Source organism: Tenrec ecaudatus, chromosome 15 (genome assembly GCF_050624435.1).
Source record: "Tenrec ecaudatus isolate mTenEca1 chromosome 15, mTenEca1.hap1, whole genome shotgun sequence".
Lineage (NCBI taxonomy): Eukaryota > Metazoa > Chordata > Mammalia > Afrosoricida > Tenrecidae > Tenrec > Tenrec ecaudatus.
The window spans coordinates 71,461,844-71,533,932 of record NC_134544.1 but is presented as its reverse complement, the minus strand read 5'-3'; the positions used below and the strand labels follow the sequence as shown (position 1 = coordinate 71,533,932).

Sequence of the window (72,089 nt, the reverse complement as noted above, 5' to 3'; positions counted from 1 at the left end):
GGCCGAGCTATGTCGGAAACGGGTGACGAGCAGCCAATGGAGACGACCAGCGCCACGGAAAACGGGCACGAGGCCGCCCCAGAGGGCGAGTCGCCGGCCGGGTCCGGCACCGCGACCGCGACCACGACGGCGACCGCGACTGTAGCCACCACGGCGACCGCCGCCACCCCGGCCGGCAATCAGAATGGCGCCGAGGGAGACCAGATCAACGCCAGCAAGAACGAGGAGGACGCGGGAAAAATGTTTGTTGGTGGCTTGAGCTGGGATACCAGCAAAAAGGATCTGAAAGACTATTTTACCAAATTTGGAGAGGTCGTTGACTGTTCAATAAAAATGGATCCTAACACTGGACGGTCAAGAGGGTTTGGGTTCATCCTCTTCAAAGATGCAACCAGCGTGGAGAAGGTACTAGACCAGAAGGAGCACCGGCTGGATGGTCGGGTTATTGACCCTAAAAAGGCCATGGCCATGAAAAAGGATCCGGTGAAGAAAATCTTCGTTGGGGGTCTGAATCCTGAGGCCACTGAGGAGAAGATTAGGGAGTACTTTGGCGAATTTGGAGAGATTGAGGCCATTGAGCTTCCCATGGATCCAAAGTCTAACAAAAGACGAGGCTTTGTTTTTATCACCTATAAAGAAGAGGAACCTGTGAAGAAGGTTCTGGAGAAAAAGTTTCACACTGTCAGTGGAAGCAAGTGTGAAATCCAGGTGGCCCAGCCCAAAGAGGTCTACCAGCAGCAGCAGTACGGCCCTGGGGGCCGTGGAAACCGCAACCGAGGGAACCGAGGCAGTGGTGGTGGTGGTGGAAGTGGAGGTCAGAGTCAGAGTTGGAATCAGGGCTACGGCAACTACTGGAACCAGGGCTACGGCTACCAGCAGGGCTACGGGCCCGGCTATGGCGGCTACGACTACTCGCCCTATGGCTATTACGGCTACGGCTACGACTACAGTCAGGGTAGTACAAATTACGGGAAGAGCCAGCGACGTGGTGGCCACCAGAATAACTACAAGCCATACTGAGGCCGTGGCAGGCACGACAGCTGACCGCGCCACTCTGTTTGGATATCAGTGAACACAATTATGTACCAAATTTAACTTGGCAAACTTTCTATGGCCTGTCCCATGTGCATCTTATTTAAAATTTTCCCCCTGGAAATCACTCTCCTGTTTACTATTTCCAGAGCTAGTTGTGTTCGCAGCGTGTGGTGTATCAGAGGCCGAGCAGCATCGTGGGCCTAATTTAACACCAGGTTCCCCCAAACCCGAGGGGTGGGTGTGCGCCCTGCTGCTGCTCTGTATCCGGGGCCTGCAGGCCCTGGTGGGTAAAGAGTAAACTTGTATCTTAGGAAACCAGTGTCACCTTTTTTCACCTTTTAATTTTATATTATTTGTGTCATACATTTCCTGTTAACGGAAGTGTTAATTTTACTGTACTTTTTGGTACCTTTTTGGGAATCTAATGTATTGTAAGGTATTTTACACGTGTCCTGATTTTGCCACGACCTGGATATTGAAGCTATCCAAGCTTTTGAAATAAAAATTTAAACCCCCCCCTAAAAAAAGAATTAGATTTCCACGTGCAGAAGAATGAATCCGTGTATCAGATCATGTCCCCCACCCGCCACACACAGGCATACAACTAAAAATATCCAAAGATCTAAGCATGAACAATAAAGTCATTTTTAAGTAAGTATAGGAGTGTGATTTAAAATTTTTATTTAATGAGAAATAACCATATGACAGCAGAAGCAAGAAGCATAAACGACAAAGTAGGTTAAAGTCTGTCTTATCACAAAACTGGCTTGTGACCCAAGACCAGAGGCACAAGTGTGGGTAAAAATACTAATAATTATGGCTAACGGGGGCTGTATAATCTATCTGTGGGGTCAGTTAAATTAAAGACATAAAAGTTAACTCAGAAGCTTATGATGAGTAAATTTTGTTATCAAATTGTTAATCTTCAAAGACTTTTTTTAAACTAAGGAAATAGAACATGGAACACATTATGAACTCTGAACACAATGGAAACCTGCAATGATGGGCACATGTGTGGATAGAAGAACTGAGGAACTGTTCCCCATTGGGACATTGTGCTCACCTATTCTTTTAGGTATGAAGAGTTGTCCTCTGATAGTTTCATAGGAAAATCTTACAAATTTCACACTATAGCATTGAAGTAGCCTACCTCAAATTCTTTGTTTTTTCCCCCTAAGAGCTCAAAGAACATGGTCAAAGAGCATGAGGTGAGTCTCTGGGGGATACACAGCTGAAATTTTAAGAATTCCATTTGTAGTTTTACACCTATAAAGTTAAGATGGTAATGGTGCCTCTACCCACATTTGTGTATTTATTCAAAAATGCAATAAAGTGCTGTGTTCTCTCCATTTAGTATAGTAAAATTATACATACCTTACTTTACCCAGAATGCAGTGTCCTTCCAAAAGCACATCCAAAAAGCATCAGTGCCATTGAGTCATTTCCTCTCAAAGACACAAGGGGCCAGAGTAGCACTTCCCCTGTAGGAGTGTTAAGTTGCAAATCTCAGTGGGAGTGGAAAGCCTCATCTTCCTCCCAATGAACCACTGGTGGTTCAAACTGCTGACTTTGTAATTAGCAGCCCCACTCATCATAAACAACATGCCTGAGACTCCCTATGATACTTAGCACATTCTTATCTGCTCTTGTGATGACCTTCTCAGCAGTCATGCACTTCACTTACTGGTGTCAACCCTTCCTTCTGCTGATAAAACAACCCAGCCCTGGGAGAAGTGCCTCAACTCTGGAATTCCCAGGTGTCCAAATTCAATTATCAGGACTGAACACAAGTCACCTTTGAGTGCTGATCCGGGTTTTCCTTGTTACTATGTTAAAAAGTGATTTTACAGAGAAAAAGCAAGCGTGAATGTGCATGGTGGAGAGACACAGTGGATGTGTGTGAGGGTTTTGCTGACTGGAATGTCCCTATGTTTGCAGGTGTCCAGTGTGAGATGCACCTGGTGAAGGCTGCGAGAAGCTGGAGGCAAACTCTTGGGGGGAAAAACTGTCTACTTCTTGGACTAGTGGGGCAGGATCATCACTTCCTTCAGCTGAGGCAGGGCCCCATGGAAGGGTGCTGACAGCTCAAGGAGCGGATGCAACAAGTGTCGTGTCCTTCACCTAAGGGACAGTTGACAGTTCCCCCCTTGTTCCCTATAACATCGCTGAAGCAGGATGACCTGCAAATCAGCTATGCTCCTTCTTCCCAGCTTCCGACTCCCCTCGACTAGCCATGAAATTCCTTATGCCTTGCCCGTATAAATTAATGCGCTGCAGTTGCTGGGAAGCCTCCTTCCTCATCAGGGAACAGGCTCCACCTGCCTCAGCTTCTTGTATCAGGTCTCCTGTCTTTCTTCCATCCCCCACCATCCTCCTTCCTGTGCTCCTGGTCGCTGCAACCCTTGTGGATTTCCAAATGTAAACTTTGAGCAACAGGTTGGCCCCAATTTGACCCAACATGTTGTTGGCAGTAGCCTGGTTTCTATCTAATAAAGTCACTATTACTTACAGATCCTAAGCCAAACATCACAAAGAGGTGAATTCATTTCAAATAGAGATACCATCCCAAATGGACACTTTCTTATGTCTTTTTGAAAAATTGGTTGTTGGGACAGGGGCTCAAACTCACACTCAGATGTGTGACAATTTCCCCCTGAAAGCATTTTATTGGAGCTCTTACAGAAATCATACCAATTCACGCCGGTCTTTTCTTTCTTTCCAACTATTTGTATTTTTATCTCTGTAATATTATATTATCCTTGCAATTGAACTTTTTCTCTTTATACTGCTTCTGTTTGTTTTCCAGGTTGCTAAGCACAGAAGGAATAGGAGCACAAACATAAGAACTACTGCAAGGGTTTATAGGTGATGGAGAGGTTAGGGCGGGAGTTAGGGAGAGTAGGTTTGAGGGAGCAAATGATGCACGTGGGATGGGGAGGGAGCACTCTTTAGAACTGATGATGATTACACAACTCATTTTAAAAGTGCTTTAACCATGGAGGCAGGAGTGAACGTTCAAAAATAATTTGATTGGGCAATGAGTGTACAACTCTTATTATGATTGAACTACTGAACTGTGTGATATGTGGATTACATGCCTATAACACTATTAAATTGTTTCGAATGAATAAAACCATAAAAATAAATCCACAGATGATCATGTACTGTAGTTAGGAGGCTAGAACATAATATGTCAATAGTATTTTTTTTCTTTTTCTTTATTGTCTTTTATAATAACCCCTTACTGTATTGCTTGCCTCTCAATACATGATATTCTAGATATTATCCCAGTCATCAGATTTCCTGTAATTAGTGTTCAATGCATCGAGTCTGGTCTTCAGATGTTTTTGAGGTTCAAGTGGGATAGACTCAAAGGTTGTACTTTGGCTCTCCTGGACTTGTTTTCATTTGATTCCGTTTCAACCTGAATTTACTTATAAGGCCTGTCCCACAGTCAACATGGGCCTGGTTTTAGCTGCTGATAGTGAGCATGTCCATTGTCTCTTCTCACAGATGGAGTCAGTCTGTGCATTCCATCTGGAGAAGGTCATGTTATAGTCGCCTTTTGTGTTGTTGGCAAAAGGTATTTGCAATAAAGAAGTTGTTGATCTTGCAAAGTTCTGTCGTGTGATTTCCAGCTACATTTCTATCACCAAGATCATATTTTCCAATTACTCTTCCTTCCTTTTTCTTTCCAATTGTCAACAATTATCAAAGTATCTTGATTGCATGTGTGATTTCAGACTGCACACATTGGCAGAATACTTCAATTTCTGCATCAGTAAATTTAGTAATTGATGCATAAATTTTAATGGAAGTTGTATTGATTGGAGTTTCTTATATCTGGATAGACATTATCCTATCACAGACAGCATTGTTCTTCAAGATAAAATTTGAAATACCATTTTTAATAATTAATGCAATGCCATTCCTCTTGACTTTGTAATTCCTGGCATAATTAAACTGTATGATTTTCTGATTCAAAATGGCAAATACAGACTATTGTAGTTCATTAATGCCTAGGTATCTGCCTTTATGTACACCATTTCGTTTTTGATGACTTCTAATTGTCTTAGGTCCATACTCTGTACACTCCAAGTTTCAATGACTAAATGATATTTTCAGTGGTTTCTTCTTATTTTGAATCCTGCCCCATCAGCAAATGAGGATTCTGAAGGCTTTCCTCCCTCAGGCTTTATCGATCGACAGCATTATGGTCCACAGTGCTTTGAGAAGGCACTTCTTCCTCAGTCGTGTTTTGAGTGTCTTCCAGCCTGAGGGGCTCGTCTCTCGGCACTATCTTTGACAATGCTCTTGTTCTATGCATGCAGATTTCAGTATCGCACACGGTTTCATAGCTATCCATATGTTTCCCTTGGCTAATTTATATGAAAGGGAAAACTTACTCCTTGTTTGCAGTCTGGAAGCTCTGTTGAAACCTGTTCCCTTGGTTACTTTGCTGGTACTTGAAATACCAGTGGCATAGCTTCCAGCATCACAACAACACACAAGGCGCCACAGGATGACAAACCGACAGGAAAGTGATGCCCCAGTGAGGGTCGCAGCAGTACATCAGTGCAATACCATGTGGAGTGTTTCCACAAGCTGCTGAAGCACGCATCTATGCCAAGAAGTTTGGAAGACAGTGACTCATCCAACTGACTGGAAAAGAGCCATGTTTGCACTCATTCCAAAGAAAGGTTATCCAACAGAAGGTGAAAATTATTTTTAAAATCACTGACATCAAATGCAAATACATTAACAGGAAACTCTCAGAGATTCAGGCTTGATTTAGAAGAAGTTGTGGAGCAAGGGACACCATTGCAGATCTCAGGTGGGTCTTGGCTGGCAGGGGAGAGATCATGATCACGAAGGTGATTTTCCCAGGGCGAGGCTTATCCATTGCACTCCGGATGTGCTGACCCCTGCGATTTCCCCAAATGTGGGAAACGCGACTGCATAATTTGTGGTAGTAGGGGACTGCGGTCACGCTCTTCCTTTGGTCATGCTTCAGAGCAGACCTGTCCTTGGAGAGGGATCTTACGCTTGGTTAAGGAGAGGGCCATAAACAAAGACCCTGGAAAAGATGGATTGACGCAGTGAATGCCGTCAATAGTATGTTTTATTGAATAAAATAGAGGGAAGGTTTGCGGGGGTGGGGAGAGGATAGGTGATTTGTTCTTCAGGAGAAAGGACTAAAATATTTCACAGGTTTAATATGGGGAGATTCCAGTAGATGAAATGTCACACTTCTCATTTACAGAGCTAAGGCACAGATTCAAGAGATAAGTGGATAACAATTTGGGGCCAAGTTGAGACCCAACAAAATAAAACCAGGGTCTTTAAGGTCAAGACTTCTGAGTACGCACTGTTGTATCTGAAAAGTTTGACCCTAATTATCCACTATTGATAAGTGCCAATTGGACAAGGCCACATAGACTTTCCCTGGTACCTAGAGAGTAAAGCTACTTCAAACATGTTAGGAAACTGAGAGCTACAGGCCTAAGTACTATGAGACCCACTGGATCAGATACAAATGTCCTCAGGAATTGTGGTTTCAAGGAGTCATAGCCATATCCTTTACATGGAAAACCTTATGTGTCCTTGTTTCAGACCAGGCTGCTAGTGGTGCCATTGACGAGTCACAATACATTGATCATAGTTCTAGTTAAGATTTCTAGAAATAATTTCATCACCTCAATATGTATGCGGTTCCTTGTGCAGTTAACAGCTACCAAATGCTCTGTCTCACGTCTCACTATCACTTACCAAAAACGTATTTAGTGTTCCTCCTGAAAGGAGTCTCTGCTCTTCCTTCAGAATGTACATTGAAATATTACTCATGGGGTCACAAAATGCCTCAAGCCCACAAAATGCCACAGGCCCTTAAAAACAAGTTGACACATTCTTTTTTTTCAAATCGTCTTATTAGGGACTCATACAACTCTTATCACAATCAATACACACATCAATTGTGTAAAGCACATATGTAAATTCATTGTCCTCATCATTCTCATAACATTTGCTCTCCACTTAAGGCCCTGGCATCAGGTCCTCATTCTTTCCCCTCCCTCCACACTCGCTCATGAACCCTTGATAATTTATAAATTATTATTTTGTCATGAATTTCCCTATCCGATGTCTCCCTTCACCACTTTTCTGTTGTCCGTCACCCAGGGAGGAGGTCACATGTAGATCCTTGTAATCAGTTCTAACTTTCCAACCCACTCTCTCCCTCTACACTCCCAGTATCACCACTCACACCACTGGTCCTGAATGGATCATCCACCCTGGATCCCCTGTGTTTCTGGTTCCTATCTGTACCACAGTACATCCTCTGGTCTAGCCAGACTTGCAAGGTAGAATTGGGATCATGATAGTGGGGTGAGGAGGAAGCATTTAGGAACTAGAGGAAAGTTGTATTTTTCATCATTGCTACATCACACCCTGAGTCTCCTCCCCGAAACCCTTCTGTAAGGGGATCTCCAGTAGCCTACAAATGGGCTTTGGGCCTCCACTCCACACTCCCCCCCCCCCGCCCTTAGTCACTATGGTAAGATTTTTTGTTCTGATGATGCCTGATACCTGATCCCTTCGACACCTCGTGATCGAACATGCTGGTGTACTTCTTCCATGTGGGCTTTGTTGATTCTGAGCTAGAAGGCCGCTTGTTTACCTTTAAGCCTTTAAGAACCCAGACGCTATTTCTTTTGATAGCCGGGCACCATCAGCTTTCTTCGCCACATTTGCTTATTCACCCGCTTTTTCTTCAGCGGTTGTGTTGGTAAGGTGAGCATCATAGAATGCCAATGTAATAGAAGAAAGTATTCCTGCATTGAGGGAGTACTTGAGTTGGGGCCCAAGGTCCTTCCTCCACCTTAAACTAAACCTATAAATATATGCACATAGATCTATTTCTGCATCCTCATATATAAATATATATGCATATGTACATGTTTTTATCTAGGCCTCTATAAATGCCCTTTGCCTCCCAGCTCATTCCTCTATTTCCTTTGACTTTCCTCCTGTCCCACCATCATGCTCAGTCCCCACCAGGGCTTCAGCAATTCCTCTTGGTTACATTACCCTTGATCATGCCCTACCAGGCCTCCCACACTCTCCTCACCACTGATTTGGATCACTTGTTGTTCCCTTGTCCCTGGCTTTGTTAACACTACTGCCTTTCCCCCAACCTTCTCCTCTCCCATGTCCCCCGGAATTGTCAGTCCCATTGTTTTCTCCTCGAGATTGTTTGTCCAGCCTATCTTATTTAGACAGACCTGAGAAGATAATAACATGCACAAAAACAAGACAGAGCAAAACCAAGCAACAATATACAACAAAACAACAACAACAAAATAATGACAAAAAACAACAACAAAGTATAACAAGAAAGAAAAGCTTGTAGTTAGTCCAAGAATCGTTTGTTAGCCTTTAGGACTGTTTTCCAGTCCAGTCTGCTGGTACGCCATGCCCTGGCCCCAAAGTCCACCTTCAGCATTCCCTGGGGACCTCGTTGTTCCATTCCCTTGCTGCTCTGTTGCACCCCCTTAGTATTTTGCCTAGGTGTGGTGGGATCAGGTCAGGTGCAATTCCCACACTGTGTCTCCGGTGTTGTCCCCTGTAGGGCTATGGGTCAGTGAGGGGCGTCATGTCTCATAGTGGGACTGGCCAAGTGGTCCTTTCTGTGGACTGGCTGTTCTAGTTGGGAACATCGTCCTCATGCCAGATGTGAGGCCAGATGTGCTCCACTTTCTCCTCCTCCCACTTCATCTGCTCCCCTGTGCTCTGATTAGATATGTCCGACTCCGAAAGCTGCAGATTCAATGCCAACCTTTGAAATAAATTGTTCTGGTGAGTGGGTCAGGTGTCCACTTAGTAGTTGAGATTGGAGCTGGATCCCCAGACTTCTCCACTGGTTCCCTGCTCCAACGCCGACATGTTGCATTCAAATCTTGGAGCACTGGGTTGAAGTCTGGTTCCTCTTTCCCTGTGGAGATTTAAACAATACCCTCTCTTTGGGTGGGTTAGTGCCCTGTGCCCCCACTAACCATTTCTTTTTTATTACTCTTTTTTCCTTTTGCCCAGCTATTTTTTAGGTGTCTGTCATGTGTATCCCTGTATTTGGTCTGGTCCCTGCCATATTACCTGGTCCTCACCCCCCAGGAATGTTTGTATACAGTAGCTTTTTCCCTATGCCTTAAAAAAATTTTTTAAAGCTTACCTCAGCAGACTCATGTGGTACTTGTCCTTTTGTGCTTGACTTACTTGGCTTAGCATTATTTCCTCCAGTACTTCCCATGCAGCATTGTGCTTCATACGTTCATCACTGCTTCTTAGCGATGCATAGTATTCCTTTGTATGTATATACCACAGTTTTTTAATCCAATCATCAGTTGATGGAAATTTGGGTTGTTTCCAACTCTTTGCAATTGTGAACGGTGCCACAATGAATATTGGAGCACAGATGTCTGGCCTTGGTTTGTTTCTTGCCTCTTCTGGGTATATGCCCAGTAGGGGGATTGCTGGGTCATATGGTAGCTTGATTTCCATCTATTTAGATATGGCCAAATCGATTTCCATAGGGGCTGTACATCTTTACAGGTCCACCAGAAGTGGATGAGAGTTTCTGTCGCCCCACAGTCCCTCCAACACTTGTTGCTTTCTGATTTTTTTAATTGGGCTACCTTTGAGGGTGTTAGATGGTACCTCATTGTTGTTTTAATTTGCATTTCCCTTATGGCTAAAGATCGGGAACATTTTCTCACATGTTTGTTGGCCATTCAGATTTCTGCCCCCTGTGAAACTTCTGTTCAAGTCCTTTGCCCAGCTCTCAAGTGGGCAATCAATTTTGGGGGGTTTTTTTGGGAAGCAAGCAGAGTATTATAGATTTTAGTAATAAGGCCTTTGTCTGATGTGTCATTGCTTAAGATATTTTCCCAGTCCGTGGACTCTCTTATTATGCTCTTGGTGAATTCTTTCGATGTACACAGGTGTTTTATCTTCAGTATATCCCATTTGTCAATGTGTGCATCCTCTGTGTTTGTGTCCTTCCGTATTTCTTTTTTTTTTTAATATAGTTAAAGTTTATTTTTTTAACAATTTATTAGGGGCTCATACAACTCTTATCACAGTTCATACATATACATACATCAATTGTATAAAGCACATCTGTACAGTCTTTGCCCTAATCATTTTTTTCTCCGCTTTTCTTTTTTTACATTTTATTAGTAACTCATACAACTCTTATCACAATCCATACATATACATATATCAATTGTATAAAGCACATCCGTACATTCCCTGCCCCAATCATTCTCAAAGCATTTGCTCTCCACTTAAGCCCTTTGCATCAGGTCATCTTTTTTTTTCCCTCCCTCCTCTTTCCCTCTCCCTCATGTGCCCTTGGTAATTTATACATCGTTATTTTGTTATATCTTGCCCTATCCGAAGTCTCCCTTCCCCCAGTCCTTCCGTATTTCTAATAGCCTGTGTATTCCCTGTGCCAAATTCTTAAGTTGGTCCCAAATCCCGCATTGATGGCCCTAATAGTTTGGGGTTTAACTTCAAGGTCTGTGATCCACCTTGAGCTTGGAGTGAGATAAGGGTCTTGCTTCATCTTTCTGCAGGTAAATATCCATTTTTTTCTGTTAAAGAGGGCATCTGCTTCCCATTTGATATTTTTGGGGCCCTTATCAAAGATCAGTTGTATATATGCTGATGATTTTATTTCTGGGTTTTCAGTTCTTTTCCATTGGTCTGAGTATCTGTCATTGTACCAATATCAAGTGGTTTTGACAACTGTGGCTGTATAGAATGGGCTAAAGTCAGGTAAAGCAAGCCCTCCCACTGTGTCCTTCTTCTTGAGTTTTCTGCTAATTCTCGGCTTCTTCCCTCTTCATATGAAGTTAGTAATCAGTTATTCCAATTCTTTGAAGAAAGATAAAGGTAATTGTATCGGGATGGCATTAAACTTATATAAGGTCTTTGGCAGAACTGACATTTATGACTATATTGAGTCTTCCAATCCACGAACAAGGGATATTCTTCCATTTGTTGAGGTCACTCTTGGTTTCTTGTAATAGTGTTCTGTAGTTTTCCCCATATAGATCTTTTGTTCTTTTAGTCAGGTATATCCCTAGATATTTCCATTTATATCTGGCTATTGTGAAGGGTACCACCTTTTTTATCTCTTCTTCTGTGGTCTTATCCAATGTGAATAATAATCCGGTAAACTGTGTTTGTTGATCTTGTATCCTGTCACTCTGCCAAACTCCTCTATTGCTTCCAGTACTCCCCTTGTGGACCTCTTGGGATTTTCTGTATATAAAATCATATCATCTGAAAATAATGACAGTTTCACCTCTTCCTTCCCCTGAAGAATACCTTTGATGTCTCTTCTTTGCCTTATGCTATTAACTAAAACCTGCAGAACGATATTAAATAAGAATGGGACAAAGGGCATCCTTGTCTGGTTCCCTTTTTCAGTGGAATTGTGTTAGTCTTTTCTCAATTGACTACCACGTTGAGTGTTGGTTTTTCATATAAAGCTTGTATTGTCTTGAGGAATTCCTATCTTCCATTCCTATCTTCTCAAGTGTCATAAACAGGAATTGGTGTTAGATGTTGTCGAATGTTTTTTTATGCATCTATCGATATTATCATGAGGTTCTTATACTTTTTCATGTCAATGTGATGAATAATAATAATGGTCTTTCAAATATTGAACCATCCCTGCATCCCTGGTATGAATCCCACTTGGTCATAGTGAATTATTTGTTTTACATACTTTTGTATTCTGTTGGCTAGTACTTTGTTAAGGATGTTTGCATCGATGCTCATTAGGGATACCAGTCTGTAGTTCTCAATTCTTGTGGGATCCTTGCCCGGTTTTGGTATCAGAGCTATACTAGCTTCATAGAGGGAGTTCGGTAGTTTGCTGTCTTTTTCTATTATGTGGAAGAGTTTGTGTAGTATTGGTGTTAGTTCTTCCCCAAATGCTTTGTAGAACTCTCCAGTGAAGTCATCTGGTCCAGGAGATTTTTTTGTTGGTAATCCCTTGATAACCTTGTTTATTTCTTCTATTGCTATGGGTCTGTTGAGATTTTTGATGTCCATTGAGGATAGTCTAGGGAGTGATTGATTTTCCAAGAATTTGTCCATGTCTTCCAAATTGCTCAATTCATTGCAGTACAGTCCTTCATAGTACTGTGTAAGTATCCTTTTTTGTTTCATTCGGGTCTGTTGTAATGTCCTCTGTGGTCCCTTATTCTTGCTATTAAATTTGTTCCCTCCTTTCTTTGGTTAGGTTTGCCAGTGGACTGTCGATTCTGTTTATCCTTTCAAAGAACCAACTTTTAGCAGCAATATTTTCCCCATAGTTTTCTTATTTTCCCTCTCCTGAATCTCAGCCCTGATTTTTATAATTTCCTTTCTTTTTCATTAGTAGGATTGTCCTGCTGACTGCTCTAGTTGTTGTAAATTTTGTGCAAGCTTATCAATCATGAGTCTCTACTCCTTTCTCATGTGTGCATGTATCACTATGAAACTTCCTCTGATAAGTGCCTTCCTTGTGGCCCATAAGTTTTGGTACATCGTGTGCTCATTCTCATTGGTTTTTAGAAATTTCCTAATTTCATCTCTGATCTGTGGCAGTACACATTCCTTTTGCAGTAGAGTTATTCATCCTCCAATTGTTTGCTCTTGTTTTCTTTGTCTTCGTTTTGTCGATTTCTAGCCTTATGGCACAGTGGTCAGAGAGAGATCTGTATATCAATGTGCTTAAATTAATGTAGATTCACCTTATATGCCAACATATGGTCTATCTTTGAATATGTGCTATGTGGGCTTGAGAAGAATGTGAATTTGGATGAATAGCTCTGTAAATATCTATCGGGTCAAACTGTCTAATTGTAGTGTTTAGATCTCTAGCCTCCTTGTTGAGTTTCTTTCCCTATGATTTTTCTCAGTGAGCAGTGTGTTGAAGCCACCCACTATAATTTTTGAGGCTGTGATTTCTTTTTTCAATTTTTGGCGTGTTTGGTTGACATATTAAGCGGGTCTCTCATTCAGGGAATATATGTTCACAAAAGTTAGTGGTTCTTTGTCTACCATTCTCTTGAGTATTTTATAGTGTCCCTCCTTATCAGATACTTTGGAAATCATCAAACTGATATTAGCATTTATTTAAGACCACAGTGCATTAAAACACAAAACCAAAACTAAAACAAGTGGTGCATATTCCTGACCAGATTTTAGAGAACAACTGTGTTTATGGCCTTTAAACAACTATCAAAACACTTAACAACATAAGGCATTATTAGGTTGTCCTTTATTGTTGCTTGATTCATTCATTTCAAAAATATGGTAACTCACTGTAAAACTTTACAATTCCCTAATGACAAAGACATTTAACATGTTATCATATCCTCACCAAGATACCTTAATCTTTGGTGTCTGGTTTGAATTTCTGGTTTTCTGAGGCTTGTGTGTGAGGAAGTGATAGGTTGTTTTACTTTTTATTTTTTCTTATTTAATTTATACTTTCAGATATATGTGCAGCAATATTATCTTCTGGTTGTTCCTCTGTTCCCCTTGTTGTCATTTGTCCCCAAGGGCTCTTTTTTGTTTGTGTTTTCTTTGTGGCTTTCATTGATCACTATTGCAGTCCTATAAGGCAGAAGTGATATTTCCTCTATACAGATGAGAATTTTCCAATGACTAAAAAATTCTTAGTATCCATGGTGATGCAATGGCTTAAGTGTTCAGCCACTAATGGCATGGTTGTTAGTTTAAACCCACCAGCCACTTTGCAGGAAAGCGATTAGGCTGTCTGCTTCCATAAATATCTGAAGTCTCTAAAGCACTGTGGAGTAGTTCTACTCCATTTTATTGGTTCACTATGAGTTGGAATTGACTTGGTGGCATCAGCGTGTTTCAGGGTGACTGTTCTAATACCTTTTACCTACATGACACGTGGCCCTTTCCTCTCATTAAACGAAGATTCTCATCAGCTCTGGGGTTGAGAGAATTTCTTTCTTTTGACATTTTATTAGGGACTCATACAACTCTTATCACAATCCAAACATACATCAATTGTGTAAAGCACATCTGTACATTCTTTGCCCTAATCATTTTCAAAGCATTTGCTCTCTACTTACACCCTTTGCATCAAGTCCTCTTTTTTCCCCTCCCTTCCCGCTCCCCCTTCCCTCAAGAGAATTTCTTAAGAGGAAAAAAAAAATCTTATACTGTGTGCCAAATTTACTCTCTCCCCTTACACCAGATTGAACTTTACCCAGGTGGGCCCCTATCCTACAACAGTCATACACTGTTCTCACATGAGAATGATAGGTATTTGCCTCAAAGGAAATGTCTCCAACTCAAATCAGTACTCAGACTTAAATTTATACCATATTGAACATTTTGTATCAAAACTGAACACATTACTAGTAGTTACATTTTACTAGTAGTTTTCTATTTATTGGATTGTTTTTGCTCTTTTTCTTGCTTTGAATTAGTATTTTATAAATATTATTTACATTAATTGAATTATTAAATTATTCTTGCATGAACTTTTATAAATCTATCCTGTTTTATAACATGAATTTTTAACAATCTTATTTTATGTTTAGACAATAATACATTCCTTCCATTGAGCATAAGGATAATTTAATAACATATTTCCAATTCTTTCTTCCTTATCTTCTGTCCCTTTTTAAACAAAATCACTTGAATATAATAGATAAGTATACAAATTTGTTATTGTTTTAAATATTAGTTATCTTTAAAGACAATTAAAATAATAAACAATGTTAAATTTTCCTTAATTTAATTTATTATCCCTGAAGAAATTCTTTCAGTGTTAGTATCAGACATATACTATTGTAAACTTGATTATAGTGGATTTAATCATGGAAAAATATGGTACAAGGTCACTTGATTTCCCTCTTGACTCAACCTGAATTTTCTCTAGGGTTAAATATCTTTTTATTTTTCTATGAGAGTAAGTCCTTGTCTGTTTTAAACTTATTAGGAATAGACTTTTATTTCTTACATTTAATTTTTATCTTTATGTAATTATAATTGTCTAGAAGTGTTGGACACACAGAGACAATAACTGATTAAATCGTTTATCAAGGACAGGGGTGGGGACAGGACTGAGCAGCACTTCACACTGTTGTACAGAGGGTCACTTTAAGACAGAACTCAACTCAACAGCACCTAACAACAAGAAACCAAAGGAGATCTACACAAATGGAAGAATGTCCCTGGCTCATGATAGGAAGGCTCATTATGTAAATATCAATATTACCCAACACAAATTTTAAATACCATTCAATACTGATCCAAATAATAACTTCATTCCATAATCAAATGTTAACACTAATTACTAACTTCATATGAAGGGAGAAGAGACCCAGGATAAGCAAGAAAGACCAAAAGTGCAACAAAGTAGGAGAACTCACACTACCCAATCTCAAAACCTATTATACAGCCACATTAGGCAAAACAGCATAGGACTGATCAAATCATAGGTACACTGACCAGTGTGTGTGTGTGTGTGTGTGTGTGTGTGTGTGTGTGTGTGGTGGTGCGGGGGGGGGGGCAGAGACAACTTACAAATAAAGTCAACCACCTGTAGGCAACTGATATTCAAGAAAGTGCCAACAATTAAATGGGAAGAAACCATTCTCTACAACCAATGGTGATGGCAAAATTGGATCTAAATCTACAGAAGAATTACACAGGACCCATATGACTTCTCATGTACAAAACTGAACTCAAGATAGATCAAAGACCTACCTCCATGTACAGACCCATAAAGATCACCAGTGGGAAAACAGTTACATACTTAAGGGCCCAAATACAGGGCATACACGTTTCAAACACAGCAGAGGAGGTCCACATAAGAGAAGCAAAATAACTGAGTAATTCTTTGTATAATAAGACCCATATATACATCAAAATAATTCAATAAGAGAATTAACAAACAAACAAAAAAAGAGAATTAACAATTATTTCCTGGACTGGAAAACAATCATGACCAATGACACAGGGGCAATTATATACCACTAAAATATATAGAATGATGCAAGACTTTAATAAGAAAAAATCCAAATAACTCAACAATAAAGGCAGTAAAAATTATACCTAGACGGTTAATCAAAATAGGCATCTAAATGTCAAATAGACACATTAAAAATGTTCCTGATCGAGTGAGCACTCGGCTTGCAGCAACCATAGAAAATGTTCCTGATCATGAGCCATACAGAAGATGCAGATATGAAAAAAATGTAGATATATCATTTTACACTGAAAATGGTAGCCCATGAAAAGAAGGAAAGAAAAACAGAAATAAATGTACCAGAGAAGAAGCAGAGAGATTGGAACTCCCAGACACTGCTGCTGGTAGTTCTGTCCAACTACTCTGTAAAGTGATATGGTGATACCACAAACAAATGGGATAATAAACTGCATGTATTCCAGCAAGGCTTTTAGTGGGTATACTAAGATCACAAATTAAAGATAGACATATGAATGCCCATGTTCATCAAAGTACTCTTCAAAATATCATAAAATTGGCAATAACCAAAAGCCAACGAATAGAAGATTAGATAAAGCAACTTTGGTACATACACAGAATGGGATACTATATATGTGTAGGACACCGACAAAGCTCATCACTACACAGATAGACCTAGAGAACATTATGCTCAGTCAAAGCAGTCCATCTCAAAAGGGCAAACATTGCATAAGCCAACTATCAGCATAAACACCAACACAGAGTCTGAAACCTATTCTCAGATTAGGTAATCATTTCATATGATGCCCCAGGCAATGTTGTTACATGACTCTAGCTCAGCTCAATTTAATAGTATCACTTACTTTGCTGTTATTAAAGGAACGGAAATATTCCATTGGACTTAAAGCTGGAATATCCTGGAATGGAGGCGCAGATGACTGCTAACCCAGAGTCGTGGGCTTCAGAGTATGATGCAAGGATTTCAAATGGTAAAGCCAAATTCAGAGGAGGGAATGTTATTAGAGGTTCAATCCGTGGGTATCAGAGTTGAAGTTCTTTCTTTGTTTCTTTTGCTTGGCTTTGCACTCTCCAGAAACAAACTTAAAAAATCCCCCCAACCCCACTTGCCTTTCCAGCACTCTCAGGTGCATTCAGGGTTATTATATTTGATGATTGTTAGTTCTGTGATGTGGCTTTGTTAAAGGGAGTGGTGATTAATCTAATCTTCTGACTTTGATCATTTTTAAGGGAGCACTCTGAACCAAAGTCTGGCTTGGGACCTTAAAAGTATCCATGTCTCTCCCTCGGGGGAATTATGGGCCCAGGAGAAAATTTCTGACCCTGTCCAGGATAGAACTTATTTTTCTCTTTTCCCTCACCTCCCCTCCCAACACACTCACATCTTTTCCCCAAGTTACAGTAGTTTACCACCTGTGACCATAACATCCTGTTTTGGTGTCATTCGCTTGTACACTTAGGCAATTATATCTTGCAGATGACAGGAGCTGTATTATGGGGGAAAATATTGTTCCCTCTGTTCCTCTTGGTGTTTATATGGATTAATCAGTACAGTAAACTTGTATAATCAGATATCATATTTCTCCAAACACTATAATTACCAGCTATTTGCCCCAGGACACCATATCTTCCCCTCAGATATCTTTCTAATGAAAGCATCTCCCAAAGAGCACATTAGTCTGCTGATGAAGAGCAGCCCAGGCTAACCCTTAAACTCTAGAAACGAGAGTGCACAGCCATGGGCTGCCCAGGTCTCCCCATTCACTGAACAGATATGATTATGCACAAATTCCAATTGAGTCTGCTGACCTAAGGTTCCCTGGTGGCAATTATAAAAAGGAAGAAAAGATGATGAACAAGAGAAACAGTGGATATCTGTGATAGTTTGCTGAACAGGATGTCTTTGTGTTTGCAGATGTCTAGGGTAAAGAGCAGCTGGTAGAGTCTGGGGGGAGACCCGAGGCTAACTAGACAATGTCTCTGCATTTACCAGCAGTTATGAATGGATTGCATCAGCCATCTCCAGGGGAGGGCCTGCAGTGGGTCTCAATTACTAGTACTAATGTTGGTACTACACCCTACATAAGCTCAGCGGGTGGCTGATTGGCAGTCCCCAGAGATAATGACAAGAACATTCCCTATATTCAAATAGTCAGGCTCAAAGTTAAGGACATAACCTTGTATCACCATAAAAGAGACACTGTGAAGGGAATCATTAAATGTTTATACACAAAACTCCCTACAGTGGGACACTGGACTTCAATGATTGCTGAGGACCCTCGGACCCAGGGCTCAGTTCCAGCAGACCAAACAGAGAGGAGTTAAAAGCTGACTTCCTGTCAGTGTCTCGGGCTTCCTCTCTATCTTACCATTTCCCTTGAGGATCTCTCTAGATGTGTGGGTTTGTATCAAACACTGAATTAAAAACATTTCATTGTAATATGAGGAAATGCCCTTCTGTTCCCAAAGAGCAGAAGACCACACATGGAGGCACATCATGCAGAGGGAACAAGGCAAAGCTGAAGGACCTGTCTGCTCTGACGCAATCCTGTCCCCAGGAACTGCTATGAGGAGGAGAGGATATAGGATGGGTAGGGGTTCCCTGAAATGTGCTCAGTCCAGGGTAGACCAGCGAGAGCACAGTGGTATCCTCAAGCCACAATTGCTCATCAGAGCTGGCAGGTAGGTCTGAAAAACTGGTGGCCTAAATCCTGCTACCATCCTAAGCCACTGACTGGGAATCAGGACAGAAGAAGTGACTGGTTTCAGAGGACACATTTGGGGTCCTTGGAATAGTGTGCTCCTGTGCTTGAAGCAAGGAGAGGTACTTATTCCTGAGGAAACTCTACACTTTCCCTTGTGGGTTTGATTGTGTATAAATACCCAAAGTATTTATAATGTGTCAGCTCTTAGAGACCATGTTAATTTAAATAATTTCATTTCATAATTTTGATTTAAATATAAGTGAAAATCAATAAATTTTAATGTAGCTTTCATTTTATTTAACTCATGATTTTCAGGACACACGCAGGCACCATGTTGGGAGGAAGCGCAGTCAAAAGGAGAGATCCAGGTGCTAGAACAAGGTGCTGATCCTCAGCCCTGTATGCATTCCTAGCTTACAACCAGGCCAGCTGGCCAGACTTAAGACAAAGCCATCTTGGAAGAAAAGGCTCCATTCATCTGTTGAGCTTTTCAATCGGGCACTAGAAAAGATCTGGAATGGAACCATCTCCTCCATGCCATCTCTTAGTGATAGAGTCAGAAAAACAGAAACAAAATTTGAAGCTGCAAAGTTTTATTCTTGTTTACCAATTAACTGAACACAGCTAGTGAAAATTTGATTATATATTCCTTTGATCATAGTTTTATCATTTTGATGTTCCAGAATATTGAAGTACTTAGTGCACCTGAGTATATGACTGACCAAATCTAACCCCATGGTTGGTGCACTGGAAAACAAGCCCAGTATATCTGAGTTAAGAGTCTAAAATGTTCCTTGATAGTTCAGGGAGTACTCATGAACTCATTCAGGATATGTTTAGTAGACCTGACGTCCTTCTATTTTCAAAGGACAGAAAGCCATACACGGAGGCACATCATAAGAGGGAACAAGGCCAAGCTGAAGGACATGTCAGCCTTGATTCAAATCTGTCCCCACTAACTGCAATTGGGAGGAGAGGATATAAGATGGTTAAGATTTCCCTAAAATCTGCTCAGTCCTGCATAGACCGGCAAGAGCATAATGGAATCTTCAAGGCACAAATGCTCATCAGAGCTGTCATGTGGGTCTCAAAAACTAGCTTGCCTAAGTCCCGCTGCCGACCTCAGCCACTGTGAGTCAGGACAGAAGAGGTGATGGATTTCTGAGGATACATTTAGGTCCCCTCAGGTCGTGTGCTCCTGTGTTTGAAACTAGGAAAGGTGTTCTTTTTTCCATAAAACTCTTGTCTACAGTTTCCCTTGTGGTATTGATTGTATAGGCCCCCAAAGTATTTATAATGTGTCAGCTCTTATAGACCAGTGGTTCTGAACTGTATTAATGGCATGACCCTTTAATAGAATTCCTTATGTTGTGGTGACCCCCCCCAACCATAAAATGATTTTTGTTGTAACTTTATAACTGTAATTTTGCTACTGTTATGAATTTGGCGACCCCTGTGAAAGGGTTGTTCAATCCCCAACGGGGTCACAACCCACAGATTGAGGACCATTGTTAGACATATTAATCTAAATAATTTCATTTCAAAATTTTAAATTAAATATAAATGAATATCAATAACTTTATGTAAATTTCCTTTTCTATATCTCTTGACTTTCAGGAGACACTCAGGCATCATGTTTGGAGGAATTTAAGTCCAAAGGAGAGATCCAGGTTCTAGAACAAGATCCTGGCCTTCAGCCCTGTATGCATTCCTAGCTTACAGCCAGGACAGCATGCCAGACTTAAGACAAAGCCATCTTGGAAGAAGAGGCTTTATCCATCTGGTGAGATTTTCAGTCCGGCACTAGATAAGATCTGGAATGGGACCTTATCCTCCATGCAATCTCTTAGTCATAGAGTCAGAAAAACAAAACAACAAAGTAGTTAGAATTTTAATCTGCAAAGTTTTATTCTTGTTTATCAATTAACAGCACAACTGCATGAAATTAGATTATGTTTTCCTTGGAATCATATTTTCTGCCATGATTTCCACATTTCAGAATATTGGGGTTTTTTAGTGCACCTTCAGTATGACTGACCAAATCTAACTCCAAGCAGTGTTTATGACTATTGTTTGCAGATTCACAGTGAATCAGAACTGACTACAGGACACCTAACAAGTACACAGCATCAGCAAAACAGTATCTGCTATGTTTAAGACTAGTATTGCAGTCACTGTATCAATGCCTCTCCCTGAGGACTTTACAGAAGGAAGTGTCTTCTCCATAGTCATTGCAGTCAGCACAGAATATCTTCAGATTATCACACTGCAGTCTGAGGACACTGCCACCTATGACTATGTAGAAAACACTGTGAAAATTCACATCCTGAAAATGTCCCAGAAACCCAGGACAGAGGGAATGACTTTGACAATTTGCATGCTGTCTCTCTCTATTTTTCTCCACGTAATAGTTAAAGCTTTGAGGAAAAAAAGCTTTCATTTCCTGTGCAATATTTTCCAATTGGGGGCTGTTAAACCAGGTCCACAAATGAGAAGAAACTTTCTTTGACTCAAATCATACAATTAGGCCATACACACAGTCACCAAGTCAATTCTAACTTATAGGAGCCTTGTAGGGTCTGGAATGCAAATTATTTGGAGGCACACCCTTTAATCATCCTTGCTAGAAGCTGGATTTCAGGTGGTCAATGCCCTACCCACTGTGCATCTAGGGTTTCTTAATGCTCATAGCACTTAAACAAAATAAAACCAATGTAGTACTGTTTTAGATTCCTTGGGGGGTGATTCTGATGCACTGTGTCCCATTCTGCACAGAGCAGAACTGCATTTCTATTTTAAAGGCTGAGACCTTTGAGAACTAATTCATTAAGCCTGACTTACAAGGTATTCTGGGTGAATCACGATTTGGTTGAGTGCAGTGTTGTAAGGACTTAAGCTTGACTCGTGTGCCCCGATTTTAGAATTTAGAAAAAATGGTGTCCAGGTCTCTTTAATCACTAAAATAGGTAACCTTTCTCTTCCACACCCAGTTTTGCTCCTTCACAGTGTATTATTACCCAAAAGTCAATATCCTCCTTTTCTCAGAATGTGCCCTTTTTTCTCATACCCCATTCCACCCTACTTCACAAACTTAAGATTAATGCTTATCTTAGTTTCTATAAACTGCTTCCTGAAAGAAATGTGGAAGCCTCAACCTTTCTTTGCTTACACTTTGTAATATCCTCAACCCCTACTGATTGCCAAACCGACTATGGTTTTTGCTCTTATAAACCTACCAGAATATCATTTTGTGCCTTGGGGAATTTCAGAGAGTTTGAATCCTCCCAAAGTCCACTAGCTAAAATAAGGATTCCCAATCTGGACATAAATGAAATTACACCACTTATGCACATCAGAAGACTACATTAGAAGAGTGAAATGGAGGAGGGGTCAAGATGGCAACCAGGTGAGCCACACATACTGAAGGCTCTTTTGGACATGGTGGGTTAAGTGTCCTGGTAGTCGAATGGAAGGATTCTGGTGAGAGATGCCCCTGGATCTGCCCCCCACCCCCACCCCACACATCTGTCCTGAGCCGTAGACTCAGTGATCTGGGATCGATTCTTGGGAAATCTCGGCTCATCAGGCTGAGTGACCCCAGTGCACCCCCACCACTGCTGTGAGCAGTGATTTACTCACTTCACACCCAGGCCGGGCCTCCACACCAGGAGCTGCTTGGCTGCCCCGCTGAGACACGCAAAGCTATGGTGGGACTCCCTACAACAGCTGCCCACACATGGGACCCCACTAGGAGAGAAATTTCCCTTTCTCGCAGTTCCCCTCTCCCCACGTGGCAGCAATTTGCCTGGGCCCGGTAACTGACCTGAAATCTACCAGTAGCTGGCTTGGTGACTTGCACTAGGGAAAATCCGCCCCCATTGTTGCCTGGGACCTCGCCACCAGCACCCTGGTCTGCCTGCCTGCTCCTGTCAGCTTCGCTACTGCTCCCTGTCAGGGAGGCTGCATGACGGTGCACCCTTTCAGGTACCAACGCTGGGAACTCTCCACCAGCATGCACCCGCTGCCGAAGCCCATCCAGCTTCTACCCACAGAGCCACTTCAGGCTGGCCCATGCCACTGCGGTGGCCTGAGGGGTCCCAGTGCTGGCAGCCCCAAGCGCTAAGCCTGCCTGCCCCAGCCCGTTCCCACAGTGCAGAGGGCTGTCCCCACTGCCCCGTGTTTCCCACCAGAACCACTTCTGCCCTTTCCTGGCCTGGCCCATGCAACTGCAGAGCCCTGTGCAGCCCTGCGGGGTTCACAGCACGGCCCGAATGATAAGCGTTCTTGCCTGCTAAGGAGGCTAATGACAATCTTTGGGTTTCCTGCTGGAGCTCTTTCTGTCCACTCCAGATGGCCCAAGCAACTGCAGTACCCCAAGGCGTCCCCAGCACCAGCGGCCCCAAACGCCTTCTAGCCCCAGCCCAGTTCCTGCTGGCAGAGGAGGTGGGCATCTTGGTCTGGCATTTTCCACAGCACCTCTTGCTTCCCCAGTCCTTTCAGGCTGGTGCAGTTGGCTCGCTGCTGTGGTGCATTTCCTGGATGCCTAACCTCTGCCTACTGGCTAAACAAAACAGACCTGCAGGGACCTTGGGAAGAGCATGCTTGATCTGAAGAGCATTCATTCCCACATAGCCTGGCTTTGGAGCCCTTGATCAGCACCCTTCGGGTGACAGTGCGCTCTCCCCAACATATGCCTTCAATTCAGCATCTTTAAAAATTGGAGGCAAAGGGGAAAATAATCTGTTTTTCTTTTTTTTTCTTTGACCATTTGCATTATTATCATTTCTTTTTCCTTTTTTTTTGATTTTATGTTTTTCCCTATTAAATTTTTTTTTAAACAAGGAAAAAGACTAAGTGTGCCCTGACAGACCAGGTCAAAGGATCCTAGGAGCATACATTTAGGCTCCAGCCTCCACTCCAGTCACTGAAACTTCTTACCACTGTTGGCCACTGAACCATCAATGGACTCTGCCTACTAAGGAGTCTGACCCACCTCTATAGAAGGTCATATGTAGCCCCCAGAAGCACCTTTAATAGTAACTAATGGAAGGTGTTAAGGGGCCCCTGGTGTCCCAGAAACATGGGGCCTATGAACCAATCGAGGAAAAATCAACAGACCACATCAGTCCCTACAAAAATCCAGAGACAAAACACAGTAGCAGAGTTAATGACTCTCATAGAAGAATCAGACACAGATCTGTCACAGAAGGAAATCTTCAGAAGTCTGCTCAGAGTAATACAGGAGCTGAAGGAAGCAATGCAGAATAAGGATAAAATGATAAAGGAGGTGAAGTCCACAATAGAGGGGATGAAGTCCACACACCAAAGGGAAACACAGGTGCTAACGGATGAAGTAGCAGAAGCCAAACACAAGCTTACAGAATTTACGATTACGCTTGAGGAGGCAGAGAACGGTATCGGTGATCTCGAAGACCCACAAACAGACATATGCAATTGGGAAAGACCGTCAAATAGGAAAATCAAAGAAGCAGAAAATAACCGGAGATCAATGACAGATGCTATGAAGAGGAATAATATTCAAATAATTGGTCTACTGGAGGAGAACACACCACAGAAGTCGACAGCCAAGATAGTGGAATAATTTCTGGAAGAAAACTTTCCCACCTTAATGTGTAAGAACCAGACACTCGTACAGGAAGCTGAACGAAACCAACTAGATTAGACCACAAGAAGAACTCACTAAGACATATAAGAGTAAAAACATCCACCTTTCAGGAAAAAGAGAAAATTTTAAGAACAGCAAGAGAAAGGAAGGCAGTCACATACAAAGGATATCAGGTAAGAATATGCTGAGACATATCAGCAAACACTATGAAGAGGAGAAAGTGGAGAAACATCTTCTAAAAGCTGAAAGAAAAAAATGCCTCCTCCAGAATCCTTTACCCTGCCAAATTATCCATTAAGATAGATGGGAAAATAAGGGTCTTCCAGGACAAGGAAAGAATAAAAGAACATACTGCAAAACACCTGACCCTGCAGAAGATACTGGCTGACTCATTGTGGCCAGAGGTTCAACCTCCACCAGAAACAAGCAGACCACCATATACCCCATCTCTATCCAGAAGCCAAAATGCCAGTAACAATTACCAAGACAACAGGGCCTAAGAGAGAAAAGAAGACAAAATAGAAAATCTCTACACTGATATGAAAGGATAGGAAAACACCCAAAACCCAAGACAGGGTGTAAGAACATTGAATGCACAGATTTTAATAATAACTCTGAATTCCAATGGACTCAATTCATACACGGAAAGAAAGGAGACTGGAGGACTGGCTCAGAAAACATAATTCATCAAGATGTGCCTTCAAGAGACACATCTTAAGCACACAGGCAAAAATAAACTAAGAATAAAGGCTGGCAGAAGTATACCAGGCAAACGACAACTTAAAAAAAAGCATGGTGGCAATCTTAATCTTTGACAAAATGGATCTCAAGGTTCAAACCATAAAAAGAGACAAGGAGGGACACTACATAATGCCTCAAGGCCCATTAAACCAAGAACCAGTTAGCATATTGAATATTTATGCACACATTGGAGCGACAAATTTCATCAAACTATTAAAAAGATGAAAAAATAAATCACATATTGAACCATCATAGAAGGTAACTTGAACACTATCAGGGAAAGACAAATTAATTAGGCAACTGGGCCTGACATTTGTACCACTTTCCATACAAATCCAAATAATTCACATTCGTCTCAAGGTCACATGGGTCATTTTCAAGAAGAGACTACATGCTGGGACACAAGTCAAGTCCGTGTAAATTCAAATACATAGATATTATTCAGACGTCTTTCTTGGATCATCACGTCATAAAGCTGGACATTAATAAAAGTACATCCAGAAGAGCAAGGGCAATCAATTGGAAGAGCAAGAGCAATAAAAAAGATAAACAATTATCTCCTGCGACATGAATGGGTAGGCCCAGATTAGAGAGGATATTAGGAAGTGTCTAGAAAGTAATGAGAATGAGAATACAACATATCAAAACTTATGGGATACTGCGAAGGCAGTTATCAGAGGTAGCTTGATATCATTAAATGCATATAAAAAAGAAGAGAGAGGGGTGAAGACGGTGTAGTATGGAAGAGACCAGACCAAAACCAGGGATGTACATGGTAGGCAATGGTGGAGGAGGAGGGGAAAGGAAAACAAAAGGATGAATACAAGGAAGAAAAGGGTAGTGGGGTCATGGGGCATTCATCCACCCAAGGGGAGGGTATTGTTTATATCTCCACAGGGAAAGTGGGACCAGACTTCAACCCAGTGTCGCAAGGTGTGAATGCAATATCCCGGCGTGGAGGAGGGAACCGGTGGAGAGGTCTGGGAGGCTGGCCCCAGCACCATAAATTAAGTGGATTCCTGCCCCTCCCCCGAAAAGAATTTGTTCGCTGAAGACAAATGGGTGCATAAGCAAATGTGGTGAAGAAAGCTGATGGTGCCCGGCTATCAAAAGAGATAGTGTCTGGGGTCTTAAAGGCTTGAAGGTGAACAAGCGGCCATCTAGCTCAGAAGCAAATAAGCCCACATGGAAGAAGCACACCGGACAGTGCGATCACGAGGTGCCCAAGGGACCAGGTATAAGGCATCATGCAAAAAAAAAAAAAAAAGATATAAGTGTGTGTATGTATGTGTATATGTATATATGTATATATATATATCATATTAAATGAAGGGGGAAGTGCAGAGTGGAGACCCAAGGCCCAAGTGTCGACCAATGGAGATCCCCTCATAAAGGGGTTTAGGAGAGGAGATGGGTTAATTAGGGTGTGAGGTAGTATCGATGAAGAACACAGCTTTCCCCCAGATCCTGGATGCTTCCTCCCCCCAACTACCATGATCCGAATTCTACCTTGCAGGGCTGGATAGCACAGAGGCTGTACACTGGTGCATATGAGGGTTGGAGGTACAGGGAATCCAGGGTGGATGATACCTTCAGGACCAAGGGTGTGAGGGACGATGCTGGGAGAGTGGAGGGTGAGTGGGTTGGAAAGGGGGAAGTGATTACAAGGATCCACATGTGACCTCTTCCCTGGGAGAGGGACAGCAGAGAAGGGGGGAAGGGAGACTCCGGATAGGGCAAGATATGACAAAATAACGATGTATAAATTACCAAGGGCATATGAGGGAGGGGGGACTGGGGAGGGAGGGGAAAAAAAAAAGAGGACCTGATGCAAGGGGCTTAAGTGGAGAGCAAATGCCTTGAGAATGATTGGGGCAGGGAATGTATGGATGTGCTTTATACAATTGATGTATGTATATGTATGGATTATGGTAAGAGTTGTATGAGTCCCTAATAAAATGTAAAAGAAGAAAAGAGAAAAAAATGATTAGGGCAAAGACTGTACAGATGTGCTTTATACAATTGATGTATGTATATGTATGAACTGTGAAAAGAATTGTATGAGCCCCAATAAATTGTTAAAAAATAAAAAAATAAAATAAAATAAAGGAAGGAAAAAAAATAAACAAGGAAAAAAAAAGAAGAGAGACTTATGACAGATAATATTATCACAAAACCTCCAACAAGTAGAATAGGGTCAGCAGAAGGACCCGTCCAATAGCAAAAGAAAAGAAATAATAAAATTCAGGACAGAGTTAACCAGTGGAAAGACAAAAGATAAATGCAACTAAAAGCAGTTTCTATGAAAGGATCAACAGAATTGACAGACCACTGTTGAATCTGTCCAAGGATAGGAAAGGGCAAGCATCCATAGCCAGGATGAGGGATAACACAGGGGTAATTACAACAGACCCAAATGAGATTAAGCGGATAATCAAAAACACTATGAAAGTCTGTATTCTAAAGAATTCAGAAAAGAGGAAGACAAGGATAGATACTTGAAAAAACAGTCCATCCCTACATTATCTCACACAGAGGTCAAGAATGTCAACAAATCTATTGCAAAAAAAATAGAGGGTCATCAAGAAGCTACACAAAAATAGCCTCTGAGCCAGAAGGCGTCACAGCAGAATTCTACCAAGAATTCAAGGAAGAGTTGACTCAGATTCCCCACAAAGTATTCCAAAGCATAGAAAACGGTGGCAAACTCCCAAACTCATTCTACGAAGCCAGCATAACTTTGATACTCAAACAGGGCAAAGACCCCAGAGGTATAGAGAATTACAGACCAATACCTCCAATGAACATAGATGTAAAAATCATTAACAAAGTAATAACCAATAGAATACAAAAGTATATAAAACATATTACCTACATTGACTAGGTAGGATTCATGCCAGGGATGCAGGGATGATTTAACATTAAAAAATCCATCAAAATTATACACCACATCGAGAAGAAAAATGATGAAAAAATATATGATAATATGCATAGATACAGAAAAAGCATTTGACAACACGCAACATCCATTCCTAATTAAAACACTCACGAAGATAGGAATGGAAGGTAAATTCCTCAAGCAGGTACAAGCTATCTACGAAATGCCAACAGGCAACATCATAGTTAATACAGAAAAGACAAAAACAATTCCACTGAAAAAGGGTACAAGACAAGGATACCCCTTGTCCCCATTTCTATTCAATATTCTACTGGAGGTTCTAGCTAACAACATAAGGCAGCAGAAGGATATCACAGGGATCCAAATGGCAGTGAAGGAGTGAAACCATCTATTTTAAGATGATATTGTATATTGAAAACCCCAAAAGCTCCACAATGGGAGTAATTACAGCAATAGAGGAATATAGAAGAGTGGCAGGATACGATATCTACAAAGAGAAGTTGGTATGTTTGCTATGCACATCGGACGGAACCATGGAAGAAAGCATCAAGAAAGCAGCACCCTTCACAGTAGCCAAGAACAAACTGAAATATCCAGGAATATATTCAACAAAAATCCTAAAGACCTATACAAGGAAATTTACAGGATCCTACTACAGGAAACCAAAAGCAAACAAATGGAAGAATATCCCATGCTCTTGGATTGGAAGGCTCAACATAGTAAAGATGGGGCCGGCCATACAAGCTCAATGCTGTTCTGATTCAGATACCAACAACCTTCTTCAAAGAATTGGAAAAACTGATCACCAAGTTCATATGGAGAGGGAAGAAGCCCAGAATTAGCAGAGAACTCTAGAAGGACAAAGTTGGAGGATTCACCTTATCTGACTTTAATACTTATTACACAGCTACAGTGATCAAAGCAGTGTGGTACTGGCACAATGACAGATACTCACACCAGTGGAAAAGAATACAAAGCCCAGGAATAAAACCATCAGCATATAGACAACTGAACTTCAATATGGGTCCCAAAACCATCAAGTGGGAAGGGGATGCCCTTTATAACAAGTGGTGCTGGAAACAATGGATATCCACATGTAGAAAAATGAAAATAGACGTTTACCTCACCCCATGAAAAATAAACTCAAGGGGGATCACAGACCTAGAAGTAAAACCCCAAACCATCAGGATCATCAAGGAGGGAATCGGGATACACCTAAGATCATTGACCCAGGGAAGTCATAGGTTCACTGCAATAGGGAAGGGTACACACACAGGTGAACCGGAAATCAACAAATGAGACTTAATAAGAATAAAACCCCTGTGTGCCTCGAAACTTGGCCAAGAGGGTGACAAGACTACCCACAGACTGGAAGAGGATTTTTAGTAATGACACATTGGACAAAGAACTCATTACTAAAATCTTTAACACCCTCATGGCCTGCAAAAGGAGGAAAACAGTTAACCCCTAACATCATTACAGGTACAGTAGGCACAATTGTACAGCGATAAGTAAAGATCATAGCAAAGTTATAGAGAGCATGAGAGATAGAAGTATTGTAATAAATGGAGTAACACATGATTCATAGTAGCATGCTCACCTCAGCCCCACTTGATGGTCCACGTGGAGGGAGAGAGAGATCTTTAATGCTAGCCCAGGCATTTTATATTCTCCAGGGACATGCAAGCCCCCTAATTACAGGTGAGTACAAATGTCACAGAAATGGGGTGTGTTATAGTTAATACAGCAATGAGAGGGGGTAGTCTAGGAACATACATGCAATAGTAAGAGGAGGGATTGGGGGTATACATGTGATAAGATGGGCGGATAACTTAACTTTGATGTCACACTCAGTTTGGCCTGTTCCCTGACTCAACTGATAGAGATCATTATAGGTAGGGTGAGAACACTTGGTTGCAGGCCTCAGGGAGGAATCGTTTATTGTCCCCAGTAGCAGGGAGGAAGGTTTGCCATATAGTCTGGTGTCTAACTGCCCTAGAGGCCTATCCTGTAGTCTGGTGAATAACTGCCCTAGTGGCCTACCCTGTAGTCTGGTGACTAACTGCCATCAGGGCGGATGTCTGTAAGCCTCTGACCTCTCTCAACACCTAAGGAAGAGGGTAAAATAACTGAAAAGAACTTTCACTAGGGAGGAGACCCATGTGGCCAACAACCATATGAAAAACTGGTCCCAGTCGTTAGGCATAAGAGAAATGCAAATTAAAACAACCATGAGATACCACCTACCACCGTGAGGCTAGCTCAAATCAGAAAATCAGAGAGCAACAAGTGTTGGAGGGGTTGTGGTGAAATAGGAATCCTCCTCTACTGCTGGGGGTCACGTAGATATGCACAGCCACTGTGGAAAGCAATCTGCAGATACTTAAAGACAATGGAAATTGATCTACTTTATGACCCAGTCATCCTTCTACTGGGCATATACCCAGAGGAGGTAACAAATAAAACATGACCAGTCATCTGCAATGCAATGTTTATTGCGGCACAATTCACAATCGCAAAGATTTGGAAACAGCCTAAGTTTCCAGGGGATTAGTAAACTCTAGCACAAAGCACGGATGATCACATGGAACACGTCGTTTCATAGGAAGAGTTGGAAGGAATCACGTTAAGCGAGGTAAGCCAATGTCAAAAGGACAGGTATAACACGAGTCCCCTGAGGTAAGGAATACAAGAACAGACACTTATCTCGCAAATCACAGGAGGCATCACAGCTAGTCAGGGGGAGGTCAGACAAAACCCAGGGAGGTAATATATGAGTCCAACATAAAGAAGGGGAAAAGGGGAAGGCGGAAGGAGAATGGCGGTGGGGAGAAACCGAGATGATGATATGGGGGGAACAAGGCACTAAGCCACCCAGGAAGAGAGGATTGGTTGTGTCCCCATGCACCAAACCAGGGGGGCAATGTAACAGGTGGAGGAATCCATAAAAAGACTGGTCTATAGGGCCGGCCCCAATCAGAACCAGCCTGACCACCACAGAAGGGTGTGCATAGAGAATAACATTAGACCTTCTGGTGAGAGAAAGGAACTGACCTACCATACCCAGAAGGAAGCAGAAGCAAATAGACGGGGAGTGGTGCAAACCGTGGCCCACCAAACCCTGAGGACAATAGCCCCGCTCAGGGCAGCCAATGCCCAGAGAGGACCATATGCCCGGCCACACGACATCCCACACTGACCCATAGCCATATAGGGGGCAACACTGGAGGCACAGTGTGGGATTTGTGCCCGAGCTGACCCCACCAACCAAGGGTGTGCAACAGAACAGCAATGGGAGCAGAGCAAGTAAGACCCAAGGGAAAATAAATAGACTCGCCCAGGGTGTGGTACCCCATCAGACTAGACAGGAAAACACGCCTAAATGGCAACAAACAGAACTTGAACTATTTACAGGCTTTTCTTTCCTGTTTTTTTTTTTTTTTTGCAAGTCATTGGATTTTCTGTATTGCTGCAGTCATTGTTTTTATGTGTCACTTTGTTTAGTGCAGTATTGTTTTTATGTGCATATTATCTCTACACATCAATCTAGATAAGCTAGGATGGATAAACAATCTGGAGAAGAAAACAATGCTAAAGATGTTCCAAGGAACCTGGGAGAGAAGGTGGGGCAAAGGAAGTGGTGTTAACCAACCCAGGGACAAGAGAACAAGAGATCCAAATCAGTGGTTCATAATTGGTGCTTCAAAACTAGTGGCAAGGAGGGTTTGGGAGGCCTGATAGGGAGTGATCAAGAGCAATGTAATCGAGAATTACTTAAATGAAAATGAAGGCTGAGCATGATAGTGGGACAAGACCAAAGTAAAAAGAGAGAGCGCAAAGAACTAGGAGGCAAAGGGCATTTGTAGAGGCCTAAATACAGGCATTTAGATATGTAAACATATTTATAAATGATGATGGGGAAATAGATCTATGTGCATGTATTTACAGGTTTAGTATAAAGGTAGGAGATGGACATTGGGCCTCCACTCAAGTAGCCCCTCGATACAAGAACACTTTGTTCTATTATGATGATGCTCACTTGTCTGACATGAGCAGTAAAGACAAATGTGTGCACAAGCAAGTGTGGTGAAGAAAGCTGATAGTGCCAGGCTATCAAAAGATATAGCGTCTGGGGTCTTAATGGCTTGAAGGTAAGCAAGCAGCCACCTAACTCAGAAGCAACAAACTCACATGGAAGAAGCACACCAGCCTGTGTGATCACGAGATGTTAAAGTGATCAGGTATCAGACATTGAAGAACAAAAAAGCATCATTTTGTTCTCACCTTCCCCATATGAAGGCTGAAGACAAACGTGTGCATAAGAAAGTGTGGTGACAAATCCACCCAAGGGGAGGGTATTGTTTATATCTCCACTGGGAAAGTGGGACCAGACTTCAACCCAGTGCAGCAAGGTCTGAATGCAATATCCCAGCGTGGAGTAGGGAACCAGTGGAGAGGTCTGGGAGGCTGGCCCCTTCACCATAAATTAAGAGTATTCTGCCCCTCTCCCGAAAAGAATTTGTTCCAAAGGACATCATTGACTCTGCAGCTCCGGGAGATGGACATATCTGATCAGAGCACATGGGAGCAGATGAAGGGGCAGGAGGAGAGAGTGGAACACAGCCTGGTCCACCAGGCCGTGAGGATGATGTTCCCGAGTAGAGCAGCCAGTCCACAGAAAGAACAACATGGCTGGCCCTACTATGAGACATGATGACCCTCAGTGACTGAGGGCGATACAGGGGACAGCACCAGAGACACAGTGTGGGAATTGCACCTGACCTGATCCCACCACACCGAGGCAAAGCACTGGGGGAGTGAAGCGGAACCGCAAGGGAATGGAGTGGCAAGGTCCCCAGGGAATGCTGAAAGTGGACTTTGGGGCCAGGGCGTGTTGCCCCAACAGACTGCACTGGAAAATGCTCCTAAGGGCCAGCAAATGATCCCTGAACTAACTACAAGCTTTTCTTTTGTGAAGTGTTTTGTTTTGCTCTTTGTCAGTGGTTTGTCTTTGTTGTTTTGTTGTCTGGTTGTATACTATTGCTTTGTTTTCCTCTGTCTTGTTTTCGTGCATGTTAGTGTCTCCACAGGTCTGTCTGAATAGGACAGGCTGGATGAACTATCTGGAGGAAAAACAATGGGACTGACAGTTCCGGGGGGGATTTGGGGTGGGGGTGGGGTAAGGAAGTGATGTCAACAAACACAGGGACAAGGGAACAACATGGGACCCAAAATGGTAGACAGAGGGGAGTGACAGGCCTGGTGGGGAATGATCAAGGGTAAGGTTGCGTAGAGAAGAGGTATAGCTGTAGCCCAGGTGGTGACGGAGCATGGTAGTAGGGCAGGAGGAAAGTCAAGGGAGATAGAGGAAAGAGCTAGGAGTCAAAGGGCATTTATGGAGGTCTAGACAAAGACATGTACATGCAAATATATATATGAGGATGGGGAAATAGATCTATGTGTCTATATTTATAGGTTAAGTATTAAGGTGGTGGAAGGACCTTGGGCATCTACTCAAACAATCCCTGAATGCATGAATACTTTCTTTTATTAAATTGGAACTCTATGATCCTCACTCTCCCGACACAACTGCTGAAGCCAAAGTGGGTAAACAAGTAAATGTGTTGAAGAAAGCTGATGGTGCCCGGCTATCAAAAGAGATAGTGACTGGGGTCTTAAAGGCTTGAAGATAAACAAGCGGCCATCTAGCTCAGAAGCAACAAAGCCCACATGGAAGAACACACCAGCCTGTGTGATCGAGTGGTCCCGAAGGGATCAGTTATCAGGCATCAAAGAACAAAAAATCATATCAATGGTGCACACCTCCATGATAGGGTCGCTGAACACAAATGGGTGCATGAGCAAATGTGGTGAAGAAAGCTGATGGTGCCCGGCTATCAAGAGATAGTGTCTGGGGTCTTAAAAGCTTGAAGGTGAACAAGCGGCCATCTAGCTCAGAAGCAAAAAAAAGCCCACATGGAAGAAGCACACTAGCCAGTGTGATCACGAGGTGCCAAAGGGACCAGGTATAAGGCATCATGCAAAAAAAAGATATATGTATATATATATATATATATATATATATATATATATATATATATATATATATATCTCATATTGAATGAAGGGTGAAGGGGGAAGTGCAGAGTGGAGACCCAAGGCCCAAGTGTCGGCTACTGGAGATCCCCTCATAGAGGGGTTTAGGAGAGGAGATGGGTCAGTCAGGGTGCGAGGTAGTACCAATGAAGAACACAGCTTTCCCCCAGATCCTGGATGCTTCCCCCCCAACTACCATAATCCGAATTCTACCTTGCAGGACTGGATAGGGCAGAGGTTGTACACTGGTGCATATGAGGGCTGGAGGCACAGGGAATCCAGGGTGGATGATACCTTCAGGACCAAGGGTGTGAGGGGCTATGCTGGGAGAGTGGAGGGTGAGTGGTTTAGAAAGGGGGAACTGATTACAAGGATCCACATGTGACCTCCTCCCTGGGAGATAGACAGCAGAGAAGGGGGGAAGGAAGACTCTGGATAGGGCAATATATGACAAAATAACAATGTATAAATTATCAAGGGCACATGAGGGAGGGGGGGTGGGGATGAAGGGGGGGAAAAAAAGAGGACCTGATGCAAAGGGCTTAATTGGAAAGCAAATGCTTTGAGAATGATTGGGGAAGGGAATGTGTGGATGTGCTTTATACAATTGATGTATGTATATGAATGGATTGTGATAAGAGTTGTATGAGCCCCTAATAAAATGATTAAAAAAAATGAAAGTGTGGTGAAGGGTGATGGGGACCAGCTATCGAGAGCTATAGTATCTGGGATATTAAAGGCTTGAAGGTAAACAAGCGGCCATCTAGCCCAGAAGTAACAAAACCCATATGGAAGTAGCACACCTGCCTGTGTGATCACAAGGTGTTGCAGGGATCAGGTATCAAACACCAAAGAACAAAAAAAGCCTATCACTGTGAATAAGGGAAAGTGTGGAGTGGGGACCCAAGACCCAGTGTAGGCAACTGGCCATCCCTAAGGAGATGAGCCAGTTATGGTACAGTGTAACATTCATGAAACACACATCTTTCCTCTAGTTCTTAAATGCTTCCGCTCCCCCATCCGCAGCTCCCACCCCCAGCAATATGATCCCAATTCTAACTTACAATCCTGGCTAGACCAGAGGATGCACACTGGTGCAGATAGGAAATGGAAACACAAGGAATCCAAGACACATGATCCCTTCAGGACCAGTACTGAGTGGTAATACCAGAGGTTGGAGGGAAGGTGGCGTAGAAAGGGGGAACCGAATACAAGGATCTGCATATAACCTCCACCCTTGGGGATGGACAACAAAAAAGTGGGTGATGGGAGACTTTAGGCATTGTAAGATATGATAAAATAAAAATTTATATATTACCAGGGTTCGTAAGGGAGGGGGAAATGGGGAGGATGGGGACAAATGAGGGAGCTGATACCAAGGGCTCAAGTAGAAAGCAAATTTTTTGAGAATGATGAGGGCAACATGTGCTTGACACAGTGGATTTGTATACGTATTGTGATAAGAGTTGTACAAGCCCCCAATAAAATTATTTAAATAACAAAAAAGACTGAGAGCCCACGAATTGGTAATTTTTTTTTAACCAATGACACACTGGAAAAAGAGCTAGTTACAAAAATATACAAAACTCTGTATTCCCTGTGTTTCCAGTTACCACCTGTATCAGTGTACAACCACCGGTTCAACCAGATTTTCAATGTAGAACTGGGATCATGATAGTTGGATGTATGTATGGATTGTGATAAGCATTGTATGAGCCCCCAATAAAATGATTTTTAAAATATATCCTTAAATATATATATATATATATATACAGAACTCTACAACATATCAATAAGAAAACAAGACCCAACGAAAAAAATGGGACAAACATATGAACAGACAGTTCACCAAAAATGAGGTACCTATGATTAACATATAAAAAATGCTCACAATCACTAGCCTTCAGGAAAACCACAATGAGATAGCACTTAAGTCCTACAATGCCAGCCCAAACCAAAGAAGCAAAACAACAAATGCTGGAGAGGATCTGGAGGAATTGGGATTCATATATACTGCTGGAAGACATAAATGCATAGAGCCATCATGGAAAACAATGTGGCACTCCTTAAAACAACCAGAACATGAAATCCCATATATCCAGCAATACCAAGATTAGGCATCATGGAATTCATAGAAATATATTTTTAAAATCAACAAAGTAAAAGAGATAAAGCTCAATCGAAGAGAAATATTAAAAACTACAATAGATTTTAAATGGGTCAAAAAGTATCTCAAAGGATAAAGGGTTATATTTTAACTTAACTGCATCTGCAATAACCTACCTTCCAAAGAATGCTGCATGAGAGCAAGGCTATTCGCATCTCTATTCTATGGCCACAGTATTTCTCCAGTTAATGTAGTTAACATGGGTCAAAAGAGAGATCAAATGTAAAATCAGATATTGGTCTTGATATCAATGCACATATGCACACAGCATCAGTCATTAGGCTTTCCCAGTCTCTGTATTCGTAGGATTTCCTACAGGATTTCCACTAAAGTCATACAATGTGGCAGACATTTCGTTCAGCCTTTCTAGGCAGTTTGTGCATCAGCTTAGCCTGAGCTTTGCGGAACATCAAAGAAAATGTAATTGGATACTGGAGGCACTGTCAGTCACTAAATGCATACGCACTGCCACATTCCCTGTATTCATGTGGTTTCTCTGCTGTACAAATCCTCTATTGTCACATGACACCATTTGGGCTAAAGGCCAGCCAACCAGGACTACATTGGTTAAAATCCTAATGTAGTTTACTGACACACTGAGAGAAACCAAGGAGGGTATTTGCAAAGTCACTATATTGCCAGAGCTTTCCTTGTCATTGAGATCACTGGTAATGTGATGTCACCTGACTTCCTGTGGAGAGCTTTTCCATCTTGATTGAACTTAAGGTTTTTAAACTTTGTGTATTTGTCAAGAAGACTGAGAAACACAGGTAAAAGTTTGTTACCCACACTCATTACAGCTACATGGTAACTATCCTACATGAAATCATTGATGAGACATGAGCTCTTAATTTTTTAAAACTTTATGATTTAAAACTTTACAGAGTAAATTGGTTTCAACAATTCATACATTAATGGCAATCCCCAAGACATACCAGCATTCTTCCCACTTCAGCCCTCCTTGTTTTTATATTATTTATCCTTCTTTCCTACCACTTCTTGCTTTCAAGAGTTCTTATCCATAAGCAAACGCTGTTCTTTTTATTTAGTATGGTTGATTGTTCTAAGGAGTATACCTCAGATGTTAATCTTCCCCTCCTAGCTTATAGATTGTTGGGTTGAAAGCTGAGTCAGAGGCGTGAGTACAGGTCCAAGACTGAAGAGTCGCTGAAGTCCATAATTTGGGGATTCCAAGTCTCCATCAGAACAGTGATCTATTTTAGGATTTTGGTTTGTTCTTTCTTCTCCCACTCAACTCAGTACCCTCTTTTGTGATCACTTTCAGAGTAATTAGTAGTGGAAGATGGGCACCATCTAGTTCTTCTTGTCTCAGGGTTGTAGAGGCTGAGGTTTGCTGTGGTCAATTCATCTTCAGGATGAATTGTTCCCACACATCTTCTATTTCTTTTATTCTTATTTTATGGTACTACTCTGCTGTCTGGGGAGGGAGGGTAAACAAAGAGCATGCAAGTGTGGCAGGCACAACTGGCATCTGGGTGGTTACTATACTGGTTGGTACATCTGTGATCAAGAAACACCAGGTTCAGCTCTCTTTTGGGCACTGAAAGAGCAATGAGGTACCCATGCACTGTGGAAGTCTGGAAGGTCATCTGCCCCCAAAATGGTGGGCCATGTTAGTAGAGGGACATCAACACAGAACATGGATACCCATATGGTAAATCACAACTGTTTCCACACATGGCCCAGGGCAAACTCTAGCACCTCTTCCTTTGTTTTGAAGGTTTTGTTATACTAACTCCAATGAAAGGTTTTCTTGTTGAGAATTTTCTCGTGTTTAATGAGACCTGACTTCCACAAAGAAGATGTTCCATATTTAATTCATGCAAAGGGCTTCTTTCATTTGTGAAATCTCTGATGTGCTGTAAGGCATCACGGCTGGGTGAAAGCTTTACCACACTCAACACATAAAATGTTTTTCTCCGGTATGATTCCACAGATGAGTTTTGAATAAAGCCTTTGCCACCTTCACTATATACATGGGTTTTCTCTCTCTCCAGGATAAGTTTGCTGATTAACAATGAGCTTATTCTTCCTGAGAAAGGATTTGCCACATTCACCACATACATGGAGTTTAGATCCTGTATGAAATCTCCAATATGCTAGTAAGGTATGGTTTATGGCTAACAGCTTTACCAAACTCAATACATACATAGGGTTTATCTCCTGTATAAATTCATAGATGTGGGAAACAGAAAGCTTTCTCCCAAATCATCTCCCCCAAACATGTTAAGACTTAGGACACTGCTTACAGCTAATGGTAAATGATTGTCAAGTTACCTCCCTGAAGGCAGTCAGCTGTCAGACTACTGTCTGGTCCCACCACAAGTAGGGTCCACTCCCTGCTGTTAAGAACGATGGGCAACTTCTCCCTAAAGGTTTTCAGCCATCACTTTGATCCCTGCAGGGTGGGTTTACACCCTACTGATAATGGTTTCTATTGTGATCCAGAGAACAGGTCAAACTGGATCAGTGAAATCCAAAATTAGGATGCCATCCTGAACCTAGGATCCACCCATCTTGTCACCCAATCCCTCCTCTTCCTATTGCGTATATATCCCTATATCACACCCCCCCCCACCCCACCCATTACGGTATTAACTATAGAACAACGCTTTCTTGTGACATGTCTTCCCCTGTAATTGGGGAGTTGCACATCCCCAGAGAATATAAAAGCCTTGGTTAGCAATAAATCTATCTCCACGTGGACTACCAAGTGAGGCTGAGGTGAGCATGCTAACATGAAATGCGTCCGACTCCATTATTTCAATTTCTCTTCTATCTCTCATGCTCTCTATAACTTTATCATAATCTTTACTTATTATCATTGTCCAATTGCGGCTACGGGACCTATGATGATGTGTTAGGGGCTGGTTTCCCTCACACATAAATTTTGAGATTTCCTTTCTGAATGAAACTTGTGCCATATTCACTACATTCTCGGGGTTTCTCTCCTGTATGAGTTCCCTGATAAACGCTGAGGTCCTTCTTCCTGATAAAGCCTTTTCCACCTTCATCGCATCCATTGGACTTCTCTCCAGTATGAGGTAACTGATGTTAAGTGAGGGAATTCTTCCTGATAAAGGCTTTTCCACATTCATCACATACTGGGTTTTCTCTAGAGCAGGGGTGTCTAAATTAAAATGAACAACTTTGATTTTGTGATTTCACTCATCTTCAGTAGTTAAAGCGTTAATGAAGGAATTAGGTGTACAGCATAGCCTTGATCTTCCCTAAGTGCTATTTCCTTCATAATAATTTTTCTATTTACATTTTATTTCAGATTTTACCTTAGGGGCCACACGTGGCTTACAGGCCACCAGTTTGACAACCCTCCTGTAGAATATGAGATCGCTGATGAACAGTGATGTCTTCCTTCCAAATAAAGGCTTTGCCACATTAATTACATACATAGGGTTTCTCTCCAGTATGAATTCGCTGATGGTAAATGAGAGAAGTCTTCCCGATAAAAGCTTTTCCACATTCACCACATTCATAGGGTTTCTCTCCAGTATGAGTTCGCTGATGATAAATGAGAGCAGTTTTCCCAGTAAAGGCTTTGCCACATTCATCACATACATAGGGTTTCTCTCCAGTATGCGTTCGCTGATGGTAAGTGAGGGCACTCTTGCTGATAAAGGCTTTGCCACATTTATCACATACATGGGTTTTTTCTCCAGTATGAGTTCGCTGATGATAAGTGAGAGCAGTCTTGCCGATAAAGGCTTTGCCACATTTATCACATACATGGGATTTTTCTCCAGTATGAGTTCGCTGATGATAAGTGAGAGCAGTCTTCCCAGTTAAGGCTTTGCCACATTGATCACATACATAGGGTTTCTCTCCAGTATGAGTTCTCTGATGAAGAGTGAGCCTGCTCTTCCAGTTGAAGGCTTTTCCACATTTATCGCATACATAGGGTTTCTCTCCAGTATGAGTTCGCTGATGATAAAGGAGAGCAGGTTTCCCAATAAATATTTTTCCACATTCATCACATACATAGGGTTTCTCTCCAGTATGAGTTCGCTGATGAACAGTGAGCTCGTTCTTCCAGTTAAAGGTTTTTCCACATTCACCACATACATGGGGTTTTTCTCCTGTATGAGTTCGTAGATGAGTTTTCAGATGTATTTTCTGAATGAAGCCTTTGCCACATTCACCACATACATGGGGCTTCTCTCCAGTATGAGTTTGTAGATGAGCTTTAAAATGTATTTTCTGAATGAAGCCTTTGCCACATGCACCACATACATAGGGTTTCTCTCCAGTATGAGTTCGCTGATGAAGAGTGAGCCCATTCTTCCAGTGAAAGGCTTTTCCACATTCATCACATACATAGGGTCTCTCTCCAGTATGAGTTCGCTGATGAACAGTGAGCTTGTACTTCCAGAGAAAGGCTTTTCCACATTCATCACATACATGGGGTTTTTCTCCTGTATGAGTCCGTAGATTTGTTTTGAGATGTGTTTTCTGAATGAAGCCTTTCCCATATTCATTACATACATGGAGTTTCTCTGCAGTATGAGTTTGCTGATGAGCAGTGAGATCACTCTTCCTGGTGAAGTCTTTCCCACATTCACTGCATACATAGGGCATCCCTGCCCCATGAGTTTCACGATATCCCTTGAGGTAGGATTTACTGTGATAAGTTTTGTCACATTCCAAGCATTTATATAGCTTTTTTCTTTCATGAGCTTTTTGATAAAATTCATTGAGTTTGAACATTTTATTGAATTCTTGCCCACAACGACTGCATTCATAGGTCTTATCTGGTTTATCAATGATCTCATGCTCATAGAGCAAAGACTCCTTGATGAAGGCTGTCCCACATTTATCACCTGTGTGTGGTTTCTCAATTTCATCAGATTCCTGGTGTTGAATCCACTGTGACTTCAGAAGCCTGGATTGTTCACACTCAGGAAATTTCATTTCATTAAAAAATTGCTCTTGTTCAATGTGCAGGAAAGTTTCCTCATCTTGCTTGAGCACAAATGACTTCTGTGTTTTGTTGCTTCTGTCCTGATTTAATTTCAGAATCATTAAATCTGATTTAACAATTCTTTCATATAAACTGAACATCTCATAAGTTTCCTTTGGTAGGAAATTATTTTTGTGCTGATAAACAGTACTTTCCAATGTATTAAATTTATAGCATTGTTCCATTCTGTCCATGTATCTTTCACATTGCAAGTGCTCAAGCAAATGATCATTATCTTTCTGGATATCTATAAAAGAACAGAAAATTGACTTTTCAACAACTTGATTTACAATGGACCCCTTAAAATATGCATTGACACAAAGTAGATCTTTAGTAATAACCCTCTTGTATGAATATAAATAAACACTATGCTTAATGCTTATTGTCCATTGGATGAAATAAAATTGTGTAAATAATCCAAATGTTAAAAATAGTTCTTGTAGAAATCAGGGTTGATATGAAAGTGATGCATGGATACAGATTAGGTATTTGCTTAAAGAGGTACATGAAAATATACAACAAATGTACTAGAAGGAACAAATTGAAACCAATAGACTGAAGGTGTGATAAGGCTTGTTAGTTCCAATTGGTAGAGGTTAGATGTATTCATTTCATCAACCTTTACTGAAAGACAACTAAATACTAGATAAAGTAGTGAATGTGAAAAATGCCAAATGTTCTACTTGGGAGAAACGCATTTTTACAGGTATATAGGAAAGGTATTATGGTACAGAAACATATTCTTAATGTTTATGGAGTCTGTATTCTAGCTTACACCACTTATCTTACAGTGTTGTTCTGTGGTGGCTTGCAAGTTGTTTTGATGCCAGAAGCAATGCCACCCAGTATTTCAAATACAAGCAGGATCACCCATAGTAGACAGGTCTTAGTAGACTCTCCAGAAATAGGGATTGGGGGAAGACATAGTGATCTACTTCTGGAACATGCAGCCCTCAGATTTAATGGCAATGAAATAACAATGAACAAGTACTAAATCCTCAAAGTACAGTCAACAATAATGATGCAGATAGAAGAAGAGCTTTGGGAACCTTCAGTACTTGACATGACATGATTGAAAAGGAAAAAAAAATAGCTGTAAACATCCTCTAATAATTGGAAAATGGCATACATGAAAATCATGAAAAATTTGCAAGTTGTCAAAACAAAATGGAATGTTAAAAGATTGATAGTTTACGCATTATTCAAATTTAGTAGACCGGTACTGGCTATTTTTAATTAGATAATCAGGTGGTTTATAAAGTTGAGATTGACAAATTCAAGAAGATTGGCATCATATTCATTATCCAAAAGCACATTGAAAGATCTTCCCTGAAGGATTGGTTTGTCAGTGGTAGGCAAGACCACTTACTACCAGTGTTATTTAGATTTGTGCGCCAATTAAAGCAAACATAAAGTGAGGGATCCAGCCCCAATGTGGAATGGGCCCTTAGTAATTGCATATGCAATTAAAGAAGATAGAGCAGACAGCAAAAACGGTAGAGTTGCCTCATCTCTGGTGCCGGAATAAGAGCGCCAGGACGTTTAACAGTGAGTTCATATGGTAGCGAGGTATGCAAACCTCCAGAAGGCAAGACACAACATAACAGACAAGTGTGAATGTGGGAATAACCTGAATTTTTATTATAATCTGCCGAGAACACTTCCAACCATGGGCCTTGACAAAGTCAGTTCATGAAGGAGCATTTAAAGAAGGCTCCACCAAGGAAGGTCCCTTCAGCGAACCCCGTGAACCCTTTGGAATTATTAGCCTGATATCATTATTGAAAATTGTAGCTGCTGTCTGGTTCCTGATAATTTTGATCACTTACCCTTTTAGGAAACAACAGATGTCAACTGAGGAATATTCCCCAGAAGTTGAGGTTACTTCCCTTCCTATGGTTTGGAAAGATCCATGTCCTGACTGCGAGCAAAGTGTATTGTATAATAAAACTAGAAACTGGATGCCAGAAACCCCACTTAAGGAATTTATGTTCGATCCTGAGCAGGCTGAGCTAGTGCAACCAAAACTCACAGAAATCTCAGAGGCTCTTTTGGAAGCTTCTGTGTAAGACTTTAAAAAAATTATCATCCTCTTCCCACAGTTTTTCCCTTTCCTTATATTGGTTACAGCATAGGGGTTAAAATACGGCATCCCCCTCCAGGAAATAACCCAAAGAGAAATAGAGCACCTGACCCTGATTTACCTTATACAGGGGCTTGTAATGAAAATGGCATAAGAATGGTTAACAAAGAAGGTGAACAAGTTCATTTTAGTAGTTTAAGTTTTATGGAAAGGTTAGCAAGAGGAAGGCCCCGTGGTGTTTGAAGTCCACGGAAACAAAGCTACCTATTGTGAGGCAACGCATATCTTGGTACAGAAAGACTTTTGGGAGTTTAATTTATGGGAACTTGGTGGAAAAGAAAGAACAAGAAATGAAAACCCTAGAGGAACAGCCCAAGAAGGAACATAAAGAACAGCCAAAGCCTGTCAAGTAATTTTTGAAAATGAAATGTATTAATGCTTTAATGATTTCATAGTTAGAACAATGCACCCTAGTTGGATGAAGTGTGCTCAGTTATTGTTAGAAGGTTTATGTCTATCACCCTTGTAGTTGAGAAAGTTGTAGTTTCAAGATGTACTAATTTTTAACCAAGAATCACGATGTGATTTATGTAACTTGTCATGGTCTTGTGGCCTGAAAATTTCCTGATGAATGATCTCAGGCCATAAGCTTTAAGGCAAGAAAAAGAATATATATGCTGAAGCTTTGCATGAATAAAATTGTAACAGTCACCCGTGACCTTTGAGTCGTGTGGTTTCTGTCTCCTCGCCCACCGGCCATTACCCACCTTGAGGGACCCCCGGACCTTGCTGCAGATAGACTGCAAAAATAATCGTTTTATTAGGGGTTCATACAACTCTTATCATAATCCATACATACATCAACTGTGTAAAGCACATTTGTGCATTCAGTGCCCTTATCATACTCAAAACATTTGCTCTCCACTTAAGCCCCTGGAATCAGGTCCTCATTTTTCCCCTCCCTTCCCGCTCCCCCCTCCCTCATGAACCCTTGATAAATTATAAATTATTATTTTGTCATATCTTGCCTGTCCAACATCTCCCTTCACTCACTTTTCTGTTGTCCGTCCCCCATGGAGGAGGTCACATGTGGATCCTTTTAATCGGTTCCCCCTTTAAAGCCCACCCTCCCTCTATGCTCCCAGTATCTCCACTCATACCACTGGTCCTGAAGGGATCATCCACCCTGGATTCCATGTGTTTCTGGTTCCTATCTGTACCAGTGTACACCGTCTGTCCAAGCCAGACATACAAGGTAGAATTCAGATCAAGAGAGTGTGGGAGGAGGAAGCATTTAGGAACTAGAGGAAAGTTGTATTTTTCATCGTTGCTACATCACACACTGTCTGGCTGATCACCTCCCGAAGACCCCTCTGCAAGGGGATATCCAGTGGTCTAATAATGGGCTTTGGGTCTCCACTTCGCACTCCCTCCCTTATTCACTCTGGTAAGATTTTTTGTTCTGATGATGCCTGATACATGATCCCTTCAACACCTTGTGATAACACAGGCTGGTGTGCTTCTTCCATGTGGGCTTTGTTGCTTCTAAGCTAGATGGCCGCTTGTTTACCTTCAAGCCTTTAAGACCCCAGATGCTACATCTTTTGATAGCTAGGCACCATCAGCTTTCTTAGCCACATTGACTTATGCATCCATTTGTCTTCAGATCATATCATGGAGGTGAGCACACAATGATATGATTTTTTGTTCTTTGATGCCTAATAACTGATCGCTTCGGCATCTCGTGATCACACAGGCTGGTGTGCTTCTTCCATGTGGGCTTTGTTGCTTCGAGTTAGATGGCCACTAGTTTACCTTGAAGCCTTTAAGACCCCAGATGCTATATCTTTTGGTAGCTGGTCACCATCAGCTTTCATCACCACATTTGTTTATTCACCCGCTTTGTCTTCAGTGGTTGTGTCGGGAAGGTGAGCATGATAGAAGAAAATATTTTTTCATTCAGGACCTGAATTCTTTTAGAATACTTCATGAAAAGTATCAGGATGTGGGAAGGTGAGGGCCAAGAAGAATGGTGCAGACAAATTATTTATTCTCAGAATGAAGGAAGACTGCAAAGCCTGGTATCTAGGTGGAGAGGCATTCACACTTGTAAGCTGGAAGAGTCCCAGTTACATTCTCCTAATTAAAAATCATCCCCACAATATCCTCTCATTATAGTGTTACCTTAATGATACCTCATACCAGCACATGGCTAATTACTATCTGCCAGTAGCTTTAACTACAAAAGCAGATGTGTTGTTATTGTTCGCCCTGCTAAGGAGACAGTTACTCTACTCCACCTGCCCTCAACACTGGTCTTAAATTGCTCATCCAATTATTTCAGGCATCCCAGATTAAAGATCCTGCCTACCTTGTTAGGTAGGTAGGTGTCTGTGAGGTGGGGAGGGGGGCTGCATGCCCTGAGATTACATAAATTAGTGAAAAATACAAAGTCTTTTTATTGCTGCCCTTCAATTACACAACATTTTATGATACATTCAGAGGGCATTTAAGAGACAAAGGGATAGTTGATTCCTTGAGTGACAGCAACAAAGGGAAGCTGATTGTTTTTATAGCTAGGCAACTTTTAGCTGAGTAGCAAGAAGTCAGCTGCCTGTAGGAGCTGTACACTAACATCTTACTGGAGGGCAGTTGTGGGGAAAACTCTATCTGGGGATTGTGCATTTCAGCTCTAGCTTTATCCTTGGGGCTTGAGAAGGTTTTCTTCTAACACTAGTACTGGTCTTCCATGCTCTGTGGTCAGGAGTATAGAGATAAGGCTGCTTTCATCCAGGTTCTGTTTTCCACAATAAAGAAATTGAGGGTGGAGGAGGAAGAGGATAAAGTGGAGCCAATACCAAGGAATTTAAGAACAAAACGTTTCAAACTGTGGCAGCAATTGTATAGTACTCCTCCATGTAATTGAACTATGGGATGTTATGATATCTATAAGAGCTCCCAACAAAATATTGAAAAACATATATATTGAAAATTTCACATGAGTTTTGCAGCCTGATATTGATCAACCATACAATCATATACAGTGATGAATGTAAAATTTCTGGAAAGTATCAGTAATTGGAAAATGTAACAGTAGTGACAGGACATACAAGTTTACTGATAAAATTTTGAGACTAATGATGAATTCATACCAAATTTCTTATTAAGCACCAGAAATGGAAACTATACATATGGATCTTTCGGAATGGAACAAATGAAAATCAAATCAACCACATCTATAGAAAGAAATGGTGGAAAAGCTCATTAGTCAAAACATGCCTAGGGGTTAACTGTCGAACGGATCAATTGCTCAAATCCAAGTAAAAGCAAGGAAAAGTAGCTAGATCACAGAGCTGAGAGACTACGTAAAAATAAACTTGAGGAATAAAAGACTGATGACTGAAGACTAGTGACTGAGACCAGATGAGATGTGGGATGACACGAAAGACATCTTACATATGGAAGCCAAAAGGCTACTCAAAAGACAGAAAAGAGAGCAATGTTGAATATATTACTCATTTTTTGAATAACAGCAATAAAATCTATTGGAATATACTGCAAAAATGTTCTTTAGAAGCAGCAAAGGTCATCGTTCGTGTATTGGAACCTGTTAAGAAGGGGTGGGCCTAAGGAAGGCACACTGCATACTAAGGAATACACAGCAGACATGTGCACAATGAAAAAAAAAAACATGCCCTTTCCACTTCCAAAATTATTGGAGGAACAGACAACTTTAAAAAATCTTACAGGTAGAAAAAAATTTAAGGTATAGTACTAAAATATACTTTAAGCTGATAATTTTTTTGCTAGGAAGATAATTTTAGATACCTGAAAATAACAGAAGTCATAAACGTGTTTCACCAAAAGGAGTAAAATATGGAGAAACATGTCTGTTAAAGAATTCCAACAGAGAAGGCAATTTGACCATCTCTATAAGAAAACAGAAAGAACTTATATCACCTGCATGAAGAAAATTTTAAAAGAACAGGACAACAAATGAGAAAATGGACACCAAAACCTTTAGAGAAACTCCAAGGGGGGAAGCTAAGGAAGCACAAAGGAGACCTGTTTATGGTGGGAGTTCAAGATCCAAGATGGTGCTGCATACTGCAAAGGGAAATCCATTCTTACCCAGTAGGGGAGGAATGTGCTGTGCTCAGAGGACAGTCACAAATTCAGAATTCTCTGTTTGGAGATTGTCTAGCAAGATGGATTTTCATAGTAAAGTGGAAGCATGCAAAAGAGGAAATTTCAGAATGTTAAAGAAAGAAACTTATTCAAGCAAACATATAATAGTGTAAAACAAGTAAATGGAAATTTAATTTCATAAGAGCTACATGTCTACTTTACTCAACATCTAGAAGAATTCAAAGAAGTGTGCAATTTTATGCATTTTCTGACACCTATTATACATGTGAGCCTTCTACCAGTTGAATCAACTCGCCCAGTCAAATTGCCTTAAGGTATTTTGACCATGCATCTGAAAAAATTCCACTATAGCTTGTTTCTAATACCGAACACATTTCTCTTATTCCAATTGAGAGAAAGCTTCTGAGGTGACACTAGATAACCTGTTTATGAAAAATTACAGCATCTTAGTCACACTAAAATTAACCTAAAGTTTGTAAAGCCCGAAGAATGTTGTATTTCTAGGAAAATAATGTTCAAAGGAACAAAGTAAATAGTGTTTTCTCAAGGGTAGAAGGCCTAACCCACTAATCTTGGACCAGAGAATGCAATGAGAATCTATCGCTTTAAGAACACCACAGACACAGCAAGGATTTAAACACTTAAGATAGTAAAAGTCAATGACAGAGCCAATGACTTGAGAATTCTCCTCACCAATGGAAACCAGGTTGCGATAGTTCTCCAACATCACATCCTGATATAGTGTCTTCTGAGCAGGGTTCAGGAGCTGCCATTCCTCCCAGGTGAACTTTACAGCCACATCATTGAATGTCAGTGATTCCTGTAGTAAGAGGAGTCTATTTAATGGTGTATTTTCCATTTGAAGATTTAAAAATATATATCTTACAGTAAAGAAATCAAAACAGTAATAAAAACTAACTGAGGACTTGGTAGAAAATATTTGACCTTATTTCTATATTCGCAACCATCAGCCCAGAAAACTAGCCCAATTTTCAGAAAGATCTCCATTGTTCTGAGAAATAAATGTTTTCAAATACACATTCTCTAGGCCAGCTAATGTGCCCCCACCCCCTACAATAATTCTCCATTAAGGAGCAGTCTTAAAGAAGGTACCATAATAGATTAATCATTTCTGTACGGGGCTACTTCACAATGCCTGAAGGTTATCTGTAGATCAGAGCAATCAGGTTCTATAGCCGGCCCAACATAAATGTAGTAAATGCCTGGGGAGGGGCCCAACATAAATGTAGTAAATGCCTGGGGAGGGCTCAGGGCGGGTTTGCAGTCAAGTAGCACTAGCTCAAGATGGTAACTCACACTTTCCTTATTTATACTGTTACCCGCTGATGCTATTACCCATTGACTATGCATATGCTGACGGCATGACATGCACGCCTTATGGAAAGATCTGTAAGTTCCACTATATGTACATCCATTGGAAAATACATTCACGCTCAGTCCTGACCTGGGAAGAGAGTCCCTGTGTCCTACTGTCTGCTCTCTGTCTTTTAATATTTGTCACAATTGCAATGTCACTCCAGAGGATCACTTTTCGAGTGTTGGGGACCTCCATGCCCCAAAATAATGCACCCACTCATAACATTAGAATTTTGAGTTCCAGTGAAATTGCTCAGCGTTATACTCCCACAAAGTAGATAAACACCTGTTTATTATGAAATGGAATTAGGGCTTCTACTGGTATCACCATTATAAGAGGCTCGGAACCTTCAGTGGCAATAAGTATCAGGAACATTTCAGATGGGGGAGGTCAAACATACCTCAGCTCTCCAACATTTTTTGTCAACTCTTACACAAGTCATTCCTCTCACATGACTCTTTGTCTCAATTCTAGGTCTAGTAATCTGCTGCTGTGGCCACACAAAACTCAATAGAACAAAGTGTCTATTCATGAACAAGGTTCAACTTGGGATCAGGAACAAGCAGCTTTAACCAGAACCAAGATCAGAATGTTCACGGGCAATATCTCCCTTCCTGAGTGCAGAACAACTTTCTAAGTTATTAAAGGCCACTTTAGGACAAGCTCCTCTTGACAACCCTAAGACAAATTCTTCTCAGCCACCTTCAGACCGTATTGCCTTAATTTTAATTGCAAGGTCCTCTTGAACCTGCCATCTTTCACCACATGCTCTGCAAGGGCCACTCGTAGTTTTGTTGGGTGGACCTCTGGAGCCCTCCTTACCTTGCCTAGGCAGGGAAGGTGGTAGGTTAACCCAAGAAGCCATCATATCAAGAGGGAGAGAGAGAACTGCAGGCATAGTTTAAGAAGAGAGAGAGACATTTCCTGTCATCTGACTTGTTGATTTGGTTTTGTTAGCCCCTGTAGCCACACAGTTCAGAATGAACCCATGGATTAGGGATTTGCAGCTTCCAGAAATTCATGAGCCATTTCCTTGAATGACAACTGCAAGCCGCCTGTGTGAGCTAACTGGACAGCTCAATACACTCACTCTATGAGTCAACAGCTTGCTGCCTGACCTTCCCATTTGGGTTCCTCAGTCCCTGCAACCTATTATCTGACCAGATTCAACAACTTCACTTTGTGAGGCAGTGGACTGTGGTCTGACCTGGTGAGCTGGTTCATTAGCCTTTGCAAACACATGGATGAGGAGAACCTTACAGATTGATCCCTGACCTCTACACTGATTAGGGACTCACCAGCTTCCACATCATAAAGAGGGATTTATTTACTTGATGACTATTTAGTTTTGTAAAATGCTGGAGAGCAAATCATGGACCATCTTGAACCTCTACTTCATAGGGACCGGTCTACTGCTGCTCCTGCAAAATGAACCATAGTATTCACAGATCAAGAGCTGTGTAATGGAGATAAAGACAAGGGCAGATGGGACACAGTGAGAGAGCCAATGGTGACAGGTCCAGAAAGGACCTTTCAGCCAAGAAAGTGGCAGTCAAGATCAACAAGAGGATATCCCAAAGAAGTTGAGAGGATGCTATAAAGATGGAATTAAGAAATGAACCAACCTATAGAAGGAAAAATGTCTGACAGAGGACAGGGAAAACAGGCCTGCCCTGAAGAAGAGCAAATGTGCTTACATGATTCTTTAATATGAAAGCCAATGTGTAGCCTATTGATTCTGATATCAAATTACACCCTGTTATCTGTGACTCTGAAGTGTAATTAGCCCATGGCAACTGCAAAAAAAATTACTGAGCTGAGTAGGAGAGGGCTGTGGCAAAGATACTGGTGTCATAACTGGAAATCTACTGGAGGGTACAGGTCTGTCTAAGCTCTGCCTCATACAAATCCAAGCTGATGTTGATTCTCTCTCCTGCTTCCATAGTGCGAGGAGGTGAGCTGCTGTCAACCATTTTTAAACCACTACTGCTACAGGGTCCATGTTAGAAGCATTGATGAGAATGCTGCTGTTTGGGAGATTATCTAATATATAACCTTCAGAAAGAAGCTTTAAAGGAACTTACCCAAACAAAATCCCATGGAATAGTGAAAGTGAACTCTCCTAAAAAAGTGATTTTATTTCTCCTTAAAAATTATGCATAGTATATCATTTGAATGCTTCTCAGGAGCTGGCCATAGAATAATAAACTATGAGTTGGAAGATAATGTCATCCAAAGAATCCTCACTGATATATTATGTTCAATGTCAATAGTTTATGTTAATCCTATGATCAATATACTCCTAAACTTCTCCAGCCAAATATTGAAGTCAGAGTCAAAGTTTATCTCTAACTTCTAGTATTTCAAATCTCCACTTTTCCAATGAACTGAATCAGTATTACACAGGCTCCTACAATTCCAGTAGGAAATACAGAAAAGGATAAAACACATCAAAATCACCTGAGCTTTGGGCATTTTCTCTGATCCTTATAACACTGCCGGCAACTGGGATGCTCTGTTTATTTTATCTGGATCAGCTAATGATGCTCACAAATTTCAATCTCTCATGAGGACATCCCCAAAATAATAATACCAGGCGCTTCTTCCTCCTTCCTCTAAGCTGCTGGTGATGCACCATCTGCAAGCTGATGGGAGAATACAATGTGAGTAACACATAACCTGTAGGTCCAGATGCTGTTCTTTCCCTCTTTTTTTTTTTCAGCGCCACGTGGGTTTATTTGTACAACAAACAGCACAAGAAGACACCAGCGCCATGCAGGCAGCAGCCCAGGGCTCACACCAGTCCCTCTCGCCCTCACAAAGAACTCTACTTTGTGGGAGCCTGGGGGCCTTTGGGAGCTTGAGCTGGGGCAGGGGCGCCTTTGGGAGCTTTTGCTGGTGTCGTGGCCTTGGCTGGAGCATCAGCTTTGCTTTGTGCCTTGGCCTTGGGCCGGCAGAGCCTCAGACCCTTGGCAATACGTGCACGAGCCCACTTGCCAAGCTTGGGGTGGGCAATGTAGGCCAGTCCGCTGAGCTTGCGGTTGACGCCCATTGGGATCTTGGCCTTGACCTCTGTGGGCTTCACAAGATCCTTGATGGCCTCAGCGCGAGCAGCCGCAGCCTTGGCGTTGTTGGCCTGCATTTTCTTCAGGCCCTTCTTGTTGTGCTTCCTGGCGAAGCGCATGTTCCTCAGGAACTTGGGGTCCACCCCCTTAAGAGATTCGTATCGTTGTGACCGGGGTTTTTTGATGCCGTTTCTGTGCCATTTCCGGGATTGGTTGTACGTGGTGTGGTTCTTGGATTTGGCCATGTCTGCACCGACGCCTGCAGCTCCCGGAACGCCAGGGACCGGAAGAGAGAGAGAAAGTCGCGGTGCAGCCCGTTCTTTCCCTCTTAACACACAAAGTTCCCAATACTGTTAATGGTCCCCTCAATGAGTATTGGGAAGCATGCTTATAACATGAGCAAAAAAATATAAAACTCATTAATTTTAAAACATGTGAATAAAAGATTACTTTATAACAAATAGAGATTGGGCAATCAAATATAAATGTCAGAAAGAAGAAACAAAACATTTGAATCCCTACCTCACAGCACACAGAATTATCAATTCCTTACTGTGTGACTCTCAAGGAGAATAACAAATGAATCTTTAAGATAAATATGTTAATTAAAGCATCTGGAAACATTTTAAATGGGCTATATAAAGAGCTATTATAAACTAATGATTATTTTATAGAAGAACTATAAATTGTATAATCACTTTAGAAACACTTTAAAACTCACCATCAAGTAGAGTTAGACGTATAATCTGCAGATAGGACACAGGAGAACTGCTGTACAGAGCTTTCAAGACTTTAAAGGCATAACAGGATGCTAATGGCTGTGTACCTCTCACCTTGAAGATAGAAGTCCAACTCTTAGCATATGTTAAAACCAAGGCTCCATAATAAACACTTACATGACATCTATTAGATTGAAATTTATATTTATATATATATGAAAAAGTATACATTCCCCAATAGTGAGTCCATTTTTGAATCCCAATATAGATAACGTTTTTAATGTAGCATTATTTGTAGTACCTAATGCAGTTAAGATTGGCGGTTTTCAATCTATGGGTTGAGACCACTTTGGGGGTTGAAGGACCCTTTCCCAGGGGTTGCCTGATTCACAACAGTAGCAAAATTACTGTTATGAAGTAGCAATGAAAATAGTTTTATGGCTGGAGGGTCACCACAACATGAGGAACTGTATTAAAGGGCTGGGGCATTAGGAAGGTTGAGAATCACTGAGTTAGACAGTTGGTCTATACACATATAGTCCCCTTAACTTCTTCCAAATCATTTACGTGGGTTTGTCTCCTGCCAATGCGAACGAGGCAAAGAAGCCCTGGTGGCACAGTGGTGACTGTCGGGCTGTCCTGCAAGTTCAGCAGTTGGAAACCCCCAATTTCTCCTCAAAAGCAGGATGGGGCTTCTATCAACCACAAGTGACATGGCTTTCTACTCCGCCAGAGTTACAGTCTTGGAAACTCACGGGGGCTGTTCGACCCTGTCCTAAAGGCTCACTATGAGTCAGTGTTAACTTGATGGCAGTGAGTTTGGTTTTTTTTTTGCTTCAAGAGGACTGGGCATCTTGCCCAACAATACATCGGTACTTTGTGCATTGTGGTTACGTAAATAAACTATCTAAAATCTAACCTGAAGATCAGTCACACTGGAAATCGTCCTAGGACTAATTGAGTCATTTCAGAGACAAAAACTGGGATCTCACTACCATCAAAAAAGAAGAGCCAGAAGTAGGGGCCTTTGGATCCTACATTCTAGCACTAAAACTCTTCAATCCAGAAGACAGAGAGCTGTGACACAAGAGAGGAAGTGATGGGGAGAAGCAGCAACAGAGACATGGTGGCAGCAGAACCAAGAGACTGAGACAGACCAGTGGGATTCTCAGGTCACAGAACAAGTGACGTAAGTGCCTTTGGGCAGGAGGTTAGGAGGTGAAATAGGGGTACATCTGAGTACTTATCTGGGCCACTTGATTTGTCAACCTACATAGAGCTGAGTGTGTTTGGTGTGAGGCTAAGGTGCAGAGTGAGCATTTATCCGCAGAATGAAAAGACCTTTTTAACATTTGCCCATTCAGGACAGAAGCCAGGGGGTTGCAGGGCCTGACCTCACCTGCAGGGTGGCTGTCAATATGCTGTCCCAAAGAACTGTACCTTGTGTAGAAAAGTAACCCCTTTGTCAAATATAATTTAAGGAGGACATTTATTAAACTTTAAGAGACAACAAAAGACACACACACATAAATCATATGGATAAGGGAGGCCATCAGTAGTTCAAATGCAACTGAGGATTCAGTCGAGACCCTGGATAATAGGGCACAGAACAAAAGATCATGTCACAGATCATGATTGGTGGCAGATCAGTACATCACAGCTACAGGTGGGACAGTAGCAGCAGGAATGGGACCATAATTGGGACATGCACATTATTAGATAGAAGGACTTACACGAATCGTCCAGGCCCTTCAAACTGAGGAAATCAATTACTGTGCTGTCCTCAGTAAGGTGAGCTCCATCAAGGACACATGTAGGCAGGCCCTGGGAAGGGGCTGGCTGGAGAGGAGTACAGGCAATCTATTTTCTAAGGCATTCTCCCCAAAGGGAAGATGATCTACATTCTTGGTTAATGATCAGAATGAATTCAATGGAAGCTTAATCAAATTGGGGTTGCAGCAAATGGACAGAGTTGTCACTGTCATCAGCAACGAAAACCTTAAACCCAACTCAGTGCCAGCGAGTGGATTCTGATTATAGCAACACTTTAAAAGGAGGTGGACCGGCCCTTTGTCGATTTCTGAGACTGTAACTCTTTACAAGATCGGAAACCTTGTCTGTCTCCCCAGGGGTGACTTGTAATTCTGAACCTCTGACTGGCAGTTAGCAGTCCAATCTGTAACCACTATGCCAGCAACCTTTTGGAAATTGGAGTGCTCACAATTTAAGTTCTAATATAATTATAAATGGTTTCATAACAAGTGAATTCTATCTTTCAGGGAGATGCTCAAATTGCTCAGACCCTGACCAATGGGGCAGCCTGGATCCTTGTACACTGGTGCTTTCCTGGATTCACACTCCAGGAAGCCCAGATCCCTCCTCCTTTCCCTCAAGTTCCTCTGCCCAGTGCTGCCCCCAGGAACCTCAGGGATGCTCACCCTGCTTGGAGTCAGGTGATTGGATTTGGTTTACAACCCAGTCAGAAGTTGAAATCCTTCCTTGTGATGCTTCAATGTGCAAGACAGTAGTACCAGATTTCTAGCTCCCTAGACTGGACCATATTTCTCTGTGGCAAATCTTTGATCTGAATCAGAAGAGGAGGCAATGCTGAAAAAGGCATATCAGGTTCTTGGCCTGTACTTCTTGGGCTAAATAGTGACCTCCCCCACCAACTGGGATCCAGATCACACTCCAAGCTGAGGGTGTTTGCATTAAATAAAAGCCCACTCTCTTTACACAGCATTTTACTAATTTCTCAAATATCATCATCAACTTTGGATTCACATCCTATAAACACAATATTTTGTTTTAGAATAAAGCGCAAGTATTTAAGGCCTCAAAATTCTCAAGCTCCATTGAAGGTAAATATCTTCTTTTCATCAGCAATCTAACTGAAGAAAGGAATATTTTATGAAGAATGTTCTTTACCAGCCCATAGTGCACCTCAGACTATAACCCTTGACATATCTAGTGAAAGTGATCAAGCTGAATCATGTTCATAGATGTCACTCCAACGTAGGCTGAGCTTTTCATCAAGTATAACCTGCCCCAATCCCCTTGCATCCTGGGTATTTTTTATGATATCTATTGTGTGTGAAGAAATGCCTACGTTGGGTACCCATTTATGCATCATAGTGTGGAAAGTAGAGAACGTTGTACAGGTGGACAACAAGAGACAGAGGGACACTACTAGGACATCCTAGACGTACCTTGGCCAACACAGAGATATCCTAAACAAGAAAACCTGCCAGGGGAATCCTTACTTGCTACTCTCTTAAACTCTTGTGTTTATGGATGTCCAATTTTAAAGCCTTTGGGAAAGACTGCAGCCTACAGTCAAGGAATGGCAAGGGCTAAGGTAGATGGGCCATGGCAAGAACCAAGGTGTGGCAGAAGCTTAAAAGTACAAGATGGATCCAGAAAAGAGATGACTGCTCAACCATTTTGTCATCTTGGCCTAAATTCTGGATTCCAAACTTTCTAGGTAATGCTGACTGATGGCAAACAACACACACTGGGGGAGTGGGCTTATTGGCTTGAGTTCAAGGATGTCCCATCCATAGTCTCAGGTGTGAGTGACGGGTTAGCTGCAAGACTAGAGGATCCAGCCAGAGCAAGTGATCCATGAGCGTTGAGTGGGTTTCAGGATGTTCAGAAGGTCTATAATCAACTGAATCACAATTAAATTCCATGAGAAACTTCAAGGCTAACTGGAAGACAGATTAAATTTGAAGATTCTGGCAGCTAGACACCAGAGTATTCACACAGTATGAATAAACAATTTATGCGTTTTGTCTAAGTTCACATTATTGGGTGAAACATAACAATGATTGTGAAAGTACACTTACTAAAATTTTCTATGAGACCAGTAATAACCTGTTAACAAGGTCAGATCATGAAACTTCAAGAAAACTGGAGACTAATATTGATAATGGATCTACATGAAGAAGTTCTTGAAAATATTGGGAATTGAGTCAAAAACACATGAAAATAATTACATATGATGAGTACTTGGAATCTATCCTAGAATTCATCTAACATGAAAATTAGCACTGTAATATACCAATTAATGTAAAAAAAGGATAATCTAAATAGACAAAGAAACATACTAAGCAAAGTCAAAGGCTTTTAATGCTAAGGAAAAAACCTCTACAAATCCAACATAAAGCAGATATAGTTCAATATATTAATATGCCAATACACATTCCTAAAAAGATAGTCAAAAACATCACCCCACGTCTGAAAAAGGACAAACATAAATGTCCAGTTTTACCAGTAATATTAAAAATTGACTGTATGTTCTAACTAGAGCAATCAGGTTAACATTCTTTTAAATAATAATTTTATTGGGGGGGGTCTTGCAAATATTATAAAAATCCACCATTCGATGGTGTTAACCACACTTGTACATATGTTGCAATCAAAATTTCCAAAACATTTTTATCATTTTATTGGGGGCTCATACAACTCTTATCACAATCCATATGTACATCCATTGCGACAAGCACATTTGTATATTTGTTGCCATCATCATTCTCAAAACATTTTCTTTCTACTTGAGCCCTTGGTATCAGCTTCTCTCTTTTCCCCTTCCACCCCCTTAACATTTTTTTGAAGGAAGAAGAGCCTACCAAAAAGAAATAAAAATTCCTCTAATCATAATTTAATGATAATATCTATAAAATATTCACGATATGCCATAAATAGCTAATAAATATTAAAGATGTGGTAGGCTACATTTAAACACGCTGAAATAACTCTTGGTACTTAACTCACTAATTATTAATTGCTAATCAGGAGGATGAGGGGAAGGTCAGGGAGAAAGAGGGAACAATCACAATGATCTACATATAACCCCCTCCTAAGGGGATGGACAACAGAAAAGTGGGTGAAGGAAGACATCAGTCGGTGTAAGACATGAAATAATAATAATTTACAAATTATCAAGGGTTCATGAGGGAGGGAGGGAATAAAAATGAGAAGCTGATACCAAGGGCTCAAGTAGGAAGAAAATGTTTTGAGAATAGTGATGCCAACAAATGTAGAAATGTGCTCAACACAATGGATGGATGTGTGGATTGTGATAAGAGTGTATGATAAAAAAAGTGTATAATCCCACAATAAAATGATTTAATAAAAAAGATAAAGAAAATACAGCATGATCAAAATTACAGCATTTATCTTACAGAGAAGGAAATGCAAAATTATTCAAATTAGAACCCTGAAACAGAATTTGTTTCGACCCATTCTATGATGAAAGTCATGGATTTAGAGTCCTGTAGTTTTCTGTAGTGTTGAAGGTCCTTATATACTGATGAATTAATGAACTAAAGCAAGGGATTTTAGGCACATATAATATTAGAGTGACAATATAGTTACATATATAGACACACATAAATGTATATGATATACACACACCTATATTAAGCTGGACAGCAGAAAGGATTGATGTTCACCCAAAAATTGAAGTTTGAGGACTTGAACACACTGAGCCATGGATGTTCCAGCTAGAATTGGACCCACGGGCTTCAGTTGGACTGGGCTGGGATATTTTCTTGATAAAAAGCTCTTTCTTATGTATATGTTAGTGTCTATAGTTGTATTTTTCTAGATACTCCAGCCCAAGGCAAGTCCCCATCACATTAGTGACATATGTGGGAAAAAGAGTGTATCTGACATGCTGCTCTTAAAGAAAGACACATCACAAGGAAAGTGTGAAAAGATAATCACCAATTCCCTGACACCAAGTCAGCCCTATGTTCCTCTAAGTCTGTGGATTTTGGGTGGGTGAAAATCTATTTATAACAACAGTATCTGAGGGGCCAGCCTCAATCCCAACTACAAGGACATTTGCCCCCTTCCCCCCCTACCCCTGGAAAAATTTACTTCAGAGGACAACACTGAAGCTACAGCTCAGGGAAAGGGACATGTAGCACACAGGAGAAAATGAAGAGGGAGAAAGAGAGAGTGGAGCACATCTTGGCCAATCAAGCCTTGAGGACAATATCCCCCGCTCAGCGCAGCCAATGCAAAGGGAGGACCTATGGCTGGCCCCACTATGAGACATGACATCCCTCACTGACCCATAGTCCTACAGCGGACAACACTGGAGACACTGTGTGAGAATTGCATCCAATCTGACCCCACCACACCAAGGCAAAACACTAAGGACGTGCAATAGAACATGGGGAGCAGAGTGAGGAAGTCCCAAGGGAGTACGCAAAATAGACTTTGGGGCCGGGGTGTGGCAGCCTATCAGACTCCACAGGAAAACACTCCTAAAGGTCAACAAACACACCTTTAACTTTTTACGGTTTTTCTTTTTTTTTTTTTGTCATTGCTTTTTTTGTTGCTGTTTTTTTTGTTTTCTTTGGTCACTTTGTTTTGCTGTCTTTGTGTGTGTGTGTGTGTGAACATATTATCTCTGCATGTCTATCTAGATAAGATAGGCTGGACAAACAATCTGGAGGAGAAAGCAATAGGACCCATGGTTGGGGGAAGGGGGTGGACATGGGATTGGGGGAGGTGGGGGAAAGGAAGGAAGTGGTGTTAACCAACCCAGGGACAAGGGAACAATAAGTGATCTAAAATTGTGGGAAACAAAAAGATTTCTCCCAAGTTGTTTCCCCAAATATATGTTAGACTTAGGACACTGCTCGCAACTAATGGTGATTGTCAAGTTACCTCCCTGAAGACAATCAGTTGTTCCACCACAAATAGGGCCCACTCCCTGTTGTTAGGGATAATGGGTTACTTCTCCCTAAAGGTTTCAGTTTGATCCCTGCAGGGTAGGTTTATATCCTACTGATAATGGTTTCTATAGTGAGCCAGAACAGGTCAAACCTGCTCAGTGACATCCAAAATTAGGCCACTATCATGAATTTTGGGTCCCCTCATCTTGTTACACGTATACCCTTATTCCCTCCTCTTCCTATAGCATATGAACCCCTAGATCATCCCCTGCCATAACTGTATAACCCATAGCACAACCCTTTCCTGTGACGGATGTCTTCACCTTTAATTAGGGGGCTTACATGTCCCCAGAGAATATAAAACCTTGGTTAGCAATAAATCTCTCTCTCCATGTGGACCAAGTGAGGCTGAGGTGAGGATGCTACTATGAAATGTGTCTAACTCCATTATTTCAATCTCTCTTCTATCTCTCATGTTCTGTGACTTTATTATAATTTTTACTTATTATTGCTGTAAATTGCACCTACAGGACCCATGATGATGTGTTAGAGTGGCAAGGAGGGTGTAGGACGCCTGGTAGGCATTGATCACTGGCAAGGAGGTTGTAGGACGCCTGGTAGGCATTGATCAAAGGCAATGTAACTGAGAGGAATTACTGAAACCCAAATGAAGGCTGAGCGTGATAATAGAACAACAAGAAAGTAAAAGGAAGTAAAGGAAAGAACTAGGAAGCAAAGGGCATTTACAGAGATCTAAATACAGGCATGTACATATGTAAATATATTTTTATATGATCATGGGGAAAAAGATTTATGTGCATACATTTATAGGTTTAGTATTAAGGTAGCAGATGGGCATTGGGCCTCCATTCAAGTGCTCCCTCAATGCAAGAACGCTTTGTTCTATTAAACTGGCATTCCGTGATGCTCACCTTCCCAACATGATCACTGAAGACAAATTGGTGCATAAACAAATGTGATGAAGAAAGCTGATGGTGCCCAGCTACCAAAAGATATAGCATCTGGGGTCTTAAAGGCTTAAAAGTAAACAAGTGGCCATCCAGTTCAGAAGCAACAAAGCCCACATGGAAGATGCACACCAATCTGTGTGATCACGAGGTGTCAGAGGGATCAGGTATCAGGCATCAAAGAACAAAAAATCAAATCATTGTGAATGAAGGGGAGTGCAGGTTGGGGAACCAAAGCCCATCTGTCAGCAACGGGGCATCCCCTTACAGAAGATGAGCCAGTCAGGACACAATGTAGCAACGATGAAAAACACAACTTTCCTCTACTTCCTAAATGCTTCCTCCCCCGCCACTATCATGATCCCAATTCTACCTTACAAATCCAACTAGACCAGAGGATGGACACTGGTACAGATAGGAACCTGAAACATAGGGAATCCAGGGCAGAAGATCCCTTCAGGACCAGTGGTGAGAGTGGTGATACTGGTAGGATGGAGGGAAGGTGAGGTAGAAAGGGGAAACCGATGACAAGGACCTACATGTAATGCCCTCCATGGAGGATGGACAACAGAAAGTGGGTGAAGGGAGATGTTGGACAGTGTAAGACATGACAAAATAATAATAATTTATAAATTATCAAGGATTCATGAGGGAGAGGGGAACGGGGAGGGAGGGAAACAATGAGAAGCTGATATCAAGGGCTCAAGTAGAAAATAAATATTTTGAGAATGATGAGGAAACAAATGTACAAATGTGCTTGACACACAATGGATGGATGTATGGATTGTGATAAGAGTTTTACAAGCCCCCAATAAAATGATTTTAAATAAATGAAGCTATCATGTTAACCTTGTAAAAAACACAGAGCTCTTACAAGGCACAATGCACACATACTCTCTGCACAAAAGGTCAACACTCACATTTATAACATGTAAGGAAACTTAGTAGACTCATAGTCACACTTGATATAAGAAGTTACTATAACACTAAGCTTTAGATTCATGGGGGGAAGCATGACATGCATGCTCCTGAGAGGAAATTCCTATACTTGTTCATATAACAAAGTATTCCCATTACTCAGCCCACATACTGCAGTAGCATCAATGAGTATCACACACACATTTTGCTTTTTTAATGAAAATATTCATACCGACTGAGGTCAGGTTTCTAAAAGTTTCTGTCATCACATGTTGTCTCTATAGTTTCCTTTAAGAAAGGTCCAGCAATGCCCATTCTTCCTAAGAGAAATCCACAGCCACCTCTTCAACAGCCACAGTGTCCTAAAATATCCATTATATTCGGGTTCAGCAAGGTGCCATGCATTCCACTATATGAAAGATGAAGATGACAGTCCTGGGAAATAGAGACTTCATTTCACATGGATTAGACACAGGGGTCTTGTTCTACTAAAGATTTCCAACAGGGTTTAGCTAACCCACCTCACCCACTAGATCAGGGGTTCGCAACCTGTGGGTTGTGACCCCTTTCGGGGTCGAATGACGCATTCACAGGGGTTGCCAGATTCACAACAGTAGCAAAATTACAGTAATGAAAATAATTGGGGGTGACCGCACATGAGGAACTGCATTAAAGGGCCGTAGCATTAGGAAGGTTGAGAACCACTGCACTAGACACACTTCCTGACTAATTACATGCTATCCCAACGACTGCATGCTTCTAGCATAATGAGTTTATCTCTGTACAGTTTGTGACCAACTGCAACCTTATTCCTATCTCTTTTTCAGAATAGAGAACAGTCAGAACACACAAATCAGACGAATGACCAAAATAAAAGCCTCAATTCCACATTCATATCCTCTCTTCCATTGGAGGGAGGAGACAAATCACCTCCTTGCACAGGACCAACCAGAATATTTATTAGAAGAACATGAAGCACAGGGCGAAGGCAAGATAGCAACCAGGAAACAGTGCAGAATTTGTGCTTCTCCCTGTGGCCCCTCCTTAGCCATTGGAGAGCTACTGATATGAACTAACAAAGTAGCAACCCATAGCCCTGCATTCTTGGAAATGTCTTGGAGAATTCTACATGATCAAGAGCAGACATATTACCTGCTGATAGAGATGATTATTTGGGGAATTATGAAGTTTTCTGAGGTGTATCTATGTTACTCTCCTACTTTCCAGTCACTGCAGTTGCACTCTTGTGTATTTTGTACTTTCATGGAGATAGAACAAGCTATTGAACAGGGAAACACAGCAAGAGTGAAAGGTAGCAATAGAATATAGATACCCTCTGTACACTGGTACAGATAGGAACTGGAAACACAGGGAATCCAGGGTGGACGATCCATTCAGGACCAGTGGTGAGAGTGGTGATACTGGGAGAGTGAAAGCAGGGTGGTTTGGAACCAACTACCAGCATCAACATGCGCCCTCCTACCTGGTGGATGGACAACAGAAAAGGGGGTGAAGGGAGACGTCAGACAGGGCAAGATATAACAAAATAATAATTTATAAATTATCAAGTGTTCATGAGGGAGGGGGAGTGGAGAGGGAGGGGAAAAACGAGGAGCTGATGCCAGGGACTTAATTGGAGAGTAAATGTTTGAGATTGATGAGAGCAATGAATGTACAAATGTGCTTTATACAATTGATGTATACGTGGATTGTGTTAAGAGTTGTAGGCGCCCTAATAAAATGATTTTTAAAAAAATGAATAGTGATATCCTCAAAAATTTTCCCACTCTGAGACACAAAGCTACTGTCATGCAATTATTATGGACTACTCCCCTAAAAAACCAGTGGACACTCACACATAAATATACACTAAGCCCATAAGATATACTGACAAAAAAGCACAATCTATGAAATATCATAATAGCATGTCCGTCTGTTTGCTGATTGGGAAAATGTAGTTAGATTCCAATTTTCGTATAAGTAGACTGAACTTCAAAGCATTTGACTGGTAAACTGTCTTAGGATCCTAGTACTTATACACCAGGCTTTGAGATGTTTTCACATTTTAGATTTTTTAAAGATGTTTTCCCATTTGCAGATCATGGAAGGCAGACTAGCTGAACATGAAGACCACTAGCATTCCCTCAGCTGTGGGACTGGCCTCTATGACTTGTCAGACTTTTGTTCCCACATTTTTTAAGGATAGACCAGTCCCTGGAGAAGGCCATCATGCTTGGTAAGGGAGAGAGAGGCAAACAGAAAGGCCTTCGACAAAATGGATCAACACAGGGGCTGTCACAATGGGCTCAAACATGGGAACATTTGTGAAGATGGTGCAGGACAGGGCAGTGTTTCATGCTGTTAAATAGAGGGTTTTAGGGTTGCCATGGACACAATGCCACCTAACAACAACATAGAAAAGGTTTCACTTTCATGATAAAATTTCACAGCATCACCAACTAGCTATAACATAAATGTCACATGAGCTTCACCGGTCACTCTACAAATCTGCTACAACAATGTAACCTAATGTCGATCCAATAAGCCTTTCAAAATCTCATCCACAGCAGTGCATCAGGTGCCATGTTTTAAAGCCTTCCCATTCTTTTATGAAGAACCAAACCAAATGTAGTGCTGTCAAGTACATTTTAACCATATAACAGGGAGTGAAACTCCTCGTTAGCGTTTCCAAGTCTGTAAATCTTTACGGGCCCATGTAGCCTCATTGTCAAGAGATATTCTGTGTAGTACAAAGAGGAGACGAAGAAAACAATCTATTCAATTCAGGTAACTGGAACTCATTTGCCTGGAAGAGTCCATGAGTCTCAGACAATACTGCTTACCTCAGGCCCATATAACTGGCTCTTGCATTTACTCAACTGAATGAGGAAATATAACACCCAGGCAAAGCAGACACAGCATTGAGCAAATCAAAACAAAACATGACCAATCTTTCTGAGAGGGCACGCCATTCTAAAACCAACAGTTCTACCCTGGACACATGAGGTGGCTATGAGTTGAAAATGAATCTACAACAACTAACAAAAACAAAAGCAGAAGGTCAAATGGTAATAACTTGTATGAGAAATGCAACAGAGGTGGAGCCTAAGCAGTAACACATGCATACTTACATTTCATGAACTAGCACAGGGAGAAATAAAATGATCACTTTAGGAAACTAGCCAGTGAACCTTAGCATGATAAGGAAATTCGAACAATGTAGGGGGGTTCTGTGATGAGTTTGCAAATACTTAGCTTGATTTCCTTTCTCAAACGTACAAGCAAAGGAGTTGAAGAGCATCCAGGTCTTCATGGCCAGGAGAGGGAAGCTCCAAGGTCACCCACCAAATGAAAAGCTCATTAGCAATAAGTATTCATGGAAATCCCACACTGGAAAAATAAATGGAGCATGAAGAAGCACTAGCAAGAAAGTAAAACAAAAGAGGCAATAGTTACAAGAAATGCAAATGAGGACTTTCAGGTTCATTACCAAATTGAGATGAGCCCAAAGTCACCATTTCCGTCTCAGAGAAAAAAGTTGACCATGTTGAACTCAGAGTACGGAGGTCACAGGGCAAGTTTTTTTGGTTTGTTTTGTTTTTCTGTTGTACATTAAAAATAAAAATCACTGTCATTGAGTCAATTCGGACTCAAAACACTCTTATAGAGCAGTGTAGAACAGGTCAGGTGCGTTTCTGAAACTGTGAGTCTTTAATGGAGTAGAAAGCCTCATCTTTCTACTGTGGACCAGTTAGCAGTTTTGAAAGGCTGAACATGTGGGTACCAACCCAACACATAGCGTACTACATCAACATGGGTGCACATTGTTGTTATAAATTGGAGAAAACTAGGTGGCAACTAACAAAAAAAGGCATTCTTTTCAATGCCTCTAATTAATTAATTTAATTAGGACCCAGAGAAAGCATCTTTCCTGAAAATAGAAGGGAGGTGAACATAGGCACTCTCTCAGCTGATTTCCATTCTGAAATCATTCTGTGTACCTGCCTATCCGGACCTTTTGTTTAGTGGTGGTTTTCGTTATCTGCCCCTAGTAGACTAATTAATTGAATCCATTGAAAATAGTGATTTGAAGGCTGTAATGGGAATTAACTAATGGATAGCCCAAGAGTTTGTTCCTAAAGGAGAAAATACCAGACGACAGGATATCAGGAAGGAATGTTCTTGTTATGTTTTAAGGATAGTCAAACCCCAGGTTGACCAAATAAATTTAAATAAGGATAAAGGATGTCAGAAAGGTGTGTCATTGAGACTTCAGTGAATAAAAAAAAATTGAAATAAAAAAGTAGCATATTCCAAAAAATCATACCATTGTGTGCTCACCTTCCCAATATGATCGTTGAAGAAAAATGGGTGCAAAAGCAAATGTGGTGAAGAAAGCTGATGGTGCCCAGCTATCAAAAGATATTGCATCTGGGATCTTGAAGTCTTGAAGATAAACAAGTGGCCATCTAGCTCAGAAGCAACAAAGCCCACATGGAAGAAGCACACCAACCTGTGTGATCAGGTGTCAAAAGGATCAGGTATCAGGCATCAGAGAATAAAAAATCAAATCATTATGAATAAGGGTGAGTGCAGATTGAGTACCGAAGACCCATCTATAGGCAATTGGACATCGCCTTACAGAAGATTGCAGGCAGGAGATGGGCTAGTCAGGCTGCAGTGTAGCAATGATGAAAATTATACCTTTCCTCTAGTTCCTAAATGCTTCTCCCCGCCCCTCCAACTATCATGATCCCAATTCTACCTTACAAATATGGCTAGACCAGAGGATGCACACAGGTACAGATATGAACCTGAAACACAGGGAATCCAGGACAGATGATTCCTTCAGGACCAGTGGTGAGAATGGCGATACCGGGGGTGGTGGGGGGATGATGGAGGAAAGGGGGTGGTGGAAAGGGGGAACCGACTACAGGGATCTACATTATAACCTCCTCCCTGGGGGATGGACAAGAGGAAAGTGGGTGAAGGAAGATGTCAGACACAATGGATGTATGTATGGATTGTGGTAAGAGTTGTATGAGCCCACAATAAATGATTTTTAAAATAGCATGTTCCAAAACAACTCTCCTCCACAAATGGATCAGTTCTCAAAACTGTCAGCAACAATTTTTTTTTGCACTTCACAAGAGTCCACAAAAATGTTAATCTAAGTGCATTTAGCCTCAAATAGTGAATAAGTGGACAAGAATAAGGTCTGGAATTGTCCACATGTGACTCCCTGCCCTCACATCTGGCCAACTCCCAGCAGAGCTATCAGACAGTGTAGAATTCCCTTTAGGACTGCCACGCCTGTATAGCTTTACTGGAGCAGGCAGACTCATATTTCTCCTGCACATTTCTGGTGAGTTTGCACAGCTGCCCTTGCAGTCGGCAGCTCATTTTATAACCCACTGTGACAAATAGGTTCCTTTGTTCATATATCCCACATACAATAAAGTATCATTACAGGAACACATAAAAGACCAACAGAAAAAGAAAAGCAGCCCCAGAAAAGGCCCACCAACTTGTAAGGGACATTAACTCATGACACATCTGGCAATGCAGGGCTCTGACTGCAAGCACTCACACTTCAAGGTGTAGGTGCTTAAATGAAGTCTCTGTGTAGTGCAAATGACTGAGCATTCGGCTATCAAACAAAAGATTGCAATTGAAGGCAATGTAGCAGTACCCTACAAGAAATCAACCAACTTCTGAAGTTAGCCACTGAACATCTTACGGAGTATAGTTTTACTCTGAAACCAAATACAGTCACTACACCATATGGAATCCAATGGCAGGCACAATGATTAATATTTATCAAGTATTATCTAATTGAGATAGAAGGAGCTCATTGGTAGCCAATCCTTTATGCCATGAATGCACAAGGACCTTTCAAAAAGGTCATGGAAAAATGGAATAAAGACAGTGGACTTTATCCATGAACCTTTTGAAGCCACTACATATCTGTTCCTAATAGATTATGCTAGACAGTTCAAGATTAAGCTAATTAGAATGTCATAATTTTTTAATTTCTCAAATATTGTACATCTTAAAAATCTTTAGGATACCTGTTCATCTTCCAATCTTCCACGAAAACTCAGGAAGACTATTAAGCTATTTACATATACCATCTCTCTTGAAGATCTATTAAAGTTGATATTAATTTTATTCTCTAGCTATGGTAAAGAGGCCAGTTAGGATACAGTATATCTACAATTCACATAAAAACTTGATAGCTGAAAATTAACAATACGACTTTATTTTTCTGGGTCCTGCAAAGGTTACAAATTCAACCGTGTGGTTTCTCATGTTATAGTTAGAAACTCAACCTCATTGTATAGTTTTGAGTTTTCCTTCAATGAAAAATTTCCAACTTATATAGGTTCTGGCTTTTCTAAGTGTGTGTACTTGCTTGCATGTGTGTCTTGCTTCATTTTTGATGTCCCTGAGCATTATAATGGTTACCATGGATAGGTGTTCATGGAAAGGCTGGAAGTGTGTGTCTACTCAGAGTCTCCAGGGAAGAAAGCCTGGGTGATTTACTTTGAGAAACCAGTCACTGAAACCCCTCTGCAACATCCCTGTGCAATGACACACATGGAGTCTCCAGGAGCTGGTGTGGGTTTGACAGCATGTTTGGCCTGGTTCATTTCTAAGGGAAAAATGAATTCTGGCTTCATTTGCTACCCTCAAAGCTGGCAGTTCAACCACACCAGCACATCTGCAAGAGGAAAATGAGGCTGGTTGCTCCTGTACAGATTTTGATCTCGGACACCTATAACAGAACACTATGAGAGAGAATTGACTTTGTGGCATTGAGTTTGTTTGGGGAGGTTAGGGACAATGAAAGATTCTAGGTGGCACAAATAGCTTTTACTAGACTGTTTCACTGAGGCTTGATCGGGTAAACAGCCTGCATTACTGTGGAAGCACAGGAGATCTGCTTCCACAAATATCATGCTCCAGAAACACTATGGAACTCACATGACATAGCCACAAGATGGAATTAACTTCATGGCACCTAACCAAAGGGGAAATTGAACACAATGATCGCATATTCATGTCTATGTATGCACATGGATAGTGTGTTGGAAATATGACTAAATCAGAATAACAAACATAATTCCCATTAAGAATCGCCATGTCTATAATGAAAAACATGTCAGTGTGGCCCATCTAAATTAGCCCGTGAAGAAGCCCTCTTGCTCCAGTGGTTAGAGGACTGGCAGCTCCATGAAATGAAAGCAGTTGTGTTCCATGAGGTGGCCATTGGTAACACATGGACTACAGCCTAGAAACCCTAAGGAGGAGTGTAAGGTGCTATGGCATCACTCACACAAAACCCACTGTAGTGCAGTAAACAAAACAAGCCTCTTATCAAGAACACGTAGATAAAAGACTATAACATTCAAGCACTACCATGCAGTGGGGCACAGAGAAAATGGTAGCTTATTTTAAATAAGATCCTATCTTACTATATACAGAGTTATATATCTGGATGTTGCCTTGAATTAGAAATAATTGAAACAATTTTTAAAATGAGGAGCTATTAGTAGGACACAGTTCGTGCACAGTAAATTCAAACAAAATGAAGAAACAGTTAAAATATGAGAAGAAAAACCAACAGGATAAAACGAATTTACATACATAGAATTTGGTTCCAAGAAACTGTTGTATGCAGGTCTCAAGGTTGGTTAATCAGGGCCACGCCCAAAGGGATCAAATGAAAAGTGTACTGGAGCTGGCTGCATTCCAATGCTCTCTGCCTGAGGCCATGTTACCTACAACCTTGGTTCCTGGAAAGAAAGCACTCAATGGAGGTTTACTCTATGTGGGACTCTGCCATCCAAGTGAGGACTTAATCTATGCTGGGATTTGGGGCTGTCGCTGCTATTGTACCCTTCTGCAAAGCAAGAACTTAACCAAACTCTAATACAGGCTTCAGTCATCAGTGGGGTGGCCTGATGATTGCAAGGCTCGCTTCTCCTTTCAGTAAAGGCCACTCTGGGGTCCCCATGCTCTCATGCCCGCGACCTGACAAGGAAGGACGGGGCCCAGGCAAAAAACACCCCCAATCGCGCCTTTCTGGAGCGAGGGGTGAGAGTGCAGGAGGAGCTCTGAGCAAGAAAAGCGGCCTGAGTATTCCCAGGCCCGAAGCCTGAGGCCTGCAACCAGTTCAGAAAGGATTTAACTGGAAATGTCCCAGGTCTCGGCGACCTTGAAACACTGGCAGACAGGGTGTGGCAAGTGTAATGTCCACAGGAACCCGGACCCAGCTAGGGACGCCATGCCTGCGGGGGATTCCGCGCCCGGGATCAGCACAGAAACACAGAAACTCACTCACCCAGCAGAAACTCATGGGACGCTCACCTGGATCCTTCTCAGTCAGAAGTGGGTTAAGCAGGAAATTGCATCACCTGGGGAGGGGAGAGGGTGGAGTCTGTGAGAAGGGGCGGGGCCTAGAGATAATGAGAGCGACCTGGAAGGAGGGCCCTGGAGGTGAGTCTCTGGGCCTCAAGTGGCTATGGATTCATTCTTAGTAGTTCCTTCTTTATCTGGAAACCCTGGTGAAACCTGTTCACTTTGGGTGGCCCTGATTGCATTTGAAACACATTTGCATTTGAATCACAACACAGAAGCCCAGATAGAAAGACAACCTGAAAGAAAAATGGTGGGTGGAAGGCATGCTTCCCAGGGTAAGACAGATAAGGGATGGCTAGAAGAACCCCTGTACTGTCTTCAGTTTGGTGACCTCCATCAAGGACACACAGGCCTGCAAGCCTCTAAGAAAGACTGCCCCTTCCAGGGCTGCCTGGAAAAAGGTGCAGGTCATCCACATTCCAAAGCCCTCTGCCTGAGGGCCAGGTTACCTTCACCTTTGCTTCCTGAGGAGAGAGCACTCAATGGGGGCTTACACTATGTGGGACTCTGCAATCCAAGTGAGGACTTAGTTTATGAGGGGATTTGAGGGCTGTCACTGCTATGGTACCCTTTTGCAAAGCAAGGTGCTTACAAGTTAAGCGCCAATACAGACCTCGGTCATCAGTGGAGTGCCCTGATGACTCCAAGGCTGGCCTCTCCTTTCAGTAAAGAACATTCTGGAGTCCCCTGCTCTCATGCCCAATAACTGACAAGGTGGGCAAGAACCCACCATCAATCGGGCATTTCCGGCATAAGAGGTGAGGGTGAATGAGGGACTCTGAGCAGGTAAAGGGGACCGGCATAATCCCAAGCTGAAGGCAGAGAGGCTTGTAACCAGTTCAGAAAGGATTTACCTGGAAATATCCCATGGGGTCGCGATGACCTGGAACGCGGGCAGACAAGATGCAGGAACTGTAATATTTGTGGGGATCGGGCCACAGCTGGGGATGCCGGGCCTGTCGGAGCCACCGAGCCTAGGAACAGCATAGAAACATAGAGACTTACTTACCGTACTAGGACCCTCGCACTGCACATTCTCAGTCAGAGGAAGTGGGTTCGGCAGGAATTGACATCACGTGGGTAGGGGTAGGGTCTTTCCCAAGAGGCGGGGTGTTACGCTTAATAGAATAAAATAATTTGTCTTAAGTTACTCCATTTTGAAAAGCTTAAGTGCCACCCCCATTCTAAGAGAGGTATGTTATCTTGGAAAAGCAAGTCACTGTGACCTTACAACTATCTACTCATAAATGTGAGCAAGAAGTTTTGCAAAATCATCTGGTCCAAGATAAGCTGAGCAGGACGTGCTGAACTACCCGCATCCCTGTTATCTTGTGTAAACACCCTTTCCCATTCCTTGCTCTACCGGCTCGCCTTGCTGGTTTTAAGTGTATAAAAGGGAAAGCAAAATTTGGCCGGACGCTGCAGTGTTGGACCCTGCTTGGCCATGCTGTAGCCCAAATCCGGATTTGTCTTTTTGTCTATTTGTCTTTTTGTCTTTCTGTAATAAAGTTTTGCTTTGTTACTTCACAACTGCTTGTGGGTCAGTGGTCTACGTTGGGCGCAACTCCGTAACGCGGGGCATGGAGGTAATGAGGGACTCCTGGAAGTTCTGCTAAAAACTCTTCACTTTGGGTGACCCTGCTTGCATTTGAAACACATTTGCATTTGAATCACAGCAACACAAAAGCCATGAGACAAAGACAAAGTGACAGAAAAGTGGTGGGTGGAGGGCATGCTGTTCAACTTCTTAGACTTTTGGTAATTAGCAATTCAGGAAGAAAGTACATATTAAAAACAAACAAAATTGAATGGTCTAAGTCTTTCCTTTAAGAACAGTTCTAAGTAGACCGAGGTAATAAAGTGAGCATAAACCTGATAAAAATGGGCCTTGTCTTAGTGACAACTGACCACATCATTGATTGATTGAAAACTAGCAATTCAGAGAGAAAGAACACCTCAGTAACTTAGCTGAGGAAGTTTCTGATCTATTTCATTGTTTCACCTAAAATAACATGGGCTGCAAGTGGTTTTTCTTAATCTGAATCCATCTAATGTCCCATTAAATACCTTATATACATTGTTCTGTCCTTGACGGTCAATGACCCACAAGATTTTAACCTTCCCAAACTCTACTGTGGCCAGACTTGTTTATCATTGCTGTTGAAACAGCTAGTGAAAAAGCAGAAGTTGGGCTCACAATGAAAAGTGGTCAGGGATCATCAGGCAATCATGGAAAATGACTTAAAAGGCTTTTGACAGAGGACAATTTCTGTCGGACACTGAGATGGAATGAATTTCTCTGCCATGGAAATGTGTTCCTTATCAACTCTGGAAGAAAGCATATTGCAATCTAAAGACCAGCAACAACAGTTTCTTCTCTCTTTC

The 72,089-nt window shown here is 41.6% G+C and overlaps 1 protein-coding gene, 1 non-coding gene and 1 pseudogene across 2 annotated transcripts; 2 read left to right on the top strand and 1 right to left on the bottom strand.

Annotated features, from left to right (window-relative positions):
* The first annotated feature begins 9 nt into the window (after positions 1 to 9).
* On the top strand, positions 10 to 1,035 carry LOC142427824 (heterogeneous nuclear ribonucleoprotein A/B pseudogene; annotated as a pseudogene).
* Positions 1,036 to 5,872: 4,837 nt separating this feature from the next.
* Positions 5,873 to 6,036, top strand: LOC142428171 (U1 spliceosomal RNA). The gene has a single exon (XR_012780143.1). It is a non-coding gene; the product is annotated as a U1 spliceosomal RNA (small nuclear RNA).
* A 33,603-nt stretch (positions 6,037 to 39,639) lies between these two features.
* LOC142427504 (uncharacterized) lies at positions 39,640 to 52,228 on the bottom strand. The gene is given in 2 exon segments (XM_075532744.1): positions 39,640 to 41,230; positions 52,059 to 52,228. Coding segments are annotated over 2 exon segments (1,761 nt in total).
* Between the last annotated feature and the right edge of the window lie 19,861 nt (positions 52,229 to 72,089).